At 20.9% G+C, this 62,474-nt stretch overlaps 2 protein-coding genes and 1 long non-coding RNA gene across 3 annotated transcripts; 1 reads left to right on the top strand and 2 right to left on the bottom strand.

The window, feature by feature from the left end:
- Nucleotides 1–2,425: 2,425 nt before the first annotated feature.
- LOC135145850 (uncharacterized) lies at nt 2,426–4,569 on the bottom strand. The gene is made up of 5 exons (XR_010283581.1): nt 4,486–4,569; nt 4,297–4,413; nt 3,766–3,836; nt 2,614–2,773; nt 2,426–2,502 (listed from the first exon to the last, which is right to left on the bottom strand). It is a non-coding gene; the product is annotated as an uncharacterized LOC135145850 (long non-coding RNA).
- Nucleotides 4,570–15,468: 10,899 nt separating this feature from the next.
- Nucleotides 15,469–37,638, top strand: LOC135145853 (2-oxoglutarate dehydrogenase-like, mitochondrial). Its single transcript, XM_064077982.1, has 32 exons — nt 15,469–15,519; nt 15,582–15,762; nt 16,864–16,962; nt 19,178–19,266; nt 19,942–20,006; nt 21,473–21,601; nt 21,790–21,886; nt 22,025–22,089; nt 22,162–22,289; nt 23,066–23,115; nt 23,315–23,375; nt 25,091–25,180; nt 27,138–27,204; nt 27,256–27,384; nt 28,505–28,638; nt 29,965–30,091; nt 30,210–30,290; nt 30,357–30,443; nt 31,134–31,191; nt 32,079–32,136; nt 32,572–32,644; nt 32,726–32,803; nt 32,873–32,933; nt 33,274–33,400; nt 34,034–34,156; nt 34,446–34,513; nt 34,887–34,965; nt 35,036–35,143; nt 35,211–35,299; nt 35,375–35,496; nt 36,351–36,426; nt 37,540–37,638. Exons 2-32 carry the CDS (start codon nt 15,643–15,645, stop codon nt 37,634–37,636), a joined length of 2,835 nt encoding a protein of 944 aa, XP_063934052.1. The 5' UTR covers nt 15,469–15,519; nt 15,582–15,642; the 3' UTR covers nt 37,637–37,638.
- A 9,422-nt stretch (nt 37,639–47,060) lies between these two features.
- LOC135145855 (uncharacterized) lies at nt 47,061–60,383 on the bottom strand. Its single transcript, XM_064077984.1, has 14 exons — nt 60,280–60,383; nt 59,914–60,081; nt 59,685–59,854; nt 58,938–59,050; nt 58,017–58,153; nt 57,562–57,673; nt 55,645–55,741; nt 52,172–52,221; nt 52,070–52,113; nt 51,963–52,020; nt 51,774–51,864; nt 50,056–50,234; nt 49,349–49,441; nt 47,061–47,228 (listed from the first exon to the last, which is right to left on the bottom strand). Exons 1-14 carry the CDS (start codon nt 60,381–60,383, stop codon nt 47,094–47,096), a joined length of 1,551 nt encoding a protein of 516 aa, XP_063934054.1. The 3' UTR covers nt 47,061–47,093.
- Between the last annotated feature and the right edge of the window lie 2,091 nt (nt 60,384–62,474).

Genomic DNA, 62,474 nt, shown 5'->3' with positions numbered 1-62,474 from the left:
CAAGATAATTTTTCAAAGCTTAACTTATTTTTTATTATAATGAAATTAAACTACAAAATTTTTTTTACTTTATTATTATTCAGATAAAATATATTACCATTGTACTATAAATATAAAAGAAAATAAAATGTATAAACAATTTTTTTTATAGATAAGCACAGGTAAAATATACTTCAATTGTATTATTGAAAGATTAAAAGAAATATAAAGTTTGTATAAAAAAAATATTATGACCAATCCTTATTCTTTTATCCTTCTTCGTTATTATTCTAATTTAGACCAACTTAGTATTTTTATTATATAGGTGATTTTACTAAATTTTGTCCTCATATACTCATATTTAATCATATAAACCAAAATTAAGGAAAGCATAGGAGAGACAATCTACCTAAAAAGACTTAAACGTTTAAAGAAATCTCTATAAAGTTTATTATGGATAGAATTTATTTTAAATCAGAGCACATTGTAACATATTGAATATCTAAACTTGACGACAGTCTCCTATGATATTATTACTCAGAGAATTGTACGATATTTAGGATATTATTCTTAATATTAAGTTTAAATTGTATAATTTAGCATTAAATTCAGGTTGAGACAAAAGAAACAAAACAGGAAAAGTTTTAACAAGTGAGGCTCCTCCCATAAACATAATACAATAAAAAGGGATAATCTTTTTTTTTTGTTATAAATCCGAAAAGCTCACCACCAAAGACAGAAACTACATAGTAGAAGCAGTTGTAATAGTTTAAAGCTGATGAGGTATCTTTCGATGAATACCTTTACAAACCTCTCAATCTAAAAGTCGAAATCTTTCTTATAATCTTCAGTAGTCTATTTTTTAAAAAAAATCCGGTGCCGTAGTACTGTTCAATAATGCATTCCTTTTCTTTTTATTAAATAATATAAAAAAGTTGACCGATATTAAAATGTTTATAGCATTAAAGATTTAAATAGGATATAGCAGGTCCGTTTCATTCGGTATTGCAGTTGTTAACTGGAAAAGCTGAATTTAGACTTTGTCTCAGTCTTTAACAAAAAGTGATATTAATATTATTTATGCCTTGCTATGAACAAAACTTGGATAAAAACTACACCCCGCGAGTACGGTTTTAGTAAACAGATAGAAAATGAAGATGAACTATAACTACACTTTCACATTATCTCAAATAAGAGGTGAAATTGTCAAGGAAGGAGAAAAAGATACTTTAGCGATATAAAAATCAAATACGAGGAGAAGCCCATTGTAAGTAAAGATTATTTAATTTACATTTCTTTTATCTAGTATAACTAGCTAAAAAATCGATTTTAAGAGTGGATAGGTAATTTTAAGCAAGAAAAACTTTTTAAGTATAACTAACTCTAGGGACTTTATATTCAAGATTATTTTAATTTTTTTATGTGCGTGCAATTGTAGTGGCTTTTAAATTGTTTAAGTTTTCATCATAAATAAATTGAAAGAAAACAATTTTTTTAATTAATTTTTTAAGCCTTCTTTTATATAATATTTTATCAATATAATCGTTACATATTGTTTCTTGTATGTTACAATTAAAAGCAACCCACTCTTGTAAAAGTCTGAATCGACGCCCTTGTAAACCGAATTCTAAAAATAAAAGTATAAAGAAAAATCCAACTTAAAAAAAAAATGAATACTTAACGGCCAACTTTTAATTAGAAAATATAATAAATTGATTATAAAAGAGCGGCTATGTAAAATTAAGAAAACTTTGTACGTATAATTAATTATAGAACCTAATATTGAAATTCTAATTTTTTGGGAGTGCCATTTAAAATGCTTTTAAACTCTTAAACTTTTAATATTATATATAATAACAGGAAATATTTATCATAAAAAGCTTATTTATATTAATTGTAAAAGCCAAAGTTAATATAGAATATAATTGCCGTTTTTTCCTACTATTTTTAAAGTTTTTAATATAATTTATTTTCATCGTGTTATTTTTTTATTTTTTTAAGTATTTATTTAAAATTTATTTTAAAATTATTATTTTATTAGCTTTTGAGCCTTTTTTATATATTAAATTATTATATCAATTTTAATTTTTTTCAATAAAACTTTAAATGTAAAAGGCTTTTATATGAGACACATAAACTTAACAATTCCGAAGAAAAATATTTATGAAAATAGAATAAGAAAATTGAGTAATATTCTTGTTGTACTCCTTTTAGTGAAGGCAAAAGTGATAATCAAAATAAAAAAATATCATAAATGTTTTAAAATTTTTTAAAAATAATGAAAAGGTGATATAGATTTTAATAATATTTAAAAATATTATATAGATTTCGAACAATTTAAAACTTTTTTTAAACTAATTATAATAAGGACTTAATATTTTACAGTTTTCTTGTCAAAAAAAATCTAAAAAAAGTAAACCTATTTGAAAAAACTTTATTGTTTAACTAAGCAATTTGAGGATTAGAAAGAGATCTTTTCAATAAAGAAAAATTCCCTAGGCTTCGATTTCGGATATCCTGATTCTGTTTTACAATTAAAATAAAATATCTTCCTTAAAAAATGTCTCTCGAAAAAAAATTAGTGAGTCAGGATAATTAATAAATAATGATAAATATAAAAAAAAAATTAAAAACATTAAGTCTATTTCGAATATAATTTTCCTTTTCCCAATTTCTTACAAAATCGGCGGCAATAATTTCTCTGGCCAACTCAAAATCTCTCTTCCTTGGTTGGTTCCCAGGACAACAGGCGCATCTCTGATTGGCGCAATATTGATGGTCTTCTTTAGTATTTCTAAAAAAAATTAAATTAATGCTTTTCGTTTTTATTTACTTTTTACTATTACTACTATATTCTAAATTTACATTATTTTTTTTAAAGAATACGAATTTATATTTTATTTTTATATTAATAAGTTATTTAAAAAAGTAAAATAAAAATTTGAATCTAAAAAAATGGCGGAAATTAATATAAAAATAAAGAATCTTGTTTTAATAAATATAGTTTTTAAATTAATAAAAACTTTATAATTAACATCATTCAATGTTGTATATAATAAGCTAACTATTACTAAATAAAACCAATAAAAAAAATTAATTAAATTTAAAAATAATTAAAAAACATTTAACTTATAAACGAATTCCTAATAAAATACTAAAACTTTTTAATATATAATATTAAAATAACAAAAAGAAATGACAAAAATTTAAAGTTTCCAATCTATATATTATTTAAAAAAAAAACTAAATAATAATAATACTAGATTTTATAGATAACAAGCTAAAAACTTCCTTTGAATAATTCAATACACGCTAAGAATATAAAATTTTTAAAAACCCAAAAAATTCTAAATAGTAATAGAATTATCACTATTAAATTTTATATGAAAGCTAAAAACTTTTATTAATATAATTCATTAAAATTTAAAAATATGCACTAAAAATAAATTATTTTTATAATTTTATATAAAATTTATATATATTCTAAATAATAATTTTTAAATTTTTAAGTAAAAAATAAAAACTAAAAACTTTTAATAGAGAATATTAATTTACTACTACAATTAAAGAAATATATTTAAATAATAATATAATATAATATATTTATTTAAATCAAATAAAAAATTATTCTACAAATAAAGATTTTTTATAAATAATAATTAGTAAAACATTAAAAGTTTATATAATATAAAGTAAATAACAATAAAATTTATATTTAATTATTACTATAAAAATAAAAAATCGTTGATAAAAAGATAATCTATATATTTATATAAAAAGGTATACGGAGTCAAGTCGTGACTATTCTCCAGAAACTCTCGGCTGCCTTCATAAAGAACGGAAGGAGTCATTATAATCTTTAATTTAAGTAATTAATTCATACTTTTTTATATTATAATAAAGAGATTACTTAAAATATTATTATCTACTCAGATTTAATTTTTATTTATTCATATTTATTTACTATTAATGCTATTATTTCTATTACATATTCAGAAACAACTTTTCTTTTTGTTCTATTAAATATAAGTTTTTAACTTAAAACAGAAACAAAATAAATCTTAAAATTTCTTTAAAGACAAGTTTTAGATAATAAATAAATGTTAAATACTTTTAGGTTTAATTTAGATCTTCTGTAATAAATCAGTTAAACTTAAATTAATTCACTCTCAATTTAAAACTATTATTTTTATCGTTTTTGCTTTAATTATAAAAAAAATTAAGTAAGTAAAATATTATAATTACTAATAGCTGAGTAAATTAAAATTAGTAGGCAGTTAAAAAAAAATTAATAATAAAAAATTATTATGAACATACACGCTTGGAAAATCCTATTTTCGATGGACGTAACTTTTTGTACAAATTTTTATTGCGCATTGTTTGATCATAAGAAGGCAGTCCTTCTTCTTCCTTTAGTAAACTTTCTTCGTTTTGCTTTTATGAAAAAATAAAAAAAGTAAATATATCCAAAAAATAAAAAAAAAGTAAAAAGTTAAGTTATAGAACTTTTTTTATATATCGTTCGTTTCTTTTCTGCTCTCTTTGCGCTTCTTCTTCTTTGCTGCACGGAAAGTCGTAGGAGCCAACAGCCACCTTACAGATTATTGGTATAAGCTACTTGTTAGGCTTCTTGGAAAAAGTATACTTTTTTTTTTACTTTTAATTTTTTTTAAATGATTTCTAATAAATTAATAAAATACACTAATAAAATATTTCCATCTTTATGCGGACCTTTAAACTAAAATATATATTATACTACTTTATATTTTTTATGTTTTTTATTAAATTGTTAAGTTTTTAATAAAACTTTGAAGTAATAACATTTAATTATTTTCCTTTTTCTTATTAAATTTTTTCAAAATCTTTAACTAATTCTTAACTCGTGCTGTATCTATATTAGTAACTTAATATTAGTTTGGCTAACCTTTGTACAAACCTCGTGTATTAAAGTTAATATTTAAACAGTCTTATAAAGCATACAGCTTTTAATTTTTTTTTTTAAAGTTATAAACCTTGTAATAAGAAGCCTTTTTAAAGTTTCTTATATTTTAGGTTTACGTTTTAAAACATCTTTAACCAATAAGTATTAGCAGTTACCCTTAAATATAATAATTTCGATAGTCTTTTATAAAAATATATTCCTCTTTATAAAAGTATATCCTTTTCCAATTTTTTATTAAAACCTGATAAGTAGGTGGAGAACTTTGGTCATTTATAGAGTCAGCCAGAATAAAAGGAATCGACAGATTGATATCGTTACCCAAATTCAAGCAAAAGCGAATGCAAACAGAATAACTAATAGCAGTAAATAGTTAACTTAGCTTGAAGTAAAGTGTATTATTTTAAATATTTTTTTAGAAAAAAAAAAACGACGGCTAAGCTCCTATGGAATTTATAAATTATTATAAATATACTGTACGGTGGTAATAAACAATAACATATAAAAGAAATATTTTTTTAAGACTTCACCTAACTTCGATACCCTCTAAAATAATTCTCTTTGAAGTTGATGCAAGTTTGAATTTTTTTTTCTCAACAAAACAAAATTAGGGAAGTTTCATAATAATAAAGAAATCACAAAAAATAAAAACCGAATCACTCAAAACTTCTTTCAAAGCAATAATATTATAAGGATTTTTTAGTATACAATCATTGAGTTTCGGAGTTAACTGTATGTTACCCCTAAAATTAATGTAGCAATTATAGTATAAAGTAAAAGAAGATAGCTATAAGTAAACACCTGAACGCCGTATTTCTCTTAATAGGAAGGCCCCGTGTTATGTTTATAGGGGAAAGGTTAACAGAAAACTCTTGAGAATGTTCCTTTTGGTACAGCGCTACCGACTGTTTAATACTTAAGTTTTATTAATAGTAATTATTATTTTTTTTTTAACTTTTTTAATCTTAATTCTTACAACACTTTAATGGCAGTAACGCTGGTTAAAAGTTCATTTTTTACACTAATGGACACCCTGATGGGTTCATTATTGAGGTATATATTTTTATTAAGCTCTGCTTTCACCTTATATAAATTATTATATGTCTTGTAACCAATATTATATATGCTAATATCCTTAGTACATCAATTGGATTCCATGAGAAAGATTTTCTTTTATGAACTTGTGGAATAATTTCTGGACATGCTGAATATGAGGCAAGTCTCTACAACATTATTAAAAGGATCGCCTTTGTAATATTTACTATAATTTAAACCTTAAATTTTAAAGAAGTTCTCAAATGTTTACGTGGGAAAGAAGGATCATCATTATGAATCACATAAGCTTTTATTATAAATAAATTAATAAGGTAGTTTAACAATATAACAATCATTAAGTACCTCGAATTTCATACCAAATTTTACAATGCACACTACTATCCCAACCACCGGTAACTATAATTGAAGGAGGCAGTGCTTCGCTTAAACTGTAAAAAAATTACTTAAGTTTTCTATTAATGGAAATATTTATAAAATATATTTTTATTATATTTACATATTACGTAAAAGAGAACGGAAAATCGTAATCTCCTTCGGGGATGCCTCCATCATCGAAAGGAGCAGCATTTCTTGATACCTTAAAGTATTACATTAGTTAATGTCCACCTGATCATTCCCCTTAACAAAAACCTCTTCGTGTAATACGTTGTTAACCAACTCTCCCTCAAATGTTTTATACTTGAACACACAACGGCAGGCTATTAAGACATCTAAGAATTAATAATAATTGCTAAGTTTTTTAAAATAAGAAGTTTGTTCACTCCACTATTAAATAACTTTCACAAAGTTAAATAAAAGCATATATAAAATGTCTAGCCAACTCTACCAATTAGCTAATAGTAATGGTTCATAAAGCAATTAGATTTAAATAATATTAACTAAAAATGACAAAAATCCGAACCTTTGATGCAATTTTTTCCGTTATTAACAGAAAGTAAAGCAAACCCTTTCACAGGTTCCTCACCCACAATAGTTCTTTTTACTAACTCCAATTTGAAGTAATTAAATTCTGGATAAGGTATGTTTTGCATTATCCGTCCATTAGGTCCACCAAAAGTCTTTAAGTGGTTTAGTTGGAAGATATTACTAATTACTCAAATAAAAACTATTTAATAGTCCAACACTCGTACATTTCTTTTTATTATTGGCTTACGTATACTAAGTTTATCTACATTATCTAAAATGGGCTCCGATTTTAAGTGTTTTTCTTAGTATATTGTTAACACTCTTTATTGGTGGTTACACTTTTTACTAATTCGGAAACAGGCTTAGAAAAAATTATTTAAACGTGATGCCTTCAGCGAATGACAAGCGTCTGTTTTAAAAATTTAACAGAAGCCTTATTTTTTAAGCAGATAATATATTTTGATCAATATAAACTAAAGATCCACAACTTTTTCTCAAATCATTTCTTTATACTCTTAAATAGATTTTAATATTAGTACAACTTTATTACATTTTTTAAAGCCAGTGTGAGTTTAAAAAGAATTACGTAATTATATTTTAGCCGAAAATAAAACAAAAATACATTAAGTTAACCGTAATTTAATTTGTTACCACAATATTAATTTTACTTTTATAATCGAGACTTTGTATAAAACGAATTTTGTAGTTCATGATTGGAAGTTTTTTTAAACGTTTGACGAATATTTTATATTGGTTATAACGATGATATAGCTAATACTAATGTGTATTCTCCTCTTCTAACAGATACTTATAATAATTTTTTCTCTATGTTTAAATATTACTTTTTGGCCTTATATAGAGAAACATTAACTTATTTTTTTACTTTGCCAGCTTGTTAAAATGTATTAAGAAAACTCTAATACGATTTTATAAAAATTAACTTTTTAATATAATACTTTCTTTCTTCATTGAAAATATTATTGGAAGCTTATATATCAGTATTACTAATTATTTATAATAGCTTTTGCAGCGGTATACTTAGTTCATTCATGCTTTCAACTTCCTAAATATTATATGAATTTTTATGATTAGAACTTATTAATGCGGGGAGTCTCTCTTCACGCAAATTTTAAAAAGTTCGTAATTAATAGCTTTTCTTTTACTAAACGCTTTTGCGTGAGCTAAGAAAGGCTTAAAAGAATTTCTTTTTTTTTGATGCTTAAAAAACCTTTGTCCTGGTTTACCATATGACCTTTTTCTGTTGCAAACCTGCCATTCATTGAAAAGTAGGCTAAAAAGTTTATAATACAGATAAAAAAAACAACTACTTACAGACGTAAAATGTAATATACATAACCATTTAAACATAATAAAACTTGAAGAAACATCCGTTTATGAGTTGTAAAGAAATCAAACACGGTTGCTAAGAAAATAGAAATACCACTATACTCTTAACATAAAATTAGCCAATGAACTAAGAGAATTTTTTTTTTTTTGTGTTTGCTCTTTCTGACTGTCCTTCGCTTAGTACTTTAGTTTAAACTAGCGTTTCTTAACTAACAAGAAAAGAAGAAATAGGGAAAATCAATATCTTTTATTAAATTGCTTTCGAGAGTTTTTTCTCTCGGTTCAGCGCATCAGTCCTCGTTACTTTATACCTGTCCTATTTGCATCTTAACATCTAGATTTACCTTTACTTCCCACTTCTATGGGCATTAGCCCTCTTAAGCTTTAAACGTTCTTAGTCAGCACGGCACATTAGCCTATAACTTGACCCTTTCAATATTTAAGTATAAATTAAAAGAAATAGTTAGTAGTATTTATTATATATAATCTAAATTAAATCTTTTTGACCAAAGTGTTATAGTTAAATAGCTACAATGCACAATTAAGAAAGCCAAAGGCCGTAAAAATTAATTCTGTAAGAATGTGATTGAAACTACGTGGTATCCTAGAGACTGTGAAGAAGTTTGAGCTTTATGTCCAAGGGTTAGGTTTTATGTATTGTTTTGGTCTATAGGGCCGAACAGAGTATTGTTAAAACTGCCTATAGCATAGTTAGGAGCTTAAAGTCTAAAGGGCGTGCTTAAACGCTTAAAAATTATTTTTAAATCAAGAGCCCTATTTGCTCAACCGATTAAAAAGAAAAAAAATGTTATTTACCGTGAACCAAAACTTAAGGAGTATAAAGGTTTTCCAATTTAGAAAATCCAACTTAATTGCTTACCTCAGTCGAAAACAAGCCCCAGAAGCTCTCTACTCTACAACATTTAGCGATAAGAGAATGAAGGCCCTCGCTTTGGAAGCTCTTATTCGCAGCATCTATAAAAGTTTTTTAATAGCGAAGAGGGTAACTAGAGAAAAGAAGGGAATAGAAACGAAAACAGGAGTCAATTTAAGGAAGGTGACTTTAATATGGGAGGCAATTAAGTCCTCTTTAAATGTAAAACTTCTAGAAATGAAACTTGCTCTAAAAAAGGAATTTCTTGATATTAAGAAGACGTACGGTGAGAGTGTAAAAACTTGATCTGCTCCGTTACTTATCTAAATCACTGAATCAGTTCATTATTTTATTACAGTGTAATCTAGTGCCGTCTATACCCGTTTAGTGATTGATGCGAACACGCTAAACGTTTTTTTTGTCATTTAGTCATTTACCTTTATCGTAGAACATATTATCTCTTATCCTCTTAGCTTGTTTTAAGGGATGATTAAAACCTTTTTTTTCATGACTATCATAAATTGTATATGTAATTTACTAGCCAGTTTGTGAGTTATCGTTGCAGCTCTTACTTTCTGGCCTTAATAGTTAAGTTTACATTTTCGTTAAAGCTTATATTTATGTGACCTCCATTGGGTCTGTGGATTTAGAATACCGATAATACCAAGTTGAATGTCCCTGGACAACCTAAAATTACATAAGTGCTTTGAATTAATAGCCCTAATAGTTTTAGATTAGAACGTTAACAATGTTATGGTTCGTGAAGTCGAAAATTTCTATAAGTTTGCTCTACTTGAATACTATTTTGTGCGAATTCTTACATTTTTAAGTCGTGGATGACAGTAGTTTCGACCGGCCTTTTCAGGTCACGGTTCTTGTAGCTATGGCCATAAAATCTTTTTAAATTAGGCTAAGCGGCTAGAAACTCCTAATTTCTCGGATATGGTCATGCTATTTCTTTAGTAAATGTACACCCGAAAACTTTTTCTCGGAAAGGGGACCGTTATTATAACTGTTAAAAGATTTTGAGGTTTTAACAAAAATCTGTCTACAAGGTTTTTTCTTTAAACCAGACTTTACGAAGTTATCGTTAGACCAAACCTATGCGATCCTTTTTTAAATTGCTAGGCCGTAGATAGTAAACAAGCAAGAGTAAAAAATCCAGAGCTCAACCACAGACAAAAAAACAGAGCTGAAAGAGAAAAACCCACTGATTTGTTATATTTATTTATTTATTAATGACAGTTCCTGATGCTCGATTGAGTTAACAAAAAAAACTTTAACACTCGAACTCTCAAACAGGAGTGATTGAAGATCTATTATTACATATAGCATTCAGGGTGTCGTTATTCTTTCACATTAACAAAAAATAATAAGAACCAGCACTTAAGCGCGTCACGTAGGCGGTGGTAACGTGCCCCGTCCTATGGTTCGTAAATAATTTCGCTCACCAGGGGGTGATTAGTGTGCCTGGTGAGCCTGCCGTAATGGACCAAGGCATGGCGTTGGAAGACAATGTTTAAAAGAGTCCAGCTGAAGGCCCCAGAGGAGAGCATCATTTCGCGCAAACCACGGCGCCTTTGTCAGAAAACGCGGTAATTTGTTCTGTCGCACTCGAAGTGCTGATGCTATGGCAGTGGGAGCCCCAGGTTCAAGCAGCAGACGCGTAGGTCATTATTTGGCTGGATGTAAGACAAATAAAATTTCCGTTTGTTTCGCAGGGAAAGAGTGCTCTTGCCGCGGGGTAAAGGATAAAGCGACTTGGTTGCTGCCTTAACCTTCGCCACTACATAGTCCACGTGAGGCCGCCAGGGATATTGTTGTTGATGATGATCCCCAAATATTTCGCTTGAAAATACCATGGAATCTTCACGCCATTGAAGGTTAAGGGCGCCAACAAATGGACACGTTTCTTTAAAATTAATATAGCTTTAATTTCCATTGCATTAATAGTAACCTTTCAAACACGGCACCAGACAACAATGGCGTCAAGATAGCGCTGTAGATGCTTGCATAGCATAGGGGGAGACTTCGAAGAAGGATATACGGTAGTATCATCAGCGTAGAAGGCGATTCATGTGGGTGGATTGGACGTCAGGGGCCCGTCGCTCATGTAAATTGCAAATAAAAGGGGTGAGAGAAGTAATCTCTGAGGGACCTGGTGTCTGAGATCGAAGCGGCGACCGGGTACGCCCACGAGCACGTTGAAGACGCGACCATTCAGATAGGATTTCAGTACGTTGTAAAGGTCATGAAGGACGGATAGCGCGCGCAGTTCGCACAGCAGACCTTATGCCAAACTGGATCGAATGCTTTTAACGTCAAGAAGACAGCGACTTTTGCATTCTTATGGTTAAAAGCGCGAGTGCTCCATTCAGTTAAGCAGAGGAGCTGCTGGGTCAGTGAGTGCCCTTGCCGAAATCCAAACTGAAAATCCGGTAAAGCTTTTCGAGCGTCAATGACCTCTTTAAGTCGGCGCAGTAAACGGTTTCACCCACTATGCCGGCCGCTGATGGTAGACTGATGGGTCAGTACTTGCTAGATGCTGGTTCCGGTTTAAGTGTTTTGGTAGCATCACAACGAGCGCCGTCTTCCATTGAATCGAAATTATATAAGGGGGTAAAGGTAGTACATCCCCATTAATGACGTTTTTTTCAACATCTCGTTAGGGATGCCATCGGGGCTTCGACAATTGCTTGCACCTGGACAAACATTAACTAGATTAAGTGGTTCGTAGTTAACAGGGAGGAATTAGCTCAGCTGAAAGAACGCATCATAATTAGAAGTATAATGAGCAGCTGGCGCGTTTTAAATAGCAAGAACATTGGCGAAAAGCATAGCTTTATCTCCATCACTCTCGGTCACTATATTTTCTTCACGAAAGAGCGATAGTGATGCAAGTCCCCAATTTTTGATCCTTTTAACAAATTTCCAAAAGGAGGATCGGTTGCTGCTGCCTGATTTTGAAATGCGATGCAGCTTGCTCTCCCGTTTATCGTTAAAAGGGGTCAGCAGCTTTTTTCTCTAATGCACCTGTGAAGTCCATTAAGCTCAAGTTTGTCTTCGGCGCTCTGCGAGAACACGGCTACTCGAATAAGAGGTAGACGTTGGCATATAAGTGCCTTTTGTACGTCAGGCAGACGATCAAGGCTGTACGTTACTTCACAAGTTGTCGTGGCAGCAGTGTGAGCCTTGTCTAGTGCGGTTTCGAAAAGGACCACAACATCATCCAGTAGGGCGGGCGGAGACGGTAATGATGGACACGACGGCAGTCTGGTTTCTTATACATTAGAATATTTCTCCCAGTCAGTAAAAATACGGGCAAAGGTCTTTGGTGTGTCCTTCTCACCCACTAAATCGAGATTAGACCACAACAAAAATTTACATCTAAAAACTTTAGATAATATTTTCTAATTTAACAAAAATTATTTAATTATATGAAATATACTTTATTAAAAAATTTGTGTGATTCCCAAACATTACTGCTGCGAGCACTTCTCCCTGTTTTGTTGTAAACGTAAGTTGTGCTAAAAAAAAATTTTTTACTATACAAAATTAAAAAAAAAGGGATTAAAAAATAAACACTCGAGCAGTTTTGCAAACTTTGTATGCTTCAATAAGCTCCACACAAACAGATTTATCGTCTGGGTGCTCTCCTACACATTTAAAAGCTTCCTGTTGCTCTTTCTTGCACAACAGCTTTTTAAAAAAAAATATAAAGCCAAAGCACGATAATAAATAAATCAAATAAAAGCTACCAGCTAATATATTTTTTTAATAAAATTCTGTTAACTTTAGTAAAATTTTTAATAGAAAAGTTTTACTAAACTGCGCCCAATTTAAATTTAATAAAAATTGATTATCATTAAATAAAACAAATAACCCGATAAAAACGAGTACAATAAGCGCACCTAAATAAAAAATACTTCATAACAAATATTACAAAAGATATTATAGAAATCTTAATAATCTCAATAATATAAGTTAAGTTGAAATCCTTAAGAGAAGTTTTTAGGACAATTACTTTCGAAGAATTTATAAAAATGAAAAACTCTAATTCACTTTAAAATTCCAATAAAATATAAAGTTGAAAATTCTTAAGATTTTATAAAGACGGTTAACTGTAAATTCTGTATTAATCTTTTATATCAAATAACTTCAGGGTAACACCTAAAAATATTAAGAATCTTAAATAACACTATGTAAGTTTACTTATACTTTAAACTAAAAAAAAAAAATCTAAATTTTTTAATTCTAATATAGAGCTCGTTGAGATAAAGAGCTGCAAAGCGCTAATATGCAGTGAACTTGCTAAGCTATATTATAAAATTTTTTTAATGTTTAAAAAGTTATTTTATCTTTATAACTTTAATAAATGATTTATAACCATTCGATGTAAAGCCATATACTTAATTTCGTAACGCTCAAGGAAGTAAACTTATGCAATAATATATGTTTACTTAAGCTTAATAGTTATCCCATTTTATTAAATAAAAAAATCAAAGTCAGGTGAAAACCGGTAAAGCTTAAAAGGGTTATTTTTTTAAGCAACATGGAAATTTACTGATGTAAAAACTAAAAATTTCTAGAAAAAACTTGATAGCTAGCCGATATTCAGAGCTACATATATAACTCAGCAAAAACAATTAAGTTCTCCCTTCTCATCTACCAAGCTTTCTTGAGCGACAATATGTAAGTTTACTTATGTTTATGCTGTAAAACTCTAAAAAGAAACTTTAAAGTCAGCCGATACAAAGAGCTACAATTAAGAAACCGGCGAAAACCTTCCAGGAATTCTTCCCTTCCGTCCGTTTTACGCGCTCCAGTTCGTTTACCATCTGGCGATTTCACCAGCGATTAAGCTTGCAGCGTTTTTACTATCACCAAGCCCCTCTTAATACCACGTGCTAAAGATAACATTTACTTAAAAAAAATATTCTCACTTTTTTATAATAGGATTTTGTATACAATTTATTTATACAGATAATAAAGTTAAAAGTTAAAAGTTTTAGTTTTTCGTTATTAATAAATTCTTACTTGTAAAGAGAAGTGGGTTGGAGAACGCCACTGGTTTATTGTGTATATTTTTGACATTCAGCAACCTTAAGATAGTCCACTTTGCTCTTCTTTTTCTATAAAAAACCCGATACCAAGGAAATAAACGAGCAAGAATATCGTGATGTGTGTTTTTAAAAAAACCCTTCATAACAATCAACTAAATGTAAAATATAGTTTTGCATATCATTAAACTGTACTTCATTATAATTCTTAAGGTTCCCTTTAAAAGTTACTATCATATTAAAATAATAAGTTACTTCGAACAAAATTTTAAAATTTTAACAAACAATTATTACCTTACGAATGTTAAGCTGGCTACTATTATTTAGCTAGTAATAATGTTTACTCATTCATAAAAATTTTTCTAAAGTTTTAAGAAGGGGCTTTTAAATAGGTTTTCTTTTAAACCTTAAAAGTGCTACAAAAGAGAAAGCAAGTTTTCAAACTGTCCTTTGCAACTTGAATACTGAACTCTTTAGCCTATGACTACCTTACTTACCATTCACTTCATCTCTTAGCCTTTATTGCTAAAAAAAGAAAGTTACTCTAAGGCTTTACCTTTTGTAATTTATAAAGTGAAACATAAGCTGTGTCCAGGATATCGGTATTACTTGGTTATAATTCTTTTAGTTTTTATTTTTATAATTTTATAATTTACAAAATTTATAGGTAATAAGTCGTTATATTTAGACACACAAGTTGAAAAGTAAAGCTCAATGCTTAATAAAATTTATTTAAAAAAAAGATTTACCTTAAACACTTTTTATCATATACAAGCGACACTTAATAATTAATAAAAATAAAGTTTTCTCTTCTTATTGTGGATTCTTTCTTGCTTATAATTTCTTTGCTCCTTTTTATCGTACTTTCTTTTTCCATTAAAGCATTATAAGAAATAGATGTGGAAGCCCTCAAGTTGAGTGAGTTAAAAGCCACTTGTGGAATTTGTTAAAAATTATAGCTAAATATAAATTTTCGTTTTTTTCTATTCTCCTTCTCGCGAATTTGTAAGGTTTGCAAGTATATAATATATATAGATTAAGTGGCTTCTATCAGAATTATTTTATTGTGGTTATAATAAATAATAAAAACTGAATTTAACACAAGTTTATTTTTTTTTATTCATTTTTTGGATGAAAAGTTGCTTACGTTCAACTTTTTTTACCTTTTTTATTAATACTAAATATATGCTTTGTTTATTTATAGCGTTTATTCTCTGTTTTCGCTATTTTTTTGTTACTTCATTAATTTTTCAATATTATTAACTATTTTATCATTAAAAAGAAAAGAACATGAACAAAATTTCTAATCTTTTTTGCAGTGCCGCGAAGGCACAGTCACGTTTACTTACTTTCAGAAGGTTTTGTAAACTTTTATATATTTTTAATTCTATGTACTTCTCATTCTATATGTAACCTACAGAAGTCTTTCTCAATACTCTGAAAGTATTTTATCTGGAAGTAATAGCAATTATATAGATGAGATGTATATTTCCTGGAAAAAAGATCCGTCGTCTGTCCACAAATCCTGGGACATATACTTTAAAAACGTTGAAAACGGAAATATGAAAAATGCTTTTTGCCTTCCTCCATCTTTAGATAATGTTAACGGAAATCCGTTTTTAAAAAAATTTCTTAGATTTTTGATTTTAATAAAAATTTATTTATCTAAAAGATGATAAATTTAGATCGTTTGATCTATATCTTAACAATAACCTTATATTTTTATCCTGTTAAAAAGTTGTTTGATTATGTTAAATTATTTACTTTTTATAATTAATTGATAAGCAGTTATTTATTATGTCTTTGTTTCATTTTATAAAGAATAAAAATTTATAAAAATAAGCATTAAAACTTGAGTGACTTCCCTTAATAAAGATTTAGATTTTATTTTTGCAACAAAATTTGTTCTTCACTTAAATCAACAAAGTAATCGTTTGCAACGAATATAGGAAGCATAAAAGCAAAGTTTTATAATTTACTAAATGCAAATATTTTAAGGTTTTATTAAAATTAAAAATTACTATTTTAGCAACCCCTATGTTTAATATAAAATAGAGTTTTTTATTATAATTATCTTTAAATTTTTTAATAAGTATCACCATTTTTAGTAGTTTTTGTAAACTTAAGATTTATACTTGGTAATATCTTAAATTTATTTTATAAAGTTAATTACGTTTACTAATTAATAAGTATCATAATATTTAGTAGAATCCATAAACCTTACTTTTAAACTTTTAGAATTTTTTAAATTTTAATTTATGAATTTAGTTATATTTACTAGATATTATTAATAAACTTTTTTTAATTACCAATCAACTTTGAAAATTAATATTATTTTAGTATTTATGACAATTCTTTTGTATTATTTTATTAATAAGTTTAATTAACTTAAAAGGTTTTAAATTTTTTTCTTATTATTATACTATAACAGTAATTTTGTTATGTTTACGTTTGTTACTATACTATTATTATATACATTGTTTACTATTATCTCGTTTATTATTATATTATATTTATTTTTTATTTATTAAAAATAAATATATTCTAGTATAATATTATATAACATATCACTATTTACTTATTAAGTGAATTTTTATAAATTTTTAAATAAAAAAATAAAGTTTTCTATAATTTTTATTAATATATAAATAATTATATAATTTTTTTTGTGAGTCGGCATTCATGCAATATGATCTTCTTAGCGGGCTGCGCTCAGAAAGGAGATGCCATGTGGCTCATCGGATACTTTACGAGCGGCGAAGGAGTACGCTTCGATTCTGTCTCTGATTCGCGCTTATCAAGTTAGTAAATATTTAATGACTTTTTTTCCTTTTGTTATTATTATTATTATTTATGAACGATTTGCTAATTTTAGCCCCGCCTCTAACCTTTAACTAACCTTAACTCCCTTTTTTTATTAGTCATATCTATTTGAATTTATTATTATTGTATAATTTTGTAATAATAATATTTATAAATTCTTTTCTTTTTGATTATAAATAATAATATATGCTATATTATTATGATAATTTTGTAATACTAACATTGTTTATAATTTCTTTTTAATTTTAAAAATATATTTCATATGTATTTAAATGGTTTTTTCTATTTTATTATTATAATAATAAATTTTAAAATTACCTTTTTATTTTTTAATATATTTTTATTTATATTAGTTATTTATATTAAAATTTATTATTTTTAACGTATTTGTTAGTAAATAACTTTTTTTTTACTATTACTAAAACTTTTTTAATATTTGGAATTTAGAATTTTTTTTATTTCGTCTTTACTTATTATTATTGCAATCATCCTTTTTTAGATATTTACTTTTTCTTTTCCTTTAATATATTTATATATTTCTTGCTTATTTTTTTTATAAATCATTAAGTATAAAAAAAATAATTATATTACAATATTTAACTTTACTATATATATATTACTTCACTTTATAGAGAAATAATGTTATTAAAAAGTTTATTATTGAAAAACTTTTTCAAAAAACTTTTTGTAATTTTTTTATTTTTGTTAGTTTTTATTTTTTTTTTATTTTTATTGAAATTTTTTTTAAAAGTTTTGCGTTACAAATAAATTATTGAAAAGTATTGAAAGTGATGAAAACTTTTTATTATAAAGAAAAATTTTATTACTATATTTTATAAAATATTTTTAATCAATAACTTTAACAACTTTTTATAATGAACATTTAATAATATTTTCTTATGGAAATAAAAAAATTTATATAAAGTTTTTATTACCAATTATTGTAAAACTTTTTACTAACAAAAACTTCTGTATAAGCATTATAATAAAAAAAGTTTTAATATATATAAAGGTAGTTTTTAGAATAGTAATATTATTAAACGAGAATATTTTATTAATAGACTATTTTATATAGAAGTGTTGAGTATTAAAAACTTTTTAACAAAAAGTAAGAAATTGTTAATTTTTTATTTATATATAAATTCATTATAAATAAACTATTATATAAATATTTTTCAAGTAAAGATTATTCATATAATTATATAATAATAGTAATAATAGTCTTTATATGAAAAACAAAATAAAATAAAAACTTTAGTGATAGTGATATTCTATAAAACTTATATACTATTTTAAAAGTAAAAGTATTTCATTAAAGTATTGAATATTAATAACCAAGAAAACTTTATAAATCCTTTTTTATAAGTTGTGACTGTTATATAATAAATTTATAAAAATAAGTGACTTTGCGACTTTAAAAAAGTTTTCTATTATAATTAATAATATAAAAATAGAAAAAATATATATACATTTTTAGTATAAATTTTATATAATTATTATTATCATTTGATATTTTTTACTAAATACATAAAAAAGTAAATTTTTTTATGTTTGGAAGAAAACAATTATATAAAATAAAATATATACACTTTTAGCATATTTCTTTGTAAATTTTATGTATTTATTTAAATTCTATTATTTTTATAATACTTTTCACTAAATTTATAAAAAAGTTTCTCATTTTTTTTTAAATTAACGAAGGAAACAATTACAATAATAAATTTATAGTATATACTTTTTTAGTATATTTTTATCATAAAGTTTATATAATTTTAAAAATTCTCTTCTTATTATAATATAATTTTTCACTAAATTTTTGACAAATATTTGAATTTGCGGCAACAAAAAATTATATTAATGAATATATAGTATGCTTTTTTAGTATACATTTCTTATAAGCTTTATATATTTATTTACTTTATACTTCTATAATTTTTTTATGAAATACTTTTTACTAAATTTTGAAGAGTAAATATATAACTTTACCGAAACAAGCAATTATATTAATGAATTTTAGTCTCCTTTAAGAAAATTTTATAATAGATTTATAATTCATTTAATTCTATTTTTTTATAATTACACCCTTCACTTAATTTTTAAAAAAAAGTAAATTTTTTGTGAAAATTTAAGGAAGCAAGTTAATATATTATCGAAAATTCTGAGCATTTTTTTTTAGTGAATAATTATTTTTAGGTTCGTGGGCACCTCATGGCGAATCTTGATCCTCTGGGCATCAGTAATAACGCTCTTTGCGATGAAAAGTTTGACGAATGCAATTATAAGCACGTTTTTTTGTGCATTTTTATATTATATTTCTAGTGATAAGTGTGAATCATTATTTTTTATGCTTATTGGTTATAGTTTCAAGTAAAATAATTTGCGAAAGTATATTCATTATTTTTTGTACTTAATATATTTACTTTATAAACTTTTTTTGTGAACTGTATAATTTTTTTTTGCAAAAGTATTTTCATTATTTTATAGCCTTTTCTTAAAAGGATTGTCAGTATTAAAATTGTGCTTATTTTTGTATAAAAAATTAGACTTTTATTATTGTTTGTTTCTTATATTATTAAAAAATATTTTTACTTTTTATGTGTCTGATTTCTTATTGGCTATTTTTATCACTATTTTTTTGTCTATGAACAATAATTCGTTAAGACGATTTCATTGGTTTTGCTTTCTCGTTGCTTTTTGTGCCAATTTTTATTGAATTTTTTTGCAAACACGATTCATTATTTTTTATTAACACTTTTCCAGTGGAGTCCACTATTATTTTTGTCATTATTTTTATCGTATTTTTAATTGCAAATTAAAAGATTTATAAATCAGAAAAAAAATATTAGTGTTCAATAAATAATAACCAAAGAAAATGATAGAGTCAACTAAAGCTTTTAATGAAATTTTTTCTATAATTATAATTTATATTTTTAGTAAAATGATTCATTAATTTTTAGGACATATTGTTTTTCTGAAGCTGATCTCGATCGTGAATTTTATATACAAGATGAAAATATGGGAGGTGCTTTTATTTTTTGCTTGTTACTATCATTTTTATTATAAATATTATATAACTTGTTGATAAAAAAATATTACTTTTCAAGTGAAAATGATATGCATTTTTTAGTAACTTTTCGCCACGTGCATTAGTGGTAGCGCGCCTTTTTATTGGTCTTTGCACGTATTATATAATTTTTTTTACTGATTTTGGGATTTATCAAGAATAATGAGAACGGAAAGTTATAGAAGTTCCCCCCACATTATAAATTTATTCCCTTTGCATTAAAAATTTTCAAAAAGGTTTTTTAATAAATAAATTTTAGTGAAAATATATAATTTTTTGTGATGAAAGTGAAGTTTATGAAGTTTACAAAACTTTACAAATGAAAAGAAGTAAAAAGTAATATTAATAATAAATAAGTAGTAATAAAGATTAATAAAATCTCAGCCGTTATATTATTGGGTGCTGACCACGTGCAGAGCCACGTAATTTATTGCACTAGAAAAATATTTTTTATACTTTTTATTATAATTTTGTTTATTATTATGTGTTTTAAAAACTTTTGAAGCGATATTACTAAATAAAAACATTCATTTCTACCAAAGGAGTATTACTTTTGTTATTATTAATATATGTTATTATTATCATAAATTATTATTATTTACATAATACTTATTATTTTTATTATTATTTAGTATTAAATTTATTCTGCAATAACTTTTTTTTAATCTTTCTTTAGCACTCTTTGTATTATTAATTTAATATTGAATAATACTTTTAATGGTTTATAAATTATTATTATTTTTAATTTTTTTTATTATTAAATTTACTCTTCATCAACACCCTTATAAGTATAATTTCACAATATTTATTTTTTATTATTATGTTTATTATAAATTTATTAATATTTATATAATAATTTTCATTTTTTAAAGTTGTTTAATATTGAATTTAATATTAATAACTTTTTTTTAATACCTTTTTGAATTATAAATATAGTATTCAATATTATTTTTTTAATTATTTCTTAAATTATAATTATTTACTTAATAATTATTATATTTAATGCTTAAAATAATAAATTTACACTTCATCCAATTTTTTATAAAATTAATTATCAAAATTTATCTATTTTTGCTATTTTTATTTTTAATTTATTAATATTTATATATTTTTATAATTATTATTTTTTATATTTTTTTAGAATTCAACTTTTTATTCATCCACATTTTTTATAAATACAATTTTTATTATTTACCTTTTATTATTTTTTTAGTATTAAATTTATATGCATTAAACTTCTATTATAAATTTAATATTTAATCATTTATTATAAATTTATATAATTACTTAATTTATTTTTATTTTTATTTAGAATTTGCTATGCATTAACCTATTTTTAATACTTTTTGTATGATAAATTAATAGGAAACTTATTTTTCTTTATATATTTTTATGGTTAATACTTTTTTTTACTTTTTGTTAAGGCGCACTTTCGTTTTTTGGGTTTGGCGAGCAGCAAAAGGCCACCCTTCGGACCATTCTTGAGCGACTTAAAGAAATATACTGCAATACTATTGGCTGGGAGTTTATGCATATTAACGATCGAGAAAAATGTGTTATTTTCATTAATATTTATTTCAGTTAACTTTATTATAATCCTAACATATGCTTCTCCACTTTTATTATCCCATACTTCGATGATGGCTTTTTTTTGTTTAATGCTTTATTATAATTATATTTAAAGCTACATATTTATGTACAGTTTTTTTCATTAAAGTGTTTGTAATTATATATACTCAAGGTGATTGGCTACGCAGAGAAATTGAATTCCCGGGCAACATGTCGGTTTCGCGCGAAGAAAAAAAAGTTATTCTGCGACGTTTGAATCAGGCGGACGGGTTTGTTCACTATTAATATTGCTTTATTTATTATTATGACTACTCTTATGATGAAAGCTTTCTTCTCAATAAGGGATATGAGTGCAGTAAATATCATATTGGAATAAGCTTTTTGCTTATATTTATCTATTATTATAGTTTTGAAAATTTTCTACAAACAAAGTGGGGAAGTGAAAAACGTTTCGGAATTGAAGGCTTAGAATGTATGTAGTTATTTTTCTTATTATTATGAATCTTTTCATTATTATTTTTAATAATGTTATTATTATTATTAGCTACTATTGTTTGTGTAAAGGGAATAATAGACAAAGCAAGCGAATTGGGCGTTGAGGCTATTGTGTTGGGGATGCCCCATCGTGGCCGCCTCAATGTGCTTGGAAATGTGCTTAAGAAGCCTTTAGAAGTTCGTATTTTCATTATTTACTTTGATTTATTATTTAATATTATTATTAATATGTTTTATCTATTAGTTATTTATTTTTTTTAAAATATATACTACTTCTTATTTATTATTGATTAATTATTATATTTTATTTATTGCTTATTATGATTTATCTTTACTTATCATATTATATTATTAATATATATTCATCGATTATTTACATTGTTATATATTACTTCCATTTATTATTTATTGTTATTATTTCTTTTTATCTATTATAAAATTAATATTACTTATATTTAATATTATATATTCCTATTTTATTTTTAACTATATACTATTTAATATTATTATCTGTTTTTTATAATTTATTACCTTTTTTTATTATATATGACTTATTATTTATTATTATTGTCTATTATTATGTATATTATCATTATTTTTAATTTTGCATTTATTGTTATTATTATATATTACTTATTTTAATTTATTAATATATAATTTTATCAATTTATTATTTAAATTATATAATTTTTTTATTATATATTACTTATTATTATATATTTTTATTTATTATCAAACATTTTTTTTATTTATTATTATTACTTATTAATATTATCTACTTTTATTTATTAATTTAATATTTTTATAATATTTATTTATCTATTATTTATTTATTTCCATTACTTGTCATTAATATTACTTATTATTATTTACTTTTACTTAATATTTAATTTTATTATTTTTATTTTTTTTATTTTTTTATTTTAACTTATTCATTATCTATTCTACTTTAGAGTTTGTTTTCCGAGTTCGATTCTCACTTACAACCTACTGAAGAAGGAAGGTGAGTATTTTGACATATATACTTATAATGAAACTTTATAATTATTATTATTTACACTTATTCTCTTTTACTTATTCATTTCTGTTTATTTACTTTAAATTATGTATATTTTAACTTATTATTTTTATACCTTTATAGTCGCTATATAATATCCTCTTTTATATATTCTCATATATTTTAATATTCGCTATTTTGAAAGCGGGGATGTGAAGTACCATTTGGGCTCCTCTTCGGACCGACTGACGCGTTCAGGCCATAAGGTTTCTTACTATCATTATTATTTATTATTAATAATAATAATTTTGGACACTTTATATTTTACTTTAAGTTTTTGTTTGTTAGTTTGTTTCGTTATTATAATTATTATATTTGTTATCATTATAATCATAGTAATTATTATTAATTCCATAGTCATGTTAATTCTTGTATATTTTGCTTGAAGTTTTTATTATTAGTTTGTTTTATTATTATTATCTCGGACGTTTTATATTCGCTTAAAGTTCGAGGATTTCATTATTACTTTTTTTTATTGTAATTTTTATATGAAATGTTCATTTTTATTAAAAATTTTGTTTATTTAAAATATTTTATTATTTTTTTGTGATTTATAATTTTTTTTTATAATGATTTATTATTGTTTATATAATATATTATTTTTATTATATCAATTTTTTATACTTTAAAATTATATTGAATGATTTATTTTTCGATGTTTGTATAATATTTTTTATATTATTATTTTTTTATGTATATAAAATATTTTTTATTTTTTTTTATGATTTTATTTTTTCGATAGTTTTTAATAATTATAACATCTTAATTGATTTGTTTTTATTCATTTATTTAAAATATATTTTTTGATTTATGTTTTTTTTAATTTACTTTCACTTGTTTATATAAAATGTTTTTTTAAGACATTAATTTTTAATGAAATTTTTTTAGGTGTTTATATAAAATATTAATTTCCTTAATTTTTTTTATGACTAAAAACTCTTTAACTACTTTTATTTTATAAAAAATTATTTTAATATTTTATATAATTTATAATTATTTTTAAGTATTTTTTAAATATTATTTTAGTTTTTTTTATGATTTATTATTATTTTTAATGAATTTTTTAATTTTTTAAACAAAATATTATTTTAATTACTATTTTTTTTATGTTTAAAAAATTATTTTAATGAATTATTTTTATTTGTTTATATAATGTATTTTAATGAAAGTTTTTATTGTAATTTTTTATATTTTGTTATATAATTTTTACTTTTTATATGTATAAATTTTGTTATTAGAAGAAGTAATATTTTTTACACGTTATATATTTTTTTTATATTTATTTTATAATTTTATTACTATCATAGTTATAACAGATTTACTTAATGGTTCTTGCTTTCTACAATTTTTTTATTAACAACTTTTATATATTATATTATTATATATAAATATAATAATTTTTTAAAATGTATAATAACTATATTATTATCATAAAAGATTTGTAATGATTGCTAAATATAATTTTTAATAACTTTTTATACCTTTTGTTACAATTACATAAAAAAAATTATTTTAAAATGTATTTAACTTTTTTGTTATAATTATAAAAGATTTACTTAATGATTGTTACTTTTTATACGTTTTCTTAATTATTACAAAAAAATATTTATTTTAAAATGTATAATAAATTTATAATTATAATCATAAAAGAGTTATTTAACAACTTTTTTTATATTTTATTATTATTCCATATAAGAAATGTTGTATAATAACTTTATTAATGTTACAGAAGATCTACTTAATGATGGTTGTTTTTTATAATTTTTTATTACAAACAACTTTTATTTTTATATTATTATATTTAAAATATATTTTTATTAAAATATATAATATCTTTATTATTATTTAAAGATTTACCTGCCTTTATTATTTTGTGTTATTACTATAAACAATAACTTTATTATTATATTAATAATAAAAGATTCACTTATCGCTGGTTGCAAATCCTTCTCATTTGGAAGCAGTAAATCCAGTGGTTCTTGGAAAAGTTCGCGCGGAACAGTTTTATCGTGTTTGCTTTTTTTATGATTATTATAAATTTTTTATTAATACTTTTTTTCAAAATATATAAAGAATATTATTGATTTCAGAAATGTTTTAACACGTCTAGTTTTTTGTTACCAATTTTTTGTAAATGTATTATATTTTATTTATCATAAACTGTTTTTTATAATATTTTTATTTTTTTTATTTTTTTGTGTTCAGTAAGTTCAAACGGGTCTGTTTTTATGTAGATGATGAATTTTTTTTAACATTTTCTAAAAGTTTTAAATATATATTTTTTATAATATTTATAAAATATTATTTTTATTTTTTATATATTTTTCCTGTTTAGAGCAGTTTTAACGAGTTTGTCTTTATATATTTTAAATTTTTTTACTATTTTTTATAAAATATTGTACTATTATTTTTTATATACTTTTTCTGTTCAGAACAGTTTTAACGATATTTTTTTAATAGATTTTTTAATTTTTTCTTTAACTATTTCAAAAAAAATTCTAATTTTTATTGTTGTACTTGTGTGAATAATTTTTGTTTTTATCTATATTTTTTATATACTTTTCGTGTTTAGAAAAGTTTTAACGATTTATGTCTTTTATTTAAATTTTTTTTACTATTTATTTGAAAAAAATTGTTGTATTTTTATTATTTTTTAAATTTCTAAAAAAATTTTTATGAAATAATAAATTTTTCTTCATGTTAAGAACATTTTTAATAAGTTTTCTTTTTATTTAGATTTAAAATTTTTTTATATTTTCATTAATAATATATATACTTGTTTTTTTAAGGAGTTTGCTGTTTTTATATATTTTAAATTTTTTTTATAAAATTAAAATACTTTTGGTTTTTTACTTTTATATTTTTATATTTATTATAAATTTCTAAATATAATTTTGTATTTATACAATTTTTATTCATTTCTTTTTAAATAATTTTTTTTATAATTTAAATTTATTTTTATATTTCTGGTTTTTATATTTATTCATTCCTTTATATAAATTTTCTTTTTTTATTTTTATTAATATTTTTTTAGAATTTAAAATTTACATTTATCTTTATTTATTTTTCTCAATATTTTATTATTCTTATTTCTTAACGTAATAATTTTTATTTATTTATTTATTTTTATATTACTTTTTTAGACTTTTTTTTTAATATTTATAATTTTTTTCTGTATGCTTTCGTGTTCAGAATTGTTTTATCGAGTTTACTTTTTAAATTTTTTTAAATGTTATTATATTTTTATTAATTTATTTATAATTTTATAAATATTTCGCGATTTATTTTTATTTTTTATTTTTATTATTTTTAATAGATTTTTTTTCTTTTATCTTTTTAGTATAGTAAAAATTTTTTTATGGATACTTAATGGTTTTTATCTCCTTTTTTTTAGTTTTTCTGTTTTTCATTAATTTTTTTTAAAAATGTTTTTATAGTTTATTTTTATATATATTTCATATTTATATAAATAATTTCTTGTAGTACGTTTATACATATTTTTCGGTTTTTATCTTTTTTTTTTAAATTTTTTTTATTTTCCTATATATATTTCATATATATAAATTAATGCTTTTTACTATATATGTTTATATACTTTTTCGGTTATCTATTTTTTTACTGCTCTGTATTTTTAACTTTTTTATCAAATTTATATGATGTTTACTAGTTTTTTTTAAGATTTAGTATATTTATATAATATATTTTGTTAATATTTTTTTAAATTAAAATATATTTGTTGTTTACGTTTTTATATTTTATTGCTGTAAAGTTTCTTTTTTTTAATATATTTAATTTCAATATTTTTTAATAAATTTAATATTTTTTTATTATATATTTTTACATTTTTAATACTTTTTAATTTTTTTTACTGATTTTTATTTTTATTTATATATTTATTCCTTTTTTTTTGATTTTTTTGATATATATATATATTTCCTAATATTTATATACTGTTTCTTATATATCAGAACGATCATCAACGCCAACGGGTTGTCCCTCTTCTTCTTCATGGAGACGCCTCATTTTCAGGACAAGGTTTTTATTCTTATCATTATTATCCTTACTATTATTATTATTATATTAAAGGAGTTGTGTATGAGTGCTTGAACATGAGCGATCTTCCCAACTATTCGACGGGAGGGACTCTTCACGTAATTTGTAATAACCAAATTGGCTTTACCACGGACCCCCGCTTCTCTCGTTCTTCCCCTTATTGTTCGTATTATTATTAATGATTTATAAATAACTTGTGTCCAAGTAATATTTAATACTTATATAAAAAATATTTTAAAATATTGAATGAAAAATAATGAATCTATTTTCACTAAATTTGGATTAATTTTTGAATAGGAAACTTTTATAATGTTTATAAATATTTTAATTATTTTTATTAATATTTTTTATAATATTTACATTAGAATTATAAAACTTTTGATAATTATTACACTTGTATCAATTATAATATATTAAAATATATACTTTAATGAGAAATAATGAATATTTCACATTAAAAAAATTTAATAAACTTTTAACTATAATTTTTTATTATAACCTTTATCATAATTTTTATTTTTTCTTATGAAATAGGCATAATATATTTGAACTCATAATAATTATAATAATTGTATACTAAATGATATTATTAAGTATACAAAATTTAATAAAACTTTAGTATTATTTTTTATATTGATCATATTTATCAGAAATGGATAACCTCTTAAAAAAATAATTAATATAATAAATGTATAAACAATATTATAATAAAGTATTTTAACTTGAAAATAACGAAACATTCTAAAAAATTTATATAACTTAAAAATATAAACTTTATTTAATTATTAAAAACTCATTATTACTACTCTTATTCTTATTTATAATAGTATTTAGAGAAAATGTATAACAAAATAATTACTCTTATTATAGTCATTATTATAATTGTGTAATAAGCAATATTGTGAAGTATACTAACTTTTAAAAATAATGAAACTTTTTCTACAAAAAAAATTAAATTAACTTATACATTTATAAACTTTTATAATGGTTATAAATTATTATTATTCATTATATTTAAAGAAAACGTTTAACAAATAATTAATTTTTTTTATAATCATTATAATAATTGTATAAAAAATATTATTATAAATTATACTAAATTTAAAAATAATGAAAGTTTTACACTAAAAATATGTACATTATTTAGACTTAAAATAATTGTACCACAAAAAATTAAACTCTAATAAATTATAATTTATTAAAAAATAAAAATTTATTGTTTTGAAAAGTACTGAAACTTTTTTTTTACCTAAATCTGAATTATTTTTGTAATTTTATGAAGGTACGGACGTAGCAAAGTCCTTGCAAGCGCCAATATTCCACGTGAATGCCGACGACGCCGAGGCAGTTTTAAAAGTTTCAGAACTTGCCATAAAATGGCGGCAAAAATGGGGGGAAGACGTCGTTATTGATATTGTATTTCATTATTATTTTAATGTTAATATCATTATTTTTATTATTACTTTTGCTTCTCTTATAGTTTCTTAGTGCATAAGTATTATGTCTTTGCTAACTTTTTCTTTTGAGTGAAATTTATAATTATTTTAATATATTTACTCGATATATCTAAAATTTATTAATTATAGTTATTTATATAATTAATATAATTTTATAATTCCTAATACTTTACTGACTCGGAAAGTTTTCATGACAAGAAAAAAAATTTTTTTTCATTCGCTTTGACTTAGACCAATTCGGTTGTGCGAAGAGTCACGTGCGCCATACGCTCAATTTCCTTATAAAACTGAATAAAAAGTTTAAATATAAAAAAAAAAAACTTAAAAAAAAAAATCATGCAGAAAAGTAAAACATATAATTATTGAATTCTCTTTTTTATAATTTTTTTAAATTACCCCAACATTTTATTTTTATACGACATATAGGTTTATCGTTATTTGATAGTATTTGTATAATTTTTATGAGCTAAATACTTATAAATTACTAAATATATATTATGATACAGTTATAGTTTTTATCTTATGGTAGTATTGTACTGTATTTTGATAGGGAGATATAAACTTTGCATTTTTTTTTTTCTTGTAGAGTTAACTTATTATGCAATTGATAAGAATAAACATTTCCAGGGATAACATTATTATATTTATAAGAAAGTTTTCTATATTATTGTAATGAGGTTCAATATATTATAACGAAATTATTTCGCTTTATATTTTTATGTATTTTATTATTATTATAATAAACATTTTTATCTGAGTATTTTTTTAATGTTTTTATTTTTAACCCAAAAGTAATATTTATGAAAAAAAAATTTACTTATAATATTTTATTACTATTTTTTCATTTATATATATATTGTTTATGGCGAGAATTTTTCCTTTATTATTTTATTATAAGAATTTATAGTTTATAATAATTATATAGAAAAACTAAACTAGTGGTATTATACATATAAATTTACATATTATTATTTTTCTTGTGAAGTATTTTATAAGTATAATATGAATGCAATGAATTATATTTTTTTTATATGCTTGTATTAATATATATACTCTTATATATCTACTTTGGTATTATTATTTATTTGTAGTTTTTATGATGATTATTATTTATATAATATTATTTTTAGTTTATAATTTTTTTATTAATTATAAAATTCTTAAAACTTTTTTTTATGTTACTACATTAAAAAATTTCTCCTTTTTTTTCTAATTTTTTATTTTTTAATTATTGGTAACTATTTATTTTTATTTCTTTGGTCCTTTATCAATATGCTTATTTTAGATTGGCTATCGGCGTCACGGTCATAACGAAGGCGACAATCCGGCTTTTACTCAACCAATGATGTACAAGGCCATTGCTAAGCACTCGCCTGTGGAGAAGATGTATAAGGAAAGGCTGTTAAAAGAAGGTATTATTTATTATTATTGTTGTTATTAGTATTATAAACTTTAAACTTTTTATATTTATCATATTTATATTATATTTTTTATATAAATGTTTTCTCTTTCTAACTATTTTTATTTTAGGAGTCATTTGTGAAAAAGAATATAGAAAACTTGATGAAGATTATCAGCGGTTATGCAAAGAGGCCTTCGAAAAAAGCAAAAGTTATTATTTTTTTATAAAAGTTATATTTTAACTAATTACTACATTTTTCCTATTATTATTGGTAGATGAAAAAATTCGTATTGATGATTGGCTGGATTCGCGCTGGAAGGGCTTTAAGGCGCCGAGAAACATGTCATTGGCCAGAGACACCGGTTGATCAAAATTATTACTTTTTAATATTTATAATAAAACTACTAATAAAGGAGGAAATGGTAATATTTAATATAGTAGGAAGTTCTATACTTAATGATATTATTATAAAAACGTTATTAAATAGTATAAATAATGAAGTGTTTATGATTATAATAAATAATATTTATTTTTATAAATAATAATCATAATTTATAATAATGTAATAAAAATAATAATTAATTAATAAAAAATGTTTGAAATTTTTTAATTAATTATATAAAATTAGAAGAATTATAATATATATTTAAGGAAAAAAAGAAAGAAAAGAATATAGTAAATAGTAAAAAGTAATTATTAAATTATATAATAAAAAATATCATTATATGATACGTAATAATAATATTCTTTAATAAAAACAATTAAATAATTTATAAAAATTAAAATTTCTAAAAATTTTATTAATATTATATTATTTTAAAATAAATAATAAAAATATTTTTGAAAGATAAGAAAAAAAATATCTAATAAAATAAAATTATAATTAAAAGTGAGTAATTATAAATAATTATTTAATTATATAATGTTATCATTATATGAAACTTAACAATAATTATAGTAATATTTTTTATATATTGTTTGAATAATAAAATAAAAAGAAAAAAATAACAATAATAATATTTATAATAATAATATTAATAAATATTTTGAAGGCGTTTCAATAGAACGACTGAAGCATATTGGCACTGTTATTAGTACGGTCCCTAAAGGGTTTTTATATATCTTTATCTACTTTTATATTTAAATAATAACAAACTTTTTTTTATTTTACTCATTAAAAATTTTAATGAAAGACAATATACGCAACTTTAAGAGTTTTTACTTTTATATAAATTTATTTTCGTTATTGCTCTTTATTAAAATTTCTTATAATTAATAAATAATATTTTGTGGATCATAAATTTTATAACTTTTCTTATACTTAATATTTTTACTTCATTATATATTTTTTTATACTAAAATATTGGTTACATATATTCTTTTTAACATTTTTGTAGACGAGAGTTTTAACTTCTATATAAAAATATTTTTTAATAAAATCTTAATATTGAAATATATTATTAATCTTAATAAAAAAAGGTTAAGGATTTTTACTTATATATATTAAATATAATAATATAGTAATAAATTTTATGTTTTATTTTATTATATAAAAAATAAAAAATAAAAAAATTATTGAGTTTTTACTTTTATATGATAAATAATAATAATAACTTTTATATGATAACTTTTTTTAAGTAAAGACTTTAAATAATAAAATATACAAATCTTTTGTTAAGCATTTTGAAAATATCTACTTTATATATGAATAATAACAATTTTTAATAACGTATTCTTTTTTTTTTTTAGAAATTTTTTTAAATATAAAAAACTTTTATTAAGCATCTAAATAATAACTTATTTTTTTTATATAATAATATTTAATAATAAAATATATAAAACTGTTTATTTTAACTTTTTTAATAATATTATTAGAAAAGTTTATTCTTTTATATTTTTTGTTAAACTTATATATAAAACGTTTCTTTTTTTTATTAGTTATTAAAATATATTTTTTAGTTTTGTTTATAATTTTTATACTTAAAAATTTTTTAAAGTTTTACTAGCCATCGAGGAGTTGATCGGATATTAAAAGCTCGAATGCAAACTGTTAAGGTTGCCTACTTTTATTATTGTTATTATTATTATCTTTTTATAAGTTATTTATACATATTACCTAACATTATAATAAAAGTAAATTTTATATTATTTTTCTGTAAGTTTTTTAAATATTATCATAAATAAAAGTTCAATATATTTTTATTTAAAAAGTTTTCTGTTATTGAATTGTTATTAATAAACATTTTTAATATTCTTATTTGTTTTCGAAAAATATTTTTTTTTTACTTTTTTACACTAATATCTGTAATATTATTATCAAAGTGATATATATATTTTTTTTAGAATTATTATAAGTAAAAGTACAATATATTATATTTCAATAGTTTTTTATTATTAAATTGTTAAGAAAGTAATATTTTTGTCTGAATAATTTTTTTTTCATAAATTATTTTAATATTATTGTTGTTGTTATTATTATTATTGTATTAGTCCGGAAGCGGTATCGACTGGGCCACTGCAGAGGCACTTGCCTTTGGAACGTTGCTTATGGAAAAGTTTCATGGTTTTTGCTTTACTTGCTAATCTGGCCAATCAAATTTTATATTCTTATCTATCATTCTTTTTAATCTGATGGCCTTGGTAGTTCGTTTAAGCGGGCAAGACGTGGAGAGAGGCACTTTTTGTCAGCGCCATCACGTGCTTCATGACCAGAATACTGAAGGTTGTTGAGTTTTTAGGAAAATAATGGATACAGTGGGCCAATCATTGACTTTAATTTTATAATATGAAGAAACTTATGTCCCTCTTAACCATCTTTTGGACGAACAAGCGAAGTATACCGTTTCAAACAGGTTTATTATTGTTATTATTACTATATTCATTACAAGTATTATTATTTATTTTTTATTATTATTATGATTTATATATATATTATTAGCACTTTTACTGTTATTAAAGTTATTATTATAATTATCTAAAAACGCTTAACATTTTTTTAAAGAAAGTTATGCAACATTTTATTATACAACGATAATTTATAATTATTATTTATAAATAATAAAAATCTACTATTTTTTTTATCAATTTATATTGAAAATTTTTTTCATATCGAAATAAAAATATCTTTAAAATATTAATTTATTTTTTATGATTATTTTCTGGTTTGCTATACATAATATCTATTATGAGCAGTTCTCTATCAGAATATGGCATTCTCGGGTTCGAGCTCGGCTACAGTTACGCCAATCCCAACTCGTTAATTTGTTGGGAAGCTCAGTTTGGCGATTTTGTGAATGGAGCGCAAATTATCATTGACCAAGTAAGTATTTATTATTATTTATTTATAACATTTATTATTATTATTATTATTATTATTATTATTATTATATATTTAATTTATTTTTTTGTTTTGTATGTTTTTTTATTTTGTATACATATTTTTTATAACTATTTTTTATTATATTTTTATAAATAATTATTACCTTTACTTAACTTTCCTTGAGTTTTTCAGTATATATATATTGTATTTATAAATATTTTGTAGTAATATTTATTTATAAATAATAAAATATTATCTATAGAAATTTTTATTTTTATATATCTATAATAAAACTTTTAGACTTCCAATTTTTTTATTTTTAATATTTTTAAATAAAATATTAACTTTTTTAAATTTTATAATTTATAATAAATGTGGGAAATTTATTATATTATAATTTCCAAAAAAAAATTCTCTTTTGATAATTTAAAACTTTCATTATACTAAAACGTTTTCACTACTCTTTTTTATATTTTTTTAATCTTTTTTCACTTTACTATTTACTTTTGTGAAAATGGAAAAAATATATATAAAAAAAATAAAGTAAGTTTTACTATAAACTGCTATTTATATGGAATATTTTATTGGGAGATTTTAATAATAAAACCATTTAAACTAATCAACTCACTATAGTTTCTGTCTTCTGGTGAGCAAAAGTGGCTCCGCCAATCAGGATTGACTTTGTTTCTACCACATGGCTACGAAGGAATGGGCCCCGAACATTCTTCTGCTCGGCTCGAACGTTTTTTGCAAGCGGTCTCTTTGTTGATTTCACTATGTTTTCTGCTTGTTTTTTTTTAGATTTAGTGGTTGGCCATAAACGCTTTCAACCAAAATTGTGATATATTATTATTTTATTGTTATATGATTGGTTATATTTACTTTTAACTGAATTTGTATTATTAAACGTTGTGTGCTTGCTCATAAACGTTCCATTGGAATAATTTTAAATCTAACATAAAATTTTACTGTTTATTATATTATCTTTATTAATATTTATAATTAAGAAAAAGTATTTTCTTTTCTTTATGCAAATTTTTTTTAGTGCGATGATAATTGCGAGGTTTTTCCCGATAATTTATCCGCAAAGCGGCAAATCCAGCAGTGCAATTGGTCTATTAATACAAAGAAAATAGAATATAAAAATTATTATTTACTGATAAAAGAATATTAATTTTTTTTTAATGTAGAATTATTAATATTTTTATATGAAAAAGTTGTTACCAAAAGTAATTGTAATAGAGATAAAAAGTTCTGTTATATAATACTGATACTAAAAAGTAAAGTTTAATATTATTACAAACTTTATTAACTAGAAATATAAAGAAATACTGTTATTAAAAAATATACTCATAATATATATAAGTAAAAAAACAAGAATAATAAGGCCGAAAACTTAGCAATAATCATAATATTTTTGTTTACGAGAAATTTAATTTTTTACTGCTTCATTTATTTTTATTACTAAAAGAATTTTTGTTTTTAGGCAAGTCCTTAATTGCAGCACTCCCGCCAATCTTTTTCATGCTTTACGCAGGCAGTGCCATAGAGATTTTAGAAAACCGGTAGAAACCTTTCTTCTTCTTTATTATTATTATTATTATTATTATTAATTGTTATTATTACTTTTTCAAGTTGATCTTGATAACTCCGAAATCTTTGCTGCGTTTGGAGGCATGCACCTCCTCATTAAAAGAAATGGCGGAAGGCACGCGCTTTGAAAGGCTTTTATTTGAAAAAAAAGTTATTTTTTATTATTATTTAACTATTATTTCATTATATTTATTGTTTTTAAATGGTTTCCTACAAGTCTTCCGACTCATTTCGAAAAGTTATATTTTGCACTGGAAAAGTAAAGTATACTTTAATGGAAGCTCGAAAAGAAGCTGGCTTAGAGAAGTATTATTATTATTATCATCGTTTTAAAGAAAACTTTCCCCCCGATAAAACTTATTATTGAATCATTATTAATAGTGAAATCGCTATTGCTTCTGTTGAGCAGATTGCACCGTTTCCATTCGATCTTGTAAAGCAGCAAGTCGAAAAGTTTCCAAGTGCTTCTATTGTTTGGTGCCAGGAGGAACCCAAAAATATGGGTCTTCTATTTATATCCATTTTTATTGGTCAATCATCATTTCGTTTTTTCATTTCTTGTGGGAAATTTTTATCTTAATTTTTTAAATTTGCATTTCCGTATGAATTTTTCTTTATTTTTAAACCCTCAAATTTCTTAGTAATCAATACTTTTTTTCAACAATTTTATTGGTCACCTTGTTTATTTACTTTTTTATTTATTGGTTGCTTCACTTATTAGAAGTTATATTTTTTTAACAATATACTTCATTTTTTTTCTATATATTATTATTATTGCGTTGCTTTACTTATTTAAGTCAACTTGTTATTTTTTCAATTAATTTTTTTTTGCTTGATACTTTATTATTATTGAATATTTTTTTTATAGTTATAATCATTATTTTTCTATTTTTATAATTCATTTTCAATGTTAATAACACAAATTTGGTTGTTGATAACGTTTTTTTACCTGTTTATTGGTAGCTTTAAATATTATTTATTTGTTGGTTGCTTTACTTATTTGTTAATATATATATTTATGAATTCTACTTTTCATCATTAAATTATTTGTTTATGAATATAAAAATTTCTGTTTCACTAATTTTATAATTTATATATTTTAAATATAAACTGTTTTCCTTACAATTTTATATATTATTAAAATTTTCGCATTTTTACATAATATTTAAGTATTTTTCATGTTTTACTAAGTTATTATAATAATTATTATTATAAGGTCGCATGTTTTTTTAATTTTTGTAGGTTTTATAATTTCTTATATTATAAACTTTTTAATGAATTTTTTTTCAAAATTTTTTTGTTATTAATTTTTGATATAATTTTCATTTTTATTATTATTATTATTCATATTTTTCAGGCGCATGGAGCTACGTCAAGCCAAGAATATGGACGTCTCTTAAAAATTCATCCACCCATAAGGATTGCCATCCAACGTATGCTTTATAAAAAACCAACCAGATTTTTTATATAGATTTACTGGTTGTAAGTTTTATTAGGTTTATTTATTACCATTATTTTTTTTTCAGTGTGCGCACTTTTTTTTAGTAAAAATAAGTATAACACTAGAAATGCCGCTCATTATTTTAATGTAGTTTTTCCGTAACATAATTTGTATTTTACTTTTTTTTCTAGTCATTATTAATATAGCTTTTCTTATTAAAATTATTTAATTCTTCTTACAAATCCATTAATTACTTTATATTTTTTTATAACGCTTTTTTCCATTTTTTTACAAATTTAATGGAGCCCTTAAAAAATTTTAAATAGTTTTATTAATTCATTGATTTTATTACTATCTGTTCACGTTATTAATAGAGTAAAAAATTATTGATGATAGTATTGATACTTTTATGTTTCATTATTTTTTATTAAATTTCATAGTCTTTTTATTTAATAGTTTTTTCTTTCATTTTACTTAACCTTCAAAAAAAATAATTTAATACAATAAATATTATTTATTACTATTATGTCAAAGTAAAAATTTATATTGTTTCCTGGAAATTCTCATAGAATAATTATAATTAAAAGTTTAATAAATAAAATGATATTACTAAATTATAATATTATTACTAATTTTATGTTTATTATTTTTATTGAACTTTTTCTTATAATGTTGTTGTTCATTTATTTTATTAAAGCCGTTAAAGAATTTTTAATAGTTGTATTAATTCTATTATTATTATTATCTGTTCACATTATTAATAGTGTAAAAACCTAATCACAATATTTTTAATATTTTCACGTTTAAACTCATAGTTCTTTTTTTGGTTAAGCCAATTAAAAATGTATAGCTTTACTGGTTTATCTGTTTAAGAAATTATTAATTATTATTAACGAACTAAAAGTATATCGTTTTTTTATATATTTTTATAAATTATTATTAATTAAAGGTTAGTATATCATTTTTTTAGTTATTATATATTTTATTTATATTATTATTTATTATTTTATTATTAATAAAAGTAACATCTTAATATTTTTATTTGTGAATTGTTCATTATTATTAATGCTATTATGATTATTATTCACCATTGTATTTGCTACAGGTACGTCGGTCGTCCTCCTTCTGCTGCAACTGCCACCGGCGTAAAGTCGCAACATTACAAAGAAGAAAAAAACTTTTTGAATGAAGCGATGTCTTGAGTTTCCACTATTTTTTATTTTTTTATAAAAATAAAAAAATAGCGAGCTAATTTTTTTCTTTTTATGTTTATATAAATTTTTTCAAGTTATATTTGTTATTATTGTTATAGATTTATTATTTTTTTGGTTTAATTATAAACTTTTATAGTTTGAGTTATTATATTTATATAGTTGTACATTTTAAATATATATAGCTATAACGTTTAAGTTATTATATTTATATATATTTCTTTTTTTATATTTATATATATTGAAGGAGTTTATACTTTTTTTTTATAATTTTTCTTTTTTTTCTTTTTTTGTATAAATATTTACATTAATAAAGTTTAAATTATTATTTATTTTTTATCATTTTATTTTTATAAATAATAACTTAGTAAATAATATTAAATATAATAAAAAAATTTTATATTATTAAATTTTATCTAATTTTTTTTATAATATATGTAACTTTTTACTACTTTTTAATTTATTTTTTAAGATTTCTGTTTTTTTTTATAAATATTATGATAATAGTTGAGATGTCTATAAAAGTGGTTAAGTAAACTGAGTGAAAATTATAGGAAAGTATAAATTATAATTATAATAAAGTAATAGTAATAATAATATAATAAACTTTTTAGTATATTTTATATAAAAAAATTGTTTATTATATATTTTCTTATTTTATAAATAAAAAAATTGTTGGTTTTATATATAGTTAAGCGTCATCTTCTTCGTCGCTTTCAATTAACGTTGTTTTTCTTTTTATTTTTCTGGTTCTTTAAATAATAATAATAATTAATAGAAAAAATAATAATAGCAATAAACTTTAAAGTATTTTCCGAGTCTCCGTAGTTATGGCCTTCCTTAAATATATAAAAAACATAATAAGTAAAAGTTATTAAAAAAAGCAACTTTATGATAATAATGATAATACTAATATTAATAATAATAATAATCACTATAATACTTTTTGCAGAGGACTAGTAGAATTTTGATAATGGGGATTGAAAAGCAATGAATTTTCTTTATTTATTAATAATTTATATTTAAAAATAATAAAATAATAATTAATTTTTAAAATTATATATAAAAGTATACAAGTTAAAGGCATAAGAAACCTATAGTATTTTTTATTTTTATTTTTTATTATATATTTTATTTATAAATAATAGAAAAATAATAATTAATAAAGTTTTAGAACAACTTATATAAGTGTAAAAGTATAAAAGGTCGAGAGATTTGTAGTATCTTTTATTTATTTATTAATTCTTTTTTTATAAATTAATTACTAGAAATTTACTTACTATTTTTCTAATTCATTATTTATTGTTTTTATAATTTTGTAAAAATTTATTTATTAATAAGTATTTTATAATATTTTTATTGGAATATTTTATAACACAAAATCTATTTATTATTATTATATTTTTTATTTATAAGTTTTTATTATTTAATATTTATTATCATTAGTTAATAATATTTCGATTTGCTTTATTATTTTGCTATATATTAAAAACTTATTATTTTTTAATAATATTCTTTCTGGTTTTTATTTTATTTTTTACTTATTAGCCCTTATAAAATAATAATTTAAGTATTATATTTAATTTATAATATTCTATTAGTTTTTATATTCTGCTTTTTGCTAAAAATTTATTTATTATTATTTTTAATTTTATTTTATAATAAAATTTTTTGATATAATTATTATTTTATAATATTTTTAATTGTTTTTGTTATTTAATACAAATTTTTTTATTATTGTTATATAATATTTTTATTTGTTTTTATTATTTAAAAGTTTATTTATAATTAATATTTTTATATATTTATTATTTGAGTTTATACTTATTATTTTTTATTATTTCTTATAAAAAAGTTATACATTAATACATATATATTAGTTTTTATTTTTTATGTTTATTACTATTTTTATTAGTAATTTACTTTTTATAATTGAATATTACGATAAAAACTGATTTATTTTTATATTCCTCTTTAATGCTTTTCGTATTTTAGTGTTTAATAAAAATTATTTAATGTTATATATATTTATTACACTTTAAATAAATATTTATCTTTGTTATTATTTGATTTAAAATATATATTCATTATAATATTTATAAAAAATTTATTTATTACTATTATTTTACCTTTTATGTTTATTGTGTTCGTGTTCTTGCTTTTTCGTTGAAGAACTCTAAAAAAATATAAAAAGTTTCATGAAAAATTGTAGCCATCAAATTAATATTAATAAACTTTTTAATGATTCTCTTATCATCGCCATCATTAACATCACTTTTACTAGTACTACTGTTAAATGGTTCGTTGGGCTCAAGTTCGGCTTCGGTTACCTCCGAACTCGAACCTTAACAATATTTTTAATGAATTGTATTTTTAAAATAAATAAAGAAAAAGGTTTATAAAAGTAAATTATGTGTGAATTTTCATTTTTTTAAATACTCTTATATAACAGATAATAAGTAAATAAAATAAATTATATTATAACAATAAAAATATTTTAAGTATACTTATAATGATATCTTTAAAATCGAATAGTTGTTATTAGCAATATGTTTTATATAGAGCGTTTAAAAATAATGAACGCAAAAAAAATATTACAAAATATATATAAAAAGTAAAAATGTTTATGAATAATATTATTTATTATAATATCACAAAAATAAGTAAAAATTGTAATAGTAATATAATATAATATTATTATAGGTTATATTTAATATATTTGGATTTTCATTATTATAACTGTTTACAATATATTTTTTTTATGGAACATTGATAGATAAAAATTATTAATATAAAAAATTGTATTATTTGTGATTTGTATATTTTTTACTGAAAAATATAAGAAAATATAATAAGTAAAAAAAAATTTATTTATAAAAACAATTAGACTTGCATTATTAAAAAATTTTGAAGATATAAAAAAAATAAACTAAAAATGTTTATAAAAAATTTTTTCAAAAAAAAATAAATATAGTAATAATAAGTAAATAATAAGTAAATAAAGATTGTATATTTTTATTCGCATATATTTTAGAGCTTCATTATTATTATTTACAATTTTTATAATGAACAGCCTTATATAATAAAAATAAATATAAAAAAACGTTATTTAATATTTTTAGTATTGCATTATTATTATTATTATAAACCTTAAACCTTATAATAAAAGAGTTTACATGTTATAATAATATACTTCATATAATATTTTTATTTTCTTATTATGATTATAATAATTATTTAAAAAAAAAAAGGTTAAGGCGAGTTATTATTTACATTTTTTAGTATTTATTTATTTCTAAAAGCAGTACTAAAGATATATATAATAATGAAGTCAATAATAATATTAAATAATCCTATTATTGATATAAAAACTTTTTAAATTTTTTTATATATATTAGATGATAATGAGAATTATATTAAAAGTTTTTAGTATCTTAATAGAATATTATTTCACTTGAAAAAATGATATATTTTAATAGTTTTATTATAACTTTTAATAAACAAGAATAATTCATAGTAAAATTTTAATGGTAGTAATTGTATTTGTATGAAATTATAAAGTTCACTAAAAAGTATAAATTAAATTTATATATATTTTTTCATATAAAAAATCACTAATATAAAGGAAATTAATATAAAATACATTAAAACTACTACTATAAACCATAATAAATTTTATATTTTTATAGAAAAGTTGATAAATAATAAATTTATGATTTATTATAAATTTGCACGTAAAAAAAAAGTGATACTGAACGCCGCAGAAAAATATTGAAGCTTATAATAAATTATTTTATTCGTATAAAACTGTTTATAAAAGAATATGCATTGAATGTTTTTATTTTCAATAAATTAATGAGCTTTTCTAATGGTACAATGACCACGTGATGAAGCCATATTTGTGAAAAGTACATGTGCAATACACGCGGTTCTTAAGACCTTTTCGAAGTCCACCTGCGGGAGGATTGAGAAAAAGACAGCAAGAGAAAGTCCGAGACTTTTTATTGTCCATTACGGGGCAGCGTCTCTGCGTTAAATAATGAAACCTAATTGGCTTGCCCTGTTCACGGCAACCGTCAGAAGAGTAATAGTATGCCCACCAATAAGACAGCCCCCTTTTTTACAGCGTGATTTATTCATAATAAGCGAAGGCCACCTCGATCAATGAACGAAGTAGTTCGCTGTTGTCTAGCACAGTAGAAACTTCCGGATTCACTAAAACAGAGTACTCGTAATAATATTATGTAAGCTTTTCTATAACTCATTGGGAAAGTTGCACTCTTCAAAGTTACAAAAAAGCTATACGACTTTTTTTTATCTCCTAAAAAATTACACTTTTGCTTAACTAAAAATACAGTACTGCTTTAGAATTTTAAGGGGGAAAACGATTTACTTTATTTTTAACGATATTTATGAAAAGTAAATTTAATAAATGAAAAAATCTTAAAAGATTTATAAATTTCTTACTTCCGATAGTTTCTTCAGTTATAACTTTTTCCAGATCGTTATTATAACTTTTATTTAATATATTTTTTTCCCTGTATTAACGAAATATTTAAATTAATAATTGAATTAATTAGAGTTAACGATTTAATTTATTAAAATATTATAACATTTTACGTTTCGATAAAACTTTGTATAAAATTATATAATGATTTTTTTGGCCTTTAGAAGATTTAATAATTTATAATAAATAACTTCTTTGTAAAAAAATTTTACTATAAAAAGTTTTTAAAATTTTGAATATGAAAAACTTTTTAGTCTTATAATTCAGTAAAGTATAAAAAATAATATTTTGTAATTAATATATAAAAATTTAAAATTTTTTTTAAGTTAATATTATAAACTAAAAAAATATATTTTTTTGTAAAATTTTTTTTAAAGATGAAAAAATAATAAAAAACTTATATCTACTGCTTTCAGTGTAGCACGTGAAAATTTTGCAAGTTTTTGATTTAGGTTATATATTTATTTTTAATTTAAGACTTTTGTTAAATTTAATTCTCTTCAAAAAAATGATTTGAAAAAAATTAATATAATAATATAATAATTTTAAAACACCATAAATAAAATTAAAATATAAATGGTTCTAATTATTAAGAAAAAAAATCACAAAACTGGAAATTCATTTACAAATATAATCGAATTAATATTTAATTCACGAATTATAACAAATTCTATAAATTTTACTTAAGGTTTAAATTCTTTTATGAAAAGTTTTGCTTATATTTTTTAAAAAATAAAAATAAAAAACTGATCTGTATATTTCAAAAAGCAGAAGGACAATAAATTAATTTGTATAAGAAGTTGTTTTTAATAAATTTATATACGAAAAACCTTAATAAAAAAAAATTCTATATAATAAGAAATGGACTTTTTTAGTAAACAACACTAACATGAATACATAATCAAAAAATATAAAAACTTAATTATAATTATAAAAAAAAAATTAAGTGAATGAGGAAGGCGGACTTAATATTTACATAAGTTATTCAATTTAATAAATAATTATACCTGGAATTAATTATAATCAAATAAGATGAAGTAAATATAAATAAAAATCAATAAAAAAATTAAAAAATTACGTTTTATTTATAAAAAATTTTAACAACTTTAGTTTATAAACTGATTGTAAATATAATTAGTTATAATTATAATTTACAAGTATAGATAATTTATGTTATAAATAAATTTAATATGAAAGTTAATAGTATTCTAATAATCTACTCCAGAATAGTATAAATAATAAATAAAATAAATAAAATATGAGTAATAAATTTTAGTAGATTCTAATTTTTTTTAAATTTATAATTCTAATTTAAAAATAAATTTAAGTAGATGGAAAGTAATTTCTTAAAAACTATAAATTAAATTTACACAATAAAAAAATAAAATCTTAATTTATAAATTCTACAAATTAATAGAAGCAGAAAAATCATCAGCATTAGACCAAACTGAAGTTTTATTTTTCAAACTGATTTCTGTGGATTTCTATTTTATATAATTTGAAATTTTGAATGCAGAACTTTAATTTATTTATAATTAAATAATTTGCGTGTATGAATCACTAAAGTAGAGTTTTTATAGAGGCTTCTGTTTCACGGAATAAAAATAAAATTAAAAACCCTTAAAAGATTTAAAAATTGATGAAAAATATAAATATCTGTTTATAAATGAAGAACACTTTTTTATTTGCCTATTATATTAAAAAAATCAAAAAAAGTTAAAAACGTTAATAACTTTACTATTTTTTTTAACAAAAAATTTGAAAAATTAAAGTCTTAATGAAGTAAACTTTTAATAACCAATTGATAAAAGCTGAACAATTATTTTTTAAAAAAAAAAATACTTTTTATTATAGTCATTGATAATAAGGAACCTTCTGCGGGCGATAAAAAGTGGAAGATTGAGGAAAAGTGGGTTTGGAAATACTTTTGAGTAAATCACTAAAGTTGTTAAGTTATTTATACAGAGAAGTCTAAGTTCTTGAAATTTTAAAAAAAACTTAATTAGGATAAATTATAAGAAAATAAAATTAAAATCATCATAAGAAAATAGTTATAAACAAATTGAAATATATTCTTAATTTGTTGTACAATAATTATACAAAGTATATGTATTTTAAAACTTTAAAATAGAGAGTAAATAAAACAAACTAAAAAAAAAAGTGATAAAGTTTTAATCCTCGTTTGCCCATAATAAGAATATACTTCTATTTTTAAAGTTGTTATACAGAAAATCATAAAGAAAAGTCTACGTTTTCCTAAATTTCTAATTACAAAGTAATAAGAAAATTTGAAAAGAAAAGTAGTAAAAAGTAAAACTAGTTTACTTTTAATGAAATAATAATTTATGAGAATCAAAATTTGCTTCTAAAGTTATAAAGTTATTCATATGAAGTCAAAGTTATTCAATATTTTAAATTAGACACTGAATAATAGAAAATTAGAAATAGTGGTATAAAGAAAAACTCTTATATTTACATTAAGTAAATCTTATAAAAGAAAATATATAAAAGAAAAAAAAATTATTTTAGTTGTATGAAGAAGTCAAAATTGTTTAGTATTACAAAAAAAGTAACTAATTAAAAATTTAACAAGAAATGGTAGTAAAATTTAAACCATTAATAGTAAGTAAATAATTTAGAAGAAAATGTATAAAAGATTGAAAAAAAAATTTGTTGTAAAAAGAAGTCAAAGTTGTTCAATATTTTATACAGACTAAAAATTAAAAAGAAATAATGGTAAGGATAAAAACTTTTTTATTTGTAATACGAAAATGTTTCAAAAGAACACAACTAAGAAAAACAATATTTATTCCAAAACTTGTGTGACAATTAAATTTCAATACTTATTTAGTTTTAAAAAATATATAAAAATCTTTTTTTACAAAAGTAAATAAATATATTCACACTTTTCTTCATTTGAAGCTAGTATTTGTTCATAAATGCTAAAAAGTGCATCGAAAGAGGAATTTTCTTTTGAGTGAAGTAATTTGATTGCTGTTAAAAGAATGTCCTCCATTTTTTTCATTAAACTTAAGTTTATTAACAGAAAAAAAGTACAATTTAATATTAATTATCTCAAATATCAAGTTAATAATAACGTGTGGAAGTATTAAAAAGTTACTAATATTAAATTTGATATTTTAATTTACTTAAAGAATTTGTACGTTTACTAAAAATATATAAAACTAAGTAAATACGTTCCAGTCTCTACAGACTTTTATAAATCTTGTTCATGAACTACTTAAATAATGATTTATTTGTTCAATATACTTGAATAAATAAATTATCTGTTATAATAAAAAAGTTAAAATAATTTTTATTTCAGTAATTGAATAATTTTAATAACAATTTATTGTTGAGGAATTAAATTTATAATTAAACTGTTGTAATTATAATTTTTAATTATTCTTGTTCATTTCAATAATTTTTGTTTCACATTTCTGTAGAAAAGAACTACATTAATATTTATCCCTTTATAATATATAGTTTTTAAATAATTATTTCTGTTTCATATACTTATTGAACAGTTAAATAATTTGAAAATTTTGCAATACTTTAAAGAAATATTGTATAAATATTTATTTTATAATAATAATTTTTAAAATGATAACTTCCGTTAAGAATCTTAAAAAAAATTTTGTAAGGCAAACTTAAGCAAAAGGGTAACAGAAATTAACTACTTTGTAAACGTTCCTGCTTAAAAGAATGAAGAAGTTTTGTGTTAATTTTGTTCATATTTAAGTATAAGTCGACTACAGAACTATTGTTAAAAGTAAAACTATTTTTTTAATAAAACTTATTTTTTTTGTAAATATGTGATATTATCTCTGAGTTTCTGAGTGATTGCGATGAACTTAAATTGTTTCAAATTTAATTTTTTGCCAATAACGTTGATGAAAAACTTTAAGAATAAAGTAAAAATAATTTAATATTGGACTTACTTTACCAGACTACTTTCTTAATAGAAAATTAGCAGCACCTGTGTTATACTTAGAGCAGTTTTGTGAAAATATCACGTTTATAATTACAAGTATAACTTGACTATAAACCTTTTATAGCTCTGTTTCTTTTTTTTTTTTAATAGAAGTTATTTTTATAGTTAATCTTCAAATACTACTTTTAGATGTTAAGGTAAATGCGATAAATTTAAATTGCTTCAACGTTAATTTTTTTCCTAAAAACGTTGGAGATAAAAAACTTTGAGAAGAAAAATATTTTAATAATTTACTTAAACTGATTTCTTTTTTAGTAGAAAATTAACAGTACTTGCATCATATTAATAGTAAGCCGACCAACTTTTATTTAAGTCATTGTTTTATAAAAGATATTTTATTTATTCTGCCAAATATTAATAGATAGTTTGTAAACATTACTAAATATATGCCATAATTGTTAAAAAAAATTCGTTAATCTCTACTTTTTCTAAAATATAGTTTTTGTCGCAGCCCAGCTTGCTTTAAAGAAAATTTTTTAAAAAAAAGTATTATAAACCGTTAATTATTAAAAAAAATTTTGAACGCTTTAAATTTTTATTAAATTATATTTACTGAATATTACTAAGTGCAATGACAAGAATTTGCTAATATGTATTGCAAATTACGAAGAAATTTTTATCATAAGTTACTCAAAATGTATCGCATTGAACTCTTGTTAATTTATATTTCATGAATAATAAAAGTTATTTTTTATTATATAAATTACTAAATATTATACTAAAAGCAATCAGTTAATATAAATTTTATGAATAATTAAAAATTTACAATTTATATTTTATAATCAACAATGCTTATAAAATATTAAAATATTAATGAATGCTATAAATTTTATTCATTAATACTTTTTTACAAAAACTTATAATTAACTGAGAAATTGCAAAATAATTAATTAAATTAATAATTGCTTTATTAAGACAAATAAAAAAATTGATTTGCAGAGGATATTTCAGTTCCACGTGGACAACTTCATGGTTCCTTTTTCTAAAAAATTTTGATGCATTAAAAAAGCTTTGCGTAACATGTGCGGCTGGTGCATGGAGCCCGTCCGCTCGCATTCAGACTCGGCCATTTCAAGATAACTCTAAATTTATATAATAGTATGTATAATAGAAAAAAGTTTGATAGCTAAATAATAGTAATAATTGAATTCAATTTTATAAATTATAAATTTAGTAAAAAAGAAACTGTACATTTATATAAATATTTCAAGATATCTAAATTTATATAATAAAATTTATTAGAAAAAAAGTATGATAAGTAAATAATAATAGAATATATTTATTTATATTATAAATCAGTAAACAGTAAATTTATATATATTTCAAGGTAACTCACATTTATAAATTTTAAATTTAGAAAGAAATATTATATTTATATATATATATATATTAATTTTTTTTTGGCCGAATAATATTTAAGAAAAAACAGTTTTATTAGTAATAATAATAATAACACTTATATAAATTATAAATTTAGTGGAAAACGTTAATTTTATATAAATAGTAATATTTTTTTTTCGGTCGTTTTCAAGGTGACTCTAAATTTGTATAATAATCTTCATAAGAAAAAAGATTTTTAATAATTTATAATAGAAATAATATATTTAAATATATTCAGTAAGAAAAAATCAATTTTTGGCCGCATTTATAAATTATCTAAACGTAATTATTATTGTATTAACGAGCATCTAATATATATATTTTATTATTCTTTATTACATATAATTATATTTTTTTTATTTTTATTAATTATTTATTATATGTTATATATACAATTATTTCTTTTTATTTTTAATTATTATTTAAAACAGTTATGATTTCTTTTTATTTATTATAAATTTAGTGGAAAAAAACAGATTAAATCCAGAATTAAGAATTATTTATTTTTGTTATAAGTAACTCTCAATTATTATAGTAATGTTTATAAAAAAGGTATTACCACTAATAATTATAATATAAAACAATACGTAAACTATTATATTCGTAAAAAATATTTTTTCCCCGGCAAAAGCAAGATAATTCTGACTATATAAAATAATATATTTATAAAAAAAATTCTATAAATAATAATAACATATTATATAAATTTAAAATTAATTAAGTATATATTATTTTCTTTAAAAAACAATAATTAGAAGTTAAAATTAGATTTTATCGGACAAATTGAGGTTCAATTGCATTACATAAATAAATTATAAATATTTTTTAGTAATAATAATAAATATAAAAATATTAGTCAACGTAATATTTAAACTATAAATTTAGTGATAAACTTTAATTTAAATATTTGAAAATTTATTTTTTTTCGGCCAATTTATATAATATTTAAAAGAAAAGAAGTTTTATAAATAATGATATACGTAAAAAATTATATAAAATTTAGTTGAAATAAATAAATTTCAAAACCCACTGCAGTAATTACAACGTTATTATCCTTTACATAAATTTAGTAAAAAAAGTGACAGAAAAATTTAGAATGTAAAAATTATTTTTGTTTTAAATCGAAATTCGGTTAAGAATAAATAAATTCGAGAACTATATTATTTAATTTTTTTTTTAATCTAAAAATTTTAAATTTTAAATTGTAAATTTTTAATTTTTAGTTTATATTATAAATAAGTAAAAATTTTACTCAATTCTAAAAAAGAAATGATAATTTTTTTTTATAAAATAGTAAAACTTAAAAAATTTTGTACATAAATTTTTAAGTTTATAATTTAACAGCATAATTCTCTAATATTAAACCGTTTTTTTATAAAACAAAATTATATTTAATTTTATTATTAACCAAAACAATAAATTTAAAGTAACAAGAAAAATTCTCGTGCTTAATATAATTAAGATAAAAAGTTTTAAGAAATTTACTTTTTTTTCTAAAATAATATATTTTTTAAGTTAAAAATTAAATAATATTTAAAATATAATAAAAAATAAATAATAAATATTAATAAGTATGAAATAATAGTAATTATATATAAAGAAATAATAATAATAAATATCTATAAAAATGTCTAATAAAGAAAGTAAATGCTTAAAAAAATTTATTATAAAAAGAAGTATAACTTCTTAATTTTAAAAGAAAAAAACCCAAAAAAAAATTACTTACGTGAGAAGAGGTTAAAGTTGCATAACTTATAATAATTATCAATAGTAAAATTAAAATAATAACTTCTCGATAAAATAAAATAAATATAAATAAAACCAAAAGTTGTTCTTTATAATCCGGGTGGGAGCAGTTAGTAATGATGGCACGTGCACGTGCCCGCGGATCGAGTCTGCGACAGTCAGCTAAGCCCTTTAGGACAATAACAATAATAGAAATAATAATAAATAATGAAATGAGTTATTATTGATAATTATTAAAATATAATAATAATAATAGGTGTTAAATGAATAACTATGTTAGTGATAAAGGAATGAAGTTATCAATAATTATTAGTATTTTACAATAATAATAAGCTTTAAAATAATAACTATTACTATATATTACTATAATGGAATAAAATTATTATCAATATTTATTATAATAACTATATTATCATTATTTTTGGTCTTTTATTGTTTCTATTGTTTTATTTGTTTAGTTGTATTATTTTTTTTTCCTTTATTTTAATTCTTTTATATGAATAAATAAATAAACAACAAACTTTGCATAAAAACTTTTCATATATATAAATACAAAAGTAAATAAATCAGAAAGATAAGAAAAAAAAATTGTTTTACATTTTATATTTTTTTCTTTTCTATTATCTTTGTTAATTATATTTCTCACACTTCTCGTCTATTCTTTTTTATTTTATTTTATTATTTTATTATTATTCATTCAATTTCCTTTTACTTATTTACGTTCTGAGTATTATTATTATTACTATCATTAGTAAAAGTTATTATTTCAGTAATAATACTAACCTGTTCTGAAACGTAAATAAGCACATCGTGCTCGGTATGATCGATATGCGAGCAAAAAGGCACAAAGCAGGAGATGCCGGTTGGATCGGAAGGCGTGGGTCGGATAGACGGCGTATGCGTAATAGAGAGAAAAGAATTCCGTAGAAAATCGCCGCTTCCGCCAATACCGTTGATGACTCCTTAAAAATATTAAAAAAAAAGATAGTGAAGAAAAAAAAATAAACACAACCAATGAATAGTGTAACAGTACAACATATAAGTTTAAAAAAAAAATTTAAAGTTAAACAGCCAGTGATATGAGGAAATTTGCAATTCGAATTCCGCCAATACCTTTACGACTTTTTTAAAAACAAAAAAAATAAATATAGTGAAAAAAAAAGTTATATATATAATACTGAGCAATTAACAATTATATAAAAAAGTTTCCTTAAAAAAAAAGAGAACAGTCAATATATACAAAAAGTTTTGAAATATGAACTCCGCCAATATCGTAAATGACTTAAAAAAGGTAACATAAAAATTAAATGAAATATAAAAAATAAAAAAAAAATAGTGAAAGAAATTATGATAAAAAATTCCAACAACCAATAAAAAGAATAATTTAACAAAAAGTTTTAATGAAATAAAGAAACAACCAATCTAAAGACAGTTTTGTAAAACGATTATTTTGTGTATAAAATAACAATTGATGGAAATAATAATAATAAATTATTATAAAAATTTAAAGCAATTAACAATGTAAAACGTAAACAGCTTTTAACCAATAAAGATAATTATAGATAAGAAAATGATAAAGAACTATTGGTTACCTTTTAAGCAAAGAATTAAAAGAAAAAAATTTAAAATTAAAATGCTAAAGCCACGTGTTGGGGCGCAACATGATTATCGAAATTAAAACATAGAAATCAATATTTGGACGTGGTTCACTGTTATCGTTACTACTGGATAGAAATTTTAAAAGGATTAACCTTATACACAACCAAAAAAAAATTATATAACATAAATTTTAAAAGTAACAAAATAAAGAAGATATATATTTAATATATTAACCAAAAAATATTAAAAATGAGTAAAAACTTACAGAAAACAAAAAAAACTTTGTTACATAAAAAATATATTAAATTAATTTATTAAATACTTTAATAAAAAACTAATAAATTTAATAAAAATAAATAAACTAAAAAATTCATTAAATAAAGAAAATAACGAAATAAAAAAAAATGGAAAAAATTTTGAGTCGCTTATTGGCTATATCACAGTAATAAAAAAAATATATTTTTCTTAATGAAATGTAAAGTGTGATAAAAAATACCTTTTTTATATATAATATTTTAAATTTTTTTATTTATTAATTATTAGAAATTTTGATAAAATACTTAAAAAAACTAATTGATCAATAAAATTGTTTATAGACAGAGTTTGCGCCAATAACACCACTCCAGCATAATATATGGAAAAAAATTGGTTAACTTTAATTCACTAAATTTAACACCAAGACACATCCTGTCCAATCATCCCTTGTTTTTCATGGACGGTCCAACTACAACAGAACGCGACTTAACATTCAATAAGTGGATTATTACCAACCACATGGTCCTTTCAACAATTAAAAGTATATAAAAATTAAGCAAGGGGGTTTTACTTTTTAATTCTATTGGCGTTTTAATCTCAATAGCACCCACTTAAATTATTTTTAGTTATGTATATAAAATATTCACGTGATCCCATCACATGGGAAGAGTTCACATGGCCGTATATATCAATTTCTATTGGTGTGTTCATCGCAATGACGCCAAGTCGGCGGATGTTCTATTATTATATTAAAAAGTATTAAAAATTTTTACAAAAAAAAATAGTCATAAAATTTTTCATAAAAAAGACAGATTTTTTATCAACAATAACTTTACTTCTGGATGGTTAGAAATAAATTGCGGTCGTATTATAATTTTTGGTGCGTAGTGGTCCCTAATAATAATAATATAATAATATAATAATATAACTATTATAATAATACCAATTCTTATAAAATCTTTGAAAGCCGGGAACGGAAAGGGAAACCTTTATAGTTATTTTTACATTAAAGAAATTCATTAAAGGCAAATAAAATATATGAAACGGCAGTGGTGGACGCAAATCTCAGCTTTCCTGTGTCAAACCAGTTTAACACTGCATTGGTAAATAAAAATATTAAAAAAAAACTTTCATAACAATAAATAATAGATTGTTATTTTAAATAAACTTTTATAATAAAGTAATTAGAAATACATTTATAAAGTTCATATAATTTAATTTTATTAAATTTTGATAAAGACTCGTAAAAAAAAGTTTTTTGAAAAACAAATATTAAGTTTTTATATTTAACACACTTTTGAAGAAAATGTTTTAAATAATAATATTAGAAGTTTTGTTTATAATATTTATTATTTACAATCAATTTTGATAAAAACTTTCGTAAAAAAAAAATTAAAAAAAGTTTATATTTAATATTTATTGTTTACAATATTTTTTTATATAGACTTTTGAAAAAAATAGTTTTTTATAGAAAACATAAAAGTTTCTATATATTTATTATTTCTATAGATCTTCTTATTAAAAAACAGTTTTATAAAAAATTATTAAATTTTTATATATATTAATTATTATAAGTTCTAATAAACTTATGCAAAAAATGGGTTCTTTACAAAATATGATAAGTTTATATATTTATTATTTACAATAAATTTCAATAAACTTATGAAAAAGAAAACTCTTTAAAAAATATAAAAGTTACATAATAATTAGGATTATAGTTTCTAATAAAGTAGCAAAAAAAAAAATTCTTTATTGAAATATACTAAATTTCAATAAACTATAATATATTCTTAAAAAAATATAAAAGTTTATATCTTAACAATTTATAAATCCCAATAAACTTTTGTAATGAAAAAAGTTTTCAATAAATTTCAGTAAAAACTTCCTTAAAAAAAATAATATTTGTTTATTAAAAATTATAACAAAAACTAAATAATTTTTTTTTTTAAAATAAGTTTAAATGTTTATATAAATTTACTATTTATTATATATTTCTATAAAAACGTAAGGAAAAATTTTATAAAAGAAATAAAGAAAGTTTTTATATAAGATTATTAGTTACTATTAAGTTTATTATTAACTTTTGTATATAAAAAATTATATATAGATTATAAAAAATTCATTTATGTTTTGTAAAAAAAAGTAATCAAAAATATTCTTAAAAAGAAATGATAAAGTTTGTATATAATATTAATTATTTACAATCAGTTTTTATTAGAAGTTTTAGAAAAAAAGCTTTTTAAATAAAATATAAAAAGTTTATATATAATTTTTACTTATAATATGTTTTGATAAATAAAGTTTGTTAGTAAAATTCAATTTTGGTAAAGATTTTTTTAGAAAAAAAAATTTAAATTACTTATAATATATTCTAATAGACTTTTATAAAGTGTTAGAAAAGTTTTTTATAATAATAATTCATAATATTTAATAAAACATAAAATGAATATAAACAATAAACATACAAACTTTAATTATATAGAAATCTATGTAATTTTATTATAATAAAAATTTTTTAAAAAATAATAAATTAATATTAAAACAATACTATAATATAATAACAATAAAACTTTTATTATTTCCTTTTGTATATAATAATAAATCATTTTTAAATAAATTTTATTCATAATACAAAAAGATAATAATAAATATGTAAAGAGATTTGTGTTTATAATAATATTAAATAAGTAATATATATATCAACTTTATTAAAAAGCAATATAATAAGTAATTTTAATAAAATACTTACGTAAACTTTAATAAGGGAAATTTAAAAGTTAATTATAATAAGTAACATAATAAATAATATATAAAACGCAGTAAAAAATATAAATAAAAAAATAAATAAAAAAATAGTTTCGCTAAAAAAGTAAAGAAAACTTATTTGATAAAGAAATACTTTATTAATATTTTTTTTAATTTAAAATATTTGTAAAAAGTCAAAAAAAGGTTTACCAAATAAAATTTTATATCTAAAAATTACATAATAACATTTTTATAGTAACAAAGAAATATAAACAGTTGCACTTTAAAATTTATTATAATAAATTCAAAAAAATAGTGAATAATAATAATAAATATGAAATACAGAATTAAAATAATAAATTATATAAAAAATATATGAATTGTATAGTTTTACTGTTTGGCATGAAAATAAAAATAATAATATAAATAATGAACTCACAGTAATACTAAATAGACGAAAAGTATATAACATTTAATAAATATGTAAAAGTAATAATTATATATAAATATTTTTATAAAAAATAATAATTATTAATATAATTATATCATAATAATAAAGTATATTATTTAAAAGTTTGATAATAAAACGAATTATTTAACAGATAAATAAATTAATAATAATTATTATATAATACCCAACCTTCAAAAATATAAATATACAAAAAGTATTAAAAACGTATTAATAAATTTTATTATAATAAATAAAAATTATATAGTAATTATAATAATACTATTCAACAACTCAAAATAATAATAAACATATAGAAAGGAGTCATTATATATATAATTTTTTTATGATAGGAAATATTAAAAGAGGTAATAATAATAACACACTCTACAAATCATAATAATAAGCAATATAAAAGTAATAATTCTATATTTTTTTCTTAGTAACAATATATATATTAAAAGTAATAATAATAAAATGCTTTACTAATCACATAATTTGATATATTATTTTTTTAATTCTATATTATTAATTTTTTAAAACAATTAATATTATTAGTAATAAGAATTTTGTTATTTATAAATATAAACGAAGTTTTTTTAATAATAAATTTTTATAGTAATAAAAATTATAAAATAATAAATATAACTAATAATAATAATATATAAATGAAGTTTTATAAATAATGATAAATATTAAAAGTATAATAAAATAAATACTCTACTTATCACTATAATAATTATATAAAAGTAATAGTTCTATATTTAATTTTTTTTTTAATATAATAAATATTTATAGTAATAAGAATAACAAAATAATAAATATAAAAAGTTATAAATATATAATTAATTTTCTAAAAATAATAAATATTATAAAAAATAATATATTAAAAATCTCTTATCATAATCATTAATATAAAAGTAATAAATCTATATTCCTTTTGGAAATTAATATATATTAATAGTAATAATAATTATAAAGTAACAAAAATGAAAAGTAATAATTATATATGATCGATTTATTTAAAATATAAAAACTACTAATGATATAAAATTTAATTTATAAATTATAATAATTGTTAAACTAATTATAATAATAATAAAAAATAAAGAAGTTATAATGAAATATAAATGACGTTTTTTTGCATAAATATAAAAATAATAATAACATAAATTCTTAACTCACAATAATAATAAATGTAAAAAGTAATAAATAATAAATGAATTTTTTTAAATAATAATAAATATTGAAAGTTATAGTAATAATAATTTAAATTTTTAACTCAATAATAAATAAAAGAAGTAATAATGATAATAGCAACGCGCCTGTATCCTGCAGAACTTCCGTCCACATGGTCACGTTCTCAAATCTGCTACTGGCCAACCCGGATATCACGGCGTTCGCAATATTTCCAACTCCTGACTGCGGATAAATACAAGAAATATTACGAATAAACTTGAGCTCTTAAAATTATTGCAATATCAAGAAATGTTTTAGATTTTTTTTAGTAGGAATATAAAATTATTTTAAAAAAAATTCATCAACATAAAAATAATAAAAAATCGTTAGTGTAAACTTTTTTAGAATATAAAAAAAACTTTATTATTATCACCTTTTATATTTTTAACGATAATAAATATCTTTAGTAGTACTTACGAGTTAGAAAAATAACTACCATTATTTAATTTTTTATTAAAATAAAAATTATTTAAAAAGAATTCATTATTGAGAAAATAATATAAATTGTAAAGCAATTATTTATATTATTATTAGAAAAAATTTTATATTAATTTTTTTAAATAATAAACAGAAATATATTAAGTAGTTTTAGGAATATAATAATTATTTTTTTTATAATTATTTTATTTTTTATAGTATAAATTATTATTAATACCAAGAAATTATTTGTACAAAACTTATATTTATATCATTATAAAATTTATTAATTATTTTGTAAAATTATAATTATAAATAGTAAATTTTTATAAATAAAAAACTATTTTTATTTTTATTATATTTTTAATAGTGAAAATATTATTATAAAGAATATATTAATACAAAAATAACAACAATATCTAAGCATTAAACCTTTTTCTTATATTATTATTAGAAAAACTTTGTTATTATTTCTTTTTTAATTTTAACAATAATAAATTTAATTAGTAGTTCTCATAAACAGGAAGTAATTATTAATATTTTCGTTTTAATAAAATAAATTATTCTTATGAAGAATTTATTAATACAAAAATAACTGAAATATCGCTAACCAATTAACTTTTTAATTAGTTTTATTAGAAAAACTTTATTTTTATTATTTCTTATTTATTTTTAACAATAATAAATATATTATGTAGTTCCTACGGACAAAAAAAAAACAATTATAATACATAATAACATTAATACTATTATAAAAAATTTATTAATACAAAAATAACAAAAATCATTAATAATAAACTTTTTTATATATATTTTTATTAGAAAAATATAATATATTTTTAAAAAATTATAGATATATTAAGAGTTTTTACGAATAAAAAAAAATTCACAATTCTTAATTATCAGTTTATTTTTAATAGTGTAAATCATTAATATAATTTTGAAGAATTTTTTTTACAAAAAAATAAATTTTCGTTAAGCAACAATCTTTTTATTATAAATTTCATAAAAGTTTATTATTATTTTATTATTATATTAATATAATCATATATATAGTAAAATTTTATAAATATTTTTTTATTTGTATAAAGTATCATTAGTATTATATATTTATCAACACAAAATGTAAAATTTTTCTTCAAACAGTAAACTTTTTTTTATTTATTGTTTATAAAAATTCTATTAATTATTTTAGAATAGTCACAATAGTATTTAGTAACGTTTATAATAATAAAAATTAATTTTTGAGTATTATTAATTTATTAACACAAAATAATAAATACTGTAAAGCAATAAACCTTTTAATATATTTTTTATAAAATAAATTCATTATTACTTCTTTATTATTTTAACAATCATAAATAAAATAATATAATTATTAATTATTTTATTTTTTAGTTATATTATTATTATTGAACATTTATTTATACTAAAAACTTAATATCTTAAAATAAAAAACTTCTTCCATTTTATTTTTTAAAAAATTATAATTTTTTTTTGCTTTTTTAAATATCAATAATATTTATAGAATTTCTATAAATAAAGAAAGTTTTATTATTATTTTCATAACAATAAATGCGAGAAACCTGCAAAGATAAGAGATTTTGAGGTAAACGCTTCATAGAAACTTCTTCTTCCAGAAAGTTAATAATATGCTCAGCAATTTTTAAGCTAGAGTCATTCGGTTCGGACAAAGGGCTGTTTATATTGATTAAATAGTTCATATAATAGTCACGAACAAATAAGAACAATTAGCTGCAATATACAATCTATGGATCCCTTTTATTATATTGGGACCGATAAAAGAAGAGGATTAACGTTTAATATATAAAGAATATTTTTGGTTTATATGTAAAACTTTTAATGATTATATGCGAATATTATATTTTATTAACTTTTAAAAATTTTAACGACACAAAAAAACTTATATAGATTAAATTAATAATAATAGTTTATTATATTTAAAAGTAAATATTAATATATATATAATGAAACGGAAACGCGATTTTTTTTAAAAAAAATAAATAAACCAATAAGAGACCGTCCATTATCGTAATGGGTGCTTTCAACAATTGCAATAATTTTTTCGGGATCAACAACAACATGTGGTTTTCCGATTCGATCATCGACTCGAGTAATCAAAAATGGAAAGCGGGAGGGCGGAGCTGGATTTTGAACCTTTAGAAAAGTATAAAATAATAATAAATATAATAATGTCAGTTTTGCATCTCTAAAAGTGTGTTATTATAATAATAAATATAATATTAATTATCATAATAATGACTTTGGACCTTTTAAAAAGTATATAATAATGACCATATTTATAGAAATAATCATAAAACAAGTATGATAATATTTGTAGTAATAACAAAGTTGATAATAAAAAATAAAATAACAATAATAGTAATATTAATAAAACTAATGAACACTACTATTAATAATATTAAAATAATTATGATAATAATAAGCTATAAACATTCTCATAAGTTACATAGATATAAGAAGAGAAAGCAATATTTTATTAGTTTTCTATTTTTTTAATTTATATATAAGTAAAAAGAAATTCAATCGAGGATTATTAAAAATAAAACAATTTTTTTAACTTATAATATATATTATTAAAGAAATGATATATATAAAGTAATAACAATTATAAATAGAATCTAGACAACTATAAAAAGTTCTATAACTTCAGTAATTAATATTAGAGTTTTCTTAAAGATATCAGATACACAACAGTAGAAAAAAAGTAATATGAAGAAATAATATTAATAACCCTTTTACTAAAAAAATTTATAATATACCAAAGCATATATAAAGAAAGATAATAAAGTTTATAATAAATAAAAAATATATTCTAAATTTTTTTAAGTAAATATAGTAATAAGAAAACAAAAAGTTTGATAATATATAAAAATAGAAATAAATTATTTTTAAAATTTAATTTTTTTAATAAATTTACAATATCATGCACTCCTCTATAAGAAGGAATGGAAGTATTAACTTCTATTATCACTTTTTCAGCGAGATCGCAGACTTCCTGCGCTACTCCGCCAGCAGCTCCAAGAATAATTCCTTATAAATAATTTTTGAGTGAAGAATAATTTATTAAACGCTATATAATTACTAAAAAAAAATTATTTTTTAACAACAATTTACGTTTAAAGTTATAAATTATGAAGTATTTTAATTACGATTAAGTACAGTTGTTTAACCCTTGAGTAAGGAAAAAACATAATTTTCATTAGTTAGAAGAAATCAAGTTCTGTTGAATATAATTTAAAAATTTATTTTTTTACTTAAATTTTGAATACTTAAAAAAAGGTTTTGATTTTTCAAATTAAGAAAATAGCAAGAAAAGAAGATCGCCAGAAATTTTTTTTTTAATTTTTTTTTCTTTATAGTTATTAATGGATATCAATGAAAATCTTAAAAAAAAGATAATCAGAATATTTTTATTTTTATTTTTTCTTTACTTATTATAATTTTAGAAGAAATTAGAAAGAAATAAAAGTTATAAAATCTTTTCTTATATTTTAATTTATTCTTTATAACTTTTATGATATCAAATTTAGGAGTAATTAGAAAGGAAGTAAAAGAGCACTTTCTAAATGTCTTTAAAATTGATTTTTTTTTCTTTATAGATTTTATAACTTTAGTTTAAAAAAAAAAGGGAAAAAATTAATTGATTACATAAAAATATATGCACCCCCTTCCTTAGTGATCTCTGTGGCTTCAATAATGGCGATGTCTATATTAGATTTATAATGCCCGTTGATCAGAGCATCCGGAAAGTTGGATAAATGAATATCTTGAAAAGCTATAAGCCCTTTATTGATGGCTTTGTTAAGATTTTTACCGGACTGATAAGGCATATAACTATTTTATTGGAAAAAAAATAATTATTGTCAATAAATTAAATTATTTTATATACTTACGATTCTATCATATTAAGTTCAGCCCAAATATCTGCAGTTTCCGAACCAACGCTCGCTCCAGAAAGTAGTTTAAATCTCAGTTTACCTTGGAGATTATTTTCTTTAACATGGTTTGCTAAAGCGATAGGAACGGCTTTGGGGTAGCCCGAAGGAGTGAATCCGCTCCATCTTGGATTATAGCAAAGAGAAAAATAAATAAATTTAAAGGATTAAGTAGAGCAGAAACAAGTAGTAACTTTATTTTAATTATGAAAATTAGTTTTAGTACATTTTAGTATATAAATAGCTTCTAACTACTGTTTCCTGCTGTAAATTTCTAACTTTACAATTTTCAAAATCAACAATAATTTAGTTTAACTTTTGTACCCGACTGACTGCCCGTTTTTAAAAAACTTAATTGTTTCTTCAGGCTTGACAATAAGTCTTTTAAATGGTTCTCTGCAAATACGAGAGTTTAATATGGCTGACATAAGAATTAGATAGAATTAGATATAATATTATAAATAGTATTAGTTGGACGCGGAAATCTAGAAGTTAACAATAGAGTTATTAGCAGTAAGGGTTGAGAGGTGGTGCCTCTAGAAAAGGAAGTAATATTGATTTAACTTTTAACCTTTATTCGCTAACAAAAAAAATAATATCCTATTAGCACAACTCCCGTTTATTTTCGAACTATGAATGACGCAAAAATAATCATTAACCTCATTTTTAAATTGTTATAGACAGATTGCCTTGATCTATTAAAACTTTAGTTGCTGGTACTTTAGCCTTTTGCCTTATAGAATTTTTACTGCATCACATATTTATGTACTTAATATATAGTACAGATCTGTATACGCGACCAAAGCGAAAATAAAAACAAGAATAAGTAACGCAATTATATGATTATTTTTTTCCTTTTTTTTTTAGCTCTGACATAGTACGATAGGTCTTAATAACTGTTATCCCCGAGAATCTCGTTAGTATATACTCCCCCGGAGGAGTATAATGACTCCTGCGAAGGACTACAAGAAACAGCGGAGAAAATACAATTCGACCTAAAAACAATTATTGGGCGAAAAGTCAGCCCCACTGTTGCAAAGCCGGGCCTTTCCTAACTACCAACTCCCCACCAGTATTACGTTTAACAAACCGCCAAAATGGTCTTAAAAATAAAATTTTTTCAAGTGAATTAATAATTATGAGAGGAATTCTTCTTTTTCAACACTTCTCCTGCGACTTCTTTTAAATATTAAAGCTTATTAAAAAGTTGTCTTTCCATTTATTAAATATTGATTACCGCAAGCAACTTTTTGGGTACAAGGCAGTTAGCAATGGTTGCAACAACTTCATGGTCGAATATGTTAACTAAAGCCTTTTCTACCTAGTAATATTTAAAATTAAAAATTACTTTAAACTTTTCGCTAGCACATTTTCATGCGATATTGATTGCGGATTTATCATAAACTTTTATAGTTGAACACTTTTTAATAAAACCCAGTTTTTGCGTAACTTTTAAAGCCAGTGCAATATAAAAGTCCCATAATAAGGGAGATTTATTTGCTAATGTAATTATACTGCACTGCTTTCCATATTAATTTCATGTTAGGAAGCAAAACTTTCGTTAATGTAATTTTTGTTTTAAAATCAAAATGCCCCTCCACTTGGAGTTTTATAGAATGTCTCTATATTTGATAACCGGCTGCCCAAAATTGTTTTTTTAGTGAATTATTTTACGTATAATTATTTAATTAATTATTTTTTTTTACATTTAATTTTTATTTTTATTATTTTTAATTTATTTATAGTATAAATTAATAATTCATATATTTCTTTCTAAATTCTTGTTAAATATTTCATCTTTAGTATGATTTTATTTTTATTTAATAATTTCTGATATATAATTTTTTAATTTTAATCTATAAATGATTTAATTTATTTTTAATACTATTTTCTTTATAATTTTTTAAATTATTTATTTTACATTTTTTCTTGTTTTATATTTTGTGCAGCCAAGATAATCTGGTCCACGTTCTATTAGAAGAGTACCGAAAAAGCCCAATAGTCTCGTAGAAAGAAGTTCAAAAGTTTTATTTTTTAGTATTCACTAGGTTATTATTACTCATAAAGTATTTCTAATTTTTGGTTTTTCTAAGTCTTAAAAGTTATATAGTTGTTAACTTCGAAGTTATAAGTTAATTAACTTAGTGCTTTCCATTTATTAATATTAAAGTCCATAAAACGAACGTAACTATTTTTTATCAGCCTTAATGGTTCCTGCTTGTAACCGGAAATTCTCATCTTTTTTTCTAGGTGTATGTCAGCTGTGTATTAAAGCTAATATCGATTAATAATAACTTGAATGAGAATAGATAATTCGTATTATTAATTTTTTAAGAGCAACGAAAGGAAAAATAATAAATGCATTGAAAACTATAATTATATTGGGCCAGGGTTATTAGCTCTTAGGGGGCGCTTTTGTCGAGAACAGTAGAATAAAATTCCTAATAGTTCCCACCCGTTCCTTGCGGATATCCCCTCGCATCTAGTCTTCCTTTTTATCTTCTGTCATACTTGCGTGT

Source organism: Zophobas morio, unplaced genomic scaffold (assembly GCF_036711695.1).
Source record: "Zophobas morio isolate AGI-343-1 ecotype UQ-CSIRO unplaced genomic scaffold, CSIRO_AGI_Zmor_V1 ptg000194l, whole genome shotgun sequence".
Taxonomy (NCBI): domain Eukaryota; kingdom Metazoa; phylum Arthropoda; class Insecta; order Coleoptera; family Tenebrionidae; genus Zophobas; species Zophobas morio.
Note: the sequence above shows the minus strand (reverse complement) of the source record. Positions and strands in the feature narration are given on the sequence as shown.

Excerpts from the sequence above, each read along its gene's own strand:
- LOC135145853 (XM_064077982.1), top strand. The coding sequence starts at position 15,643 with ATGTATATTTCCTGGAAAAAAGATCCGTCGTCTGTCCACAAATCCTGG. Across the intron at positions 25,181-27,137 it reads GCGCGGAACAGTTTTATCGT|AACGATCATCAACGCCAACG; the intron begins GTTTGCTTTTTT and ends CTTATATATCAG. Across the intron at positions 30,444-31,133 it reads GTCATTGGCCAGAGACACCG|GCGTTTCAATAGAACGACTG; the intron begins GTTGATCAAAAT and ends AATATTTTGAAG.
- LOC135145855 (XM_064077984.1), bottom strand. The coding sequence starts at position 60,383 with ATGTCAGCCATATTAAACTCTCGTATTTGCAGAGAACCATTTAAAAGA. Across the intron at positions 60,082-60,279 it reads AAAAACGGGCAGTCAGTCGG|ATGGAGCGGATTCACTCCTT; the intron begins GTACAAAAGTTA and ends CTATAATCCAAG. Across the intron at positions 59,855-59,913 it reads GAACTTAATATGATAGAATC|TTATATGCCTTATCAGTCCG; the intron begins GTAAGTATATAA and ends CCAATAAAATAG.